Below are 72089 nucleotides of genomic sequence, written 5' to 3'. Positions count from 1 at the left end.
CTAGTTACTATGCATATGGGAGAGTTGTGTGAAATGATATATGGAATTAGTGCAAAATGTTGTTTCTCTGAAACATTTGTGGTGGTACTGGACTATGTTATTTCACAAAAGCTTTCCTTTTCTGTGATAAATATTCTAGCTAATGTCCTGGAAAAGTCGATAATAAGATTACAAAACAAAGCCATATTTCCTGAATGAGAATCCCACTGGATAATGTGTCTGAAAATGCCGAAGAGCATTGACTACATTTTGGGCACTAGTACTTCAAATAAACAAAACGGTTGATAAAGTGAGGTATGATATACATAAACCTCTATATGATACGCACATCATAAACAAAGATGTTGTTAATTTGTTTAAATCTCTGAATAGATGTAACCGCAAGCACTTCAAAATATCCATTATCCAGACATGTATAGCTCTTATTTTGGACATGAAATTTACATTTCTACATAAGGATTGTACTAAATCTTCGTTGGCATGTTTATTTCTTCAAGAAAGTTTGGAAACCTTGGGGAATGTTTATATTCTATAGTTATCAAGGAAAAGTTGTACTCGTTACTAAGCAACTTTAAACAATTAAGTGGGGTTCAATGGCGTTGTGACTAGTGATGAGCGAATCTGTCCTATTTCACTTTGAAATACAATTTGCAAAACTGCTAAAAAATACGAGCACAATTTCACTCCAAATGCATTAAAGTAAAAAAAATTGCTAATTGTGACCACAAAATTCATACAAAGACAAAAAACAATCTTAACTCATACATTATCAAAATGTTAAATACACTAACACATTTCGTACATTACCAAAAAGGCCCTCCCCTTTCATAGCTTAATGCACAAAATGTCTAAGGGGTTATTTCCTAAACTCCGAATGCAAAAATCACGAAAAATTCATGATTTTTTTTTATAAAACCTGATTTTTAAAAAAATCACACTTTTTTGAAATTTATTAAACCCCAAGTATGGAAAAGTCTGAATCTGAAAATCCGGCATCTCAAACCTGTCGAGGTTGCATATAAGTCAATGGGAGAAGTCCCAATGATTTTTTGATGTGCGCTGGGTTTTGGGCAATACCCCGGGTGAAAATTACGAAAAATCTTGAAAATTGGATGAAAACATCAGAAAAATTGGCAAAAACAAGATTTGTAATAATAAGTAAGCATAAAAATCCGATCGGATTTTATCGGAGTTTGTAGAAGAAAATATTGAGATAAATTCAGACCTTGATAAATAACCCCCTAACATACATTAATTAAGCATTTACATATTAGAATCCAGCAGTAGATATTTTGATTTCTGTTTAAAGCTTTATTTGATATTTCCTTTCCCTCACAAACGAAAAACATAAAGAGAATCATTAAGGAACACACCATGAAGTAAAATCAATATTTTTATAAATACAATGCATAATATGTGTGTTGATTAAAATATTGAGTACACTTCAGGGTGTATTCCTCTGTTTTTATTCTTTAATTTAGTTTTATTTGTGTTTAGGTTATGATGTATTACTGTTAATTAAATTTCTCTATATAATGTATTCTAAACTAGATTTTTGACATGTTTTTGTAATTTATATTTATTTTGTGTAAACAATGTTTACTTTGTCTAGAATAAGTGATTATATTGTATCATTTAAACTTAAGGCAGAGTGGTGGCCTCTATAAGAGTTGGTTGTTGCTTAAAGGACCAATCATGAAATACTGGGGTTCATTATTAACACTGGGCAATTTTGCTTCTGAACAGTAACTCATGGCAATCGATCAAATGTTTATTTTCTTTGTTCTACCAGCAGCTGGCTGAAAAAAGTTAACCACTGATTTGTTGCTATGGGTTACTATGCTGAGGCAAATTAGACTAGTTTTAATAGAAGACTCCCACAGTGGAAATATAGTATCTTTTTAAATTTAAAGTTTTTATCTATTCGTTCAGCGTCAAAATTATATATATTTTGGTGTTATTGGTCCTAGTTTAGGATTAGGATTACCTTTGAATTTCCAAGGTCATTAATTTATTTACATAACAAAAAAAGAAACCTATAAAACAATCTCCAGAGTAACATAAAAGTTGAGTGTAAAGTTTGCTACAGCACTAACCAACTACAGCAACCAATCAGCAGGTAGTATTTACATGAAAAAGTGTTGAAAATCAAAATCCAATGCTTAAATAATTTAAACAGGGTTTATATATCTGTATCAGTTACTGGCAAGTATAGCAAAATGGACCAAACATTCAGGGGGTAATTTACTAAACTTAGAATGCAACAATTCCGAAGAATTTGTGATTTTTTTTATATGAAATCAGACTTTTAAAAAATCACAAATTTTTTGGAATGTATTAAACCCAGAGGATGAAAGTCAGAATCAGAAAATCCGTTATCTCATACCTGTTGAGGTAGCATATAAGTCAATGGGAGAAGTCCCAATGACTACGACTTCGACTTCGAACTAAAAATCGTACTGTCTCTTTAAAAAAAACTTCGACCCCCTAGTTCGCCACCTAAAACCTAACAAAGTCAATGTTAGCCTATGGGGAAGGTCCCCATAGGCTTTGCTATCTTTTTTTGGTCGAAGAAAAATCGTTTGATCAATGGATTCAAATCCTTCGAATCGAACAAATTGCGGTAAATCCTTTGACTTCGATATTCGTAGTCGAAGGATTTAACGTCGACAGTCGAATATGAAGGGTTAATTAACCATCGATATTCGACCATAAGTAAATTTGCCCCTATATATCATTGTAATATTTAATATCAATTTAATAGGGGACGCAAAATATTTGTGTTAATATTTTCTTCTAGAAAATATTAACAGCATTTCAATGTTTTTTCTGGATTATATGCAGGTTATTAGGCCATAAAGAATATTGCCTTATTCTACATCAATACATCACTCATTATGACCTCTTATGCCATATACGTGTCCTCTAGACTTCATGCAGATTTGTATGTACCAGAAGTTAAAAAATAAATGCATTCACAGCTCACAATGTAAGCAAAATTGATGAGCCAGTGACATAGTTGCCTTCCACTCCTTCATGTGATATACAAGACATTTGTAAAATTGCTCTGATGTCTCAGAAGGGTAAAAAACAATATTGATTGAAGAACCTGTCATGTAAATTCTCAGTGTGTGTACATTGCTTGCTGCTCTTCCATTCAGACTTATCTATCACTACTGACGCTTGCTACTCATGAGGTGAATACTGAAAGAACTTTTCCAAAGCATTTGAAAGACAAACAGTGGTTCTCTGCATAGCAGCCACATCACTCAAAGACCTGTAATCGGTACTAACCAGGCAGTGAATTTATAGACTGCTTTTATGTATGAGTTTGTCACTTGTAGAACCTTTTGTATCAAGAAAGATTCAGAACTGTCATTATCAGATTGATTTCAAGAATCCCAGTAGAAATAACTTGACTTAGCCTTGTCTCATGAGACATTGACACTTTTTAAAATGTAAAATGTAGTAGCCTTTTACTGAATATATGCAGAAAAAAATATCTTGTAGTAGTCAAGAAATATTTGAATATTTATATAATAATTTATATAAGAAAGTTGCTAGTTTATACAAACAATGGGATATACCATACTGTATACTTTATAACCAATTTATTAATTCCTATACTGCTTTTATTAAACTTTTCCCGGTCTGGCTTTTTGTTGGCAAAAAATACAGTTTTCTGGGATCTATTATGCAACAAATATGCGATAATCCAGCTAAAACCTGTCCAAATCATGTATAAGTCAATGGCAGATGTCCCTTTTACAACTGGAAGCTCTTTCTTTGATGCATTGTTTTAGAGTTTTTCAGGTGTTTTTGAAGCTGTTTTTTATGTGACTAATACAAAAAAAAGTCGTAGTTGTGTGATAAGTCGTAAAGTCTTTTTTTTCTTGGCTTTTCCCACTGGTGCTTTTTCAGTTCAGATCTTTTAATACATTTCATGACAATCGTGGTTTTAGAGAAAGTGAGTTTAGTTGTGGTTTCAGAAACCTCTGAAACCACTCTCAGCCTCTTACACTTCTATGATCTAGAGAGATCATATTAATAGATATTGCATTTCGATTTTTAACATTTTTTAATTATTAAATATATTATATAACTTATTTTAGAAAATATATGTATAGGACTTTGTATTCAGAATGAATGGGATATGGGTTTTTCAAGATAAGGGATCTTTCTGTAATTTGTATCACTATACCTGTGCCATTGTGATTGGATTAGTGGAAGAGTTTATATGTCGAGAACTTCCCACACCAGTCAGTTGAACTGAAGAAGCTGCTCGGATGAGTAGTGAAACCTCTTCAATGATTACTCAGCAAGTCCAGTTGTTTTAGATTTACCTATATTAGATATACCATGACCTGGATAAATGAAAATCTTTATAGTCATACCTGTGTTATATTTCTATAAAATTGTTTGTACAATAGATGAAAATAAAAAAAAGTGATATTTGTATTAAATTTACAGGTGCTTATTTACTAACATCAGTTCTAAACTGCAAGCAAGTTACCAGTATTAACCAATAAGCAATTAACTTGCTTAACCAAAACTAAGAAAATAAAAACAAACTGGTTGCTATTGATTTTGTGTTTGTGTTCATGAACTATAGTCAAATAAAAGTGTTCTTACAAATGATCAATGCTGAAAAATGTGAATATTTCAGACAGAATATATTGTATTAATTTTCTAATTAAAGGGGTAGTTCAACCAAATATTAACCTTTAATATTGTACAGACATTAGCATTCACTGATAACTTGTAACTTTTTAAAAAGGCTTTTTCTCCAAATCAATGACAAAGTTGTGTATTGATACCTTCTAACCTTTCAGCACAACATGATTAATTAGTCTGCAAATAAAAGTAAAAATGTTAAATGTGAATTGTTGAATTGTTGTATTAAAAATGTGCAGTGAAAATGTCACGCAACACTTGCATGACTTCTGATAAGACTGTACAAGTTGTAATATCTAAAATAATATACACTATGTACTAAAAATGTAATAATGGAATTATGTATGTATATATATATATATATATATATATATCTATATATATATATATATATATATCTATATATATATATATATATATCTATATATATATATATATATATATATATATATATATATATATATATATATATATATATATATATATATATATATATATATATATATATATATATATATATATATATATATATATATATATATAAAACAAAAAGGGTTGGTGCAGTCAGAATACCTAATTGAAGCCCTGGTGCAGGAACAGGGTCATGCATATAAATAAACAAAAAGGAGTCCGCACTCAAAGGTCTTGTGAAGAAAAAAAGGTAAGTTTAATCAACGTTTCGGCTCGTAAACGTGAGCCGTCTGTCACCACATAGAGTTCCAGTTCAGCAACGGGTGAAGGCCGGCCCCTTACAGGGCTCGGAACATGGCAAGTACGACCTAGAGTAATGCAACATACTGTTATAGTTATTGCACGATCTGCTCCAATATTTTTATGCGCATACTTATAAGTCCTTTCAGAGCGAAGCCCAGTTATGCCCTGCTAAATCAGCAAGACACGTAATAGCACTAACCCTAACGGAGTAAGCCAATCATGGCTCTAGTAGTGTGTATTAGCGATGAGCGTCACTGAGTGATGTAAAGCTTTCCCTGTTGCTGAGCAACAGGAGGGCCGTGCACTTGACGTTTCTGCTTACTCTTGGCGATCCCGTGCTATAGGATCCGGGATTCGTTGTGCGCTGTGTCTTTTGCTAACCAAGTTTGGTAAACCGCGTAGGCAAGCGGCAAATTGAGCAGTATGACCTGCTCTGGGCTCTGTTAGGTTATGATGGATTTACATACGAGCGGATACCTTGTTATCAATTTCGTGAGACTTAGTGTACGGAAAGCAAAGTGTTGCGGCGTTACCCCAACTAGGTCGGCTTGCTTACATGTGTTTTCTCCGTACCTGACATTGGAGGCGATAATGAAATACCCGTCACCAGCTGTAGGTTCTCTATGTTGGTGGCATCTTAAGAGGTAAGATTCCGGATCTTAGGACAACATCGATCGGATCGCCTCTATTTTATTTTTATTATTATATCACTTAATCACGCCACAAAACTGTTTTCCCCTTCTAGGGGGTATTACACCATTATTTTGTCTTAATATATTGACAATACCACTAAAGTGTACTCAGTACTTTTCCACTAATGATGTCACTTAAGTATACACGCCCAGCACCAGCGTCATGCTTAGCTTTGGCGCTTCTTTGGTTAATTGGTTTGTGTATTTATAGTTGTATGTGTGTTTGGCTTCCACTTCCTGAAGACGGCTCACGTTTACGAGCCGAAACGTTGATTAAACTTACCTTTTTTTCTTCACAAGACCTTTGAGTGCGGACTCCTTTTTGTTTATATATATATATATATATATATATATATATATATATATATATATATATATATATATATATATATATATATATATATATATTTATATATTTATACATACAGATATATATACACTGTATATATATATATATATATATATATATATATATTTATTTATTTATTTATTTATTTATTTTTTTTTTGTCTTGCTGAAATGGATTACAACAGTCAAGACAGTCAACTGTAGAGGGTTATTTATCAAACTCTGAGTACAAAAATCACTAAACATGTGGAATTTAATTTATTATACCTCAAGGCTGAAAAAAGTCTGAATCCAAATGTCCACCATCTCCAAGCTGTCGGGGTCCTGTAGAAGTCATTGGTAAAGGTCCCATTTCAATAGCATGGTCTTTTGGATTTTTTGGATTTTTTGCCCAAACCGATAGCAAGCTTTTTCTATGATAAATAAGGTCCAATTCGGAGTTGGTTGGACTTTTTTAATAGAAATAATGAGATAAAATTGATAAATAACCCCCTAGATGTACTTCTGGATATTTAGAAGGTTAAATGGTACAAAGACTTCACACTGGGGTAGAAGGAGGGTGACAGAATCTCTGAACAAACTCCTCCACCTTCTGTTGCAGCTATAAATCTGACTGTTGTAATATGCGTTCCCACTATACAAGTAAGAAATATCAGGAGCATGAACGCCTTCATATACTTTAAAAAAAACTGTAAGTTCTGTTGGACAGGGACTTTATGCCATCTGTTTAATTGCTAGTACTTATTTATTCTCGCTGTTTATTTTTGTTAATTCCACCCCTGTTTGTGCTTACATTTTGTAAAATACTATGTATAATTATGGTGTTATATAAATTGCACTTAAAAGCACTCTATTGCATATAAGATTTATTACATGTATTACTTGGGCTTGTATATTCTACAAATGGGCCATTTTCCCTTTAAGAACAAAAGCAACAAGCAATTATAGAGTTTCTCTGGGGATAGTATAGTTCTGATGCTAACAGTGCCAGCATAATTAAGAAAAGATTTATGAAGAAGAGAGAAAAATGTTTCATACTTAAGAACCTTAATTATTTCTTGGAACGTATTGGGAACACAAATGGCTGTGTACATACTGTATCTTTGTTAACCTAAACCTATAAATAAATAAACCTCTGGATAATATTTATAAGCTTATATGTTATTATTGGCAAATACACCTAAGATACCTAAGCAAATGCAAATGTTTTACCTTCATGCATTTTTGTAAACTTTTTTTTTTTTTTTTGCTAAATTACCCCTGGAATAAGAAATGGCATTGTTGAATAGTAATACCAAATCCTGGCACAAAAACTCTTCTTTACTCTTCTTTTCTTAACAAAAATGGTATTTCAAAAGTGATATTTAGATAACTTTAAAATGTTACAGATGGTACCCTCATAAGACACTGATTAGTCACTGTTGTCTAGTTCTAGGTAGTGATGGGCGAATTTATTCGCCAGGCGCGAATTCGCGGCGAATTTGCGCGATTTGCCGCCAGCGAATAAATTTGCGAAACTCCCGCGAAAATTCGCGGAAAAAATTCGCCGGCGTCAAAATTTTTTTTCGAAAAACGGGCGCCGGCGTCAAAAACGGGCGCCGGCGTCGGAAAAAATGGGCGCTGGCGTCAAAAACGGGCGCCGGCGTCAAAAACGAGACGCCGGCGCCGTTTCGTGAATTTTTCGCCGTTTTGCGAATTTCGCGCGAAATTCGCGAATTTTTCGGCGAAGCGAAACGGCGCAAATTCGCCCATCACTAGTTCTAGGGCTACAACCTTGTTTTTGTTATCTGCTGTGTGTGTAATATTTATAGACTAAGGAGAATTCACATCACTACAGCATGAATACTAATGTTCTAATTGACTCAGACTGTCAAGAAATAAATCATTCTGTGTCTGACAATGGACTGTTGAGGTTAACAAAAAAAGATTATTGTGTCAGTTCTCTTTGGCAGAATGCCACAAAGGGCATTATGTGTCAAACAAATAACAATCATTTTTTCAGTGTGCCTTGGTCAAATTTGATTGAAAGGATAGGCTCTTACCAAGTTTCTATATATTTAGTGAATCTTTTGAAATACACCATTAACTGACAAGCTTGGAAATATTAAGTTGTCCTAACAGGACATCATGCTAAGTCAATTACTTTAATGCAGACTAAATGAAACCTATTTCACTTTAAAAAGAAAGATATAGAACAAGAATAGTAACTAAGTGGCTCTCAAGTTATTAAAGAATAATGTTCCCAACACTCTGCAGCAGGATCTTCTTGGGGAGTGTGTTTGGTGGGGGTCAATTGAAACAAACAGAAACTGATACCATATTGAATCTATATCTCTAATGATGGGTGAATTTATTCGCCAGGCGCGAATTCTAGGTGAAACAACGGATGCCAGTGTCAAAAACGGACGCCGGCGTCAAAAAAAAGAGACGCTGGTGCCGTTTCGCGATTTTGTAGTCATTTCACAAATTTTTCAGTGAAACGGCGCAAATTCACCCATCACTACATATCTCTTGTGCGAAACAAACTTGCAATTGTATAGGCTACTTATAATCTTGTTGTAACATGCATGCAGTAAGAACCCTGGACATTTGTAAGGCTTTGTTAAACTATTGTATCTGAGGATAAGGATAGTGCCATGACTACACAGAACAACTTAGATACCCTACCCCAGTAACATTCACCCCATTTATCAGGTTAAATGTTAATAGTTTTGTTACAATAATTGCCTTCCCTCTTGACAGTGTCTTGAATCATCCACCAGTCATAGACATTATAATGAAATGTTGAGTCCGATGTTACTATGGGGGTTATTTATCAATGGTTTTATTGTTTTTCCAGAGATTCACAATTATTTTGCACTAAAAATCATCAATGTGAATAATGGTTTCATAAACACAATAAACACAATTTCAATTAAGTGAAATTAACATGAAAAACTTAAATGTAATCCTTTGGCATCTAAAAGCTTGTGAGGTCATGTAGAAACCAATGGGTGCTGTCTTGAAACTAAACTAAACTTGTAAATTAAATAACAATACAAAAATTCAAGGTATTCAAGTTTTTTTCCACAATTTTATTTATTTGAGGTTTTATATTTAGTTTTTTTTAATTAATACCGTTACATTTGTTTGTTTTTTTTAAATCTCTAAAATTACACAAATACAAATTTTGATAAATCAAATACAAAAAAACTTCCCAGTATTTTCTTCAACCCTGAATATTTTGAAATTATTAAAGACAGAAAAATCACCAGAAAAAAACTTACCAAGGAAAAGCTGTCAAGTTTGTATAGAAGTCAATGGATTTGCAAAGATTTTCAGCCTCAAAGTGGACCTGTCATCCAGACACAAAAATCTGTATAATAAAAGTCCTTTTCAAACTAAACATGAAATCCAATTTCTATTTTTTATTAAAGCATTCATAGCTGTTGTAAGCTCATTTAAAAATCTCAGCTGTCAATCAAATATTGTCTGCCCCTCGTCTATGCCAGTGGCATAGAGGCGGGGCAGACAATTACTTTCACTTTCCATTCAGCACTTCCTAGATGTCACTGCTCTCCCCACATTCCCCCATTCTCTTTACCATTTAATTGTGTAACCAGGGCATCGGGATGGACATCGGGTCCCCTATTCTGGTGCACAAACAAGATTCTGAGATGATACAAGGCTTGTCTTAATAACAGTGTCCACAAAATGGCTGCTGCCTGCTTGCTATAATTTTGAAATCCCAGACTGAAGGAAGCAAGATTCAAATAATTTATATAGTGTAATTAAAGTTCATTTTGCTTGACTAATGTGATAAAATAGGATTTTGAATAATTTATTTTGGGTGACGGGTCCCCTTTAATGAAAATAAATGGAATAATGTCATTCCCACTGGCATGTGATTTTTTCCCCCACAAAAAATGCGCACTGGAATATTCTGTTTTTATTTTTTTCTTAAATAAAATAAGCTAGCATTCCTAAATTGCACTCCATGCATGTACTTACAGTAAGGTTAATAGTCTGTTGCATGGGTGCAAGGCAGGTGTTAAGTACTAGATTAGTGATGAGTACATTTTTTGCCAGGCATGGATTCATAGTGGAATACCGCATTTCATCAATCATCATCTGCAAACTTTTTTTTACAAAACTGTGGCCTCACCTAGGCTAAAATGTCAATGGGACAAAAAAGTCACCCTAAGAAAAAGCATGGAAAAAAATTGCTTTTTTTTTTTTGGGAAAAAAATTGCTTTTTTTTTTTTGGGAAAAAAATTGCTGAGACAAAAAAAAGATTAATTGCAGCCCACCCCACAATTCATAAAGAACGGTATACAGAGAAAAGTGTGGGTCTTCTTAGGTTAAAACCTGCTTATCTGTATACAGTTCCTGGACAAGGTGACATGGACTACACAGAATGAAATGTGGATAGTGGATGCTATGACATTCAAAAATATCAAGTTGGAAAAAAGCTGGGCCCAAGGTTAGATTAAGGGACAGATTTATCAAGGGTTGAATTTCGAAGTGCAAAAAACTTCGAAATTCGACCATCAAATAGGCTAGTCCAGCATTCAATGTCTAATTCAAAAGACTTTTCAGATCGTACGATCGTACTACGATCGTACTTCGAATCAAATTCGACTTCGATTCGAACGATTTAATCATACAATTGTACGATTTCACTTTGACTTCTAAAAACTTAGCCAATATGTTCTAAGAGGTCCCCACAGGCTAACATAGCAATTTGGCAGGTTTAAGGTGGTGAAGTGTCAAAGTTATTTAAAGAGACAGTACTTCGATTATCGAATGGTCGAATAGTTGAAGCATTTTCACTTCGAATCATCATCATCATTTATTTATATAGCGCTGTCAAGATACTCAGTGCTTTATCGAAGTCAAATTCGAATTTTGCCTGTTCGATGGTCGAAGTACCCAAAAATTACTTCGAAATTCGACGTTTATATAGGTGTCAAGATATGCAGTGCTTTATCGAAGTCAAATTCGAATTTTGCCTATTCGATGGTCGAAGTACCCAAAAATTACTTAGAAATTCGACGTTTTTCAATTCGAATATTCACTTCGAATTCACTTCGACCCTTAGTAAATGTGCCCCTAAAAGTAAGTAATTATTGAAATGTTTGCTAGCAGTAGTCTGATACTTTAGTACATACACAACATTGCTCTTGTTGCCATTTGTAATACAACCCTAGTTTAAAGTACAACTGAAGGATTGGATTCCCATAATTGACATTATTTTATTAGTATCATTTAGTACATTTTATTTGATCATGCCTGCTAAGCTTTAATTATGGCAGCGACTCGACAAGTTGTTAAATATAATTTTATGGAAGCAGTATACAGGAGATGACAAAGTGAGAGTCATATTTCATATTATACCTACAATTCTCCATTTGCTAATCATCACAGAAGGAGTAAACCAAATTTATTTTAAATAACCTTACATGTTCTCACAAGTACAAGAAGCTGAATATTTGGGAAAGTTGAAATTCGGATTCAAGGACATTTACTATCACAAATGCCCAAAGGACTTTCTCTTTCTGGTCCCACGTGTTAGAAATACACTTCGTATTCCACCTATTTAGTTACTGGGAATATTCTGTTTATTTGGAACAGTTGTGCTGTCACTGATCCTGTCACTGCTTTAAAAGCTTTAAAAGGGCACATTGTCCTTTTCTTTAAGCTTTATGTAGTCCCTGTGCATTTCACTTCTAAATTTCACCGTCTAAACACCGTCCAAACAAAAATGAAAATGAGAATAAAGTGTCAGGAGTGAATAATATTGTCAACAATTTCCTTTGCAGTCTTATGATATGTATATATCTATTTGTATATATACACAAACATTCTGCACACATTCACAGCAGGGATGCAGAGAGGGTTCACTATATAAAGAGCCTATAAAATGTATTCTCTCCCTTGGAAGTACACAATCAGTAGGGATGTAGCGAACCGCCGATAATGTGTTCGCGAACACCGGCAAAAAATGCGAACAGTTCGCGAACAGTTCGCGAACTTCGAACATCCGAAAATCGTTCGATTCGAACGATCGAAGGATTTTAATCGTTCGATCGAACGATTTTCGTTCGAATCACACGAAAATCGTTCGATTTTAGCGACCGAATGGTCGAACGATTTTGACGCGAACGCCTATTGGCGAACGTCGCGCGACGTTCGCGAACTTGAGGCGGACGCGAACAGCCGATGTTCGCGCGAACAAGTTCGCCGCAGAACAGTCCGCGACATCCCTAACAATCAGTATGGAATAGATATATCTATATCTGTTATATCTGCACATCACCACATTGCATTTTTTTTCTATCCCCCTTTGCAAAACTTCTCAAGTTTATCAGTCTGCATGGGATTTGTGAGGTAACAGCCTCTGTTTCTCTATTGGATTGAGATCTAGACAAAGACAATCCATTGGTAAATTTAAACCATTTTTGTGTTGTTTTGGCTTTATGCTTGGTATTATTGTCTTTTCTTCTCCCAAGGTTCCCTACTCAGGATTTCACTGTATTTTGCTTTGTTTGTAATACCATCTGCCTTCACAAGCCTTCCAAAGCCTACTACAGAGAAGGATCCCCACAGCGTGATGCTGTGGGAATAGTGTGTTTATGAAGAGTTCTAAACATGACTTTTAGCCATATGGCTTAAAAGCTAAATTTGGTCTCATCAGACCACAGAACCTTCTTCACTGGTTTCTCTCTCACATACCCTCTGGCAAACCGTAGGCAAGGTGTGATGTGTGTTTTAGCTAATAGAGGCTTTTTTTGGCATTTCCCCTAAAGCTGCAACTGGTGAAACACATGGTCAACAGTTGCATGCATAATCTCTCCAATCTCATCAATTGAGGTTTATAACTCCTTTAGAGTTGTCATAGATCTTTTGGTGGCCTCTCTAGATTGTCTCCTTATTTTAGTAACTCACTTTTAGTTGATGGCCTGCTGTTGGCAGATTTATTGCTATTCCGTGTTCTGTCAGTATTATTTTGTCTTCAATGTATAGGTTGTGCCATTATACTGACATGAACTTTGAATTTGGACCTTCTAGATGTGTGTTTATGCCTTATTTACATGAACCCACCTGACTACATAAAGGTGATCTCTATTAACTAGTTTGGTGGATTTGGAAAATTATTGACTGCACCAGTGAGGATTTAGGTGTATCATATAAAAAAGGTGTATATGTATGCAATCAGCAATTTTGGCTTTTTCTCTTGCCATTAATTACTGTACTGTATTACTGTTCAGAGATATCGGTTGTCAGTTTGACATGATAGTCTACACATGCCTATACAATATATCAATATATAAAAGACATTCAGATATTTTGTGCAAATAGCTATTAGAAAACTCACTCCCCATTAGATCACATTGCTCTATGAAAGAGTTTGAGTATACAATCAGGGAATCATTATCTATTTTTTTCCTACACAAACTCTCTCTCTCTCTCTCTCTCTCTCTCTCTCTCTCTCTCTCTCTCTCTCTCTCTCTCTCTCTCTTGTATATATATATATATATATATATATATATATATATATATATATATATATATATATATATATATATATATATATATATAGTTATGTGAAAAAATCATTAATTGATATGCAAGGATTGACACTCATTCTGTATTTTGGTTTTATATGGCAAATATATGCAGAAATATCCTCTTATCTCAGTATGTCTTCAGTTACAACTTCTAAAGCAGCCTCAAGAACAATAGTTTTCAAGTGTCGTTGCACAGAAACCACAAGATAATGAGAAATTCGTTGTCACACTAACTAGTAACAAGGCAGAATAATGATGGTTCCATCTGTAGCTGCTCACATTTTTTCTTCTCTCCATTGACCATGAAGATATGAAAAGTGTATGCTCTGTTTTATTAGCAGGAGCATGACAGGCATCATATCAATGCTTATTGCACCAAAATGTCTGTGCTGTTTTGCTAGCCTTTTCACATTATATTAATTCTAACAGATCTGAGTGTGTAAAGACTTTTACCTTCTTTTTCTAATGCTTTAAAAATGTTTTTTTATCAATGACAAATATTTTTTATTTTAAAACAAGATTTTTTTAAAGCAATAGTGAATCTAAATGTAATTAGCTACAGCTGGCCAAATCATGACTGGTTCTCCCAATTTATATAAGCAATAAATTAACTTTTTCATTACAAAAAATGCTTATTGAGAGTTTTTGTTTTGAGGGTGGAAAAGAAGATCTGATTATCAATAACACCGTTTGTGAAGCGAATAATGGAAATAAGCATCAACAAAAAAATTTTAGTTTTTCAGATGCAAGGCACAGTATCCAATAAACTTTAACAGACACATTTTTAAAGCATTGTAATCTGACCCATTTCGCTTCACCAAAAAACGGTAAAAAATTCACCAAAATGCATTGAATTTGTTGCGCAACAATTTTTTCACCAATTGGAGTCTATTGGCATAATTTGTGCAGCGAAACTGAGTGAAATATTTTGTGCATGACTACATGTAATACATAATTGCAGAAAGCCCTGAATACTCATACTCTTACACTGGTGGGAGGAGAGGGAGGGGAGGGGTCGTGTAACCATACCACCAGGCTATGACATTTCCTTACCTCCCTACTGTACTGTACATACTATATACTAACTCTTATATATGTTTATTTTTTAAATAGTTGGTTTATATCCATCTGTTCCGTTCTTTGGGAACATGTACATAGGCTTTGCTTCCAAAAATGTTAATGTGTTTCAGGTCTGGTTTCTTCCCATTCCATAGTTCATATGGAGTTTTCTCTGTTGCTTTGCCGGGTAAATGGTTTTTGAAGATTGCACTTGTACACAGCAGTTGCATTTGTAAATGAGCCCTTACTTGACTTCTAGTGACCGTCACTTCATTTTAGAAAAAAAACACCTTTTTAAATAAAAAAATTGAGTAGATAAGAAGTTGCCATATAAAGCTCATTCATCTCCAAAATGACTTCAGATATATTTATGTGTTAATGCAAGGTATACATCATCCTTTAAAATACACAATCCAGTAAATTATTTACAAAAGTGTGATCACTAAGCATAAATAGTATGATGAAGCACCATTAAAGAGAAATAGTTTACAGATTATTCTTGGTTTTTGTGTATTATAATAAGAATTTTCTTTTTGAAACAAAACCATTCTTCTATTGAATACCACTCCCAAAGCTGCCTTTAACTGTGGTAGCAATTACCAAATTTATGTAAGTAGTAAATTACAGTATAAATTATGGCACTAAAAGCTTCATGAACTGAGTTTAAGTTTTAGAATTGCCTGCTGCTCTCAATTTAAAAAATTAAATTCTCAAATTCACAATTGAATATAAATTATAACAGATAATTTTAACTGGATTTGTCAAATTGTGGCACCATGACCAGCAAGACCAGTATATGACAACCTTGATTCATGACCACTGATGGATACTTTACTCTTGAGGTCCTTAAAGGGATACTGTCATGGGAAAACATGTTTTTTTTCAAAACGCATCAGTAAATAGTGCTACTCCAGCAGACTTTTGCACTGAAATCCAATTCTCAAAAGAGCAAACAGATTTTTTTTATATTCAATTTGGAAATCTGACATGGGGCTAGACATATTGTCAGTTTCCCAGCTGCCCCAGTCATGTGACTTGTGCCTTCACTTTAGGATGGAACTACTTTCTGGCAGGCTGTTATTTCTCCTACTTAAAGGAGAAGGAAAGCTACAGAGGCATTTTATTGCCAATAGATTAGCTGCAATAGTGCAAGCTAGAATGCTATATTTATTCTGTAGAATGTTTTACCATACCTGAGTAAAAAGCTCTAGAAACTCTCTGTTTGTTTAGGATAGGAGCTGCAGTATTAACATGGTGTGACATCACTTCCTGCCTGAGTCTCTCCCTGCTCTGGGCTCATTACAGTAGAGAAGGGAGGGGGGTGGGGAAGAGGAGCAAATTGAGCATGCTCTTGCCCAGGGCAATGAGGTTTAAGCTGAAGGCAGGAAGTCTGATACAGAAGCCCATGTGTACACAATAGAAGGAAAGAAATGCAGTGTTTCTTTTGACAGGGGACTCAGAGCAGCACTACTTTGGGGGTTTACTGGTATATTTAGATGGACCTTTCTGATAAGACTAACTTAGTTTTAACCTTTCCTTCTCCTTTAATGTAACTGAATCAGTCTCAGTGGGACTTGTCTTTTACTATTGAGTTTTGTTTTTAGATCTACCAGGGAGCTGTTATCTTGTGTGAGGGAGCTGCTATTTTGTTACCTTCCCATTGTTATTTTGTTAGGCTGCTGGGGGGGTGATATCACTCCAACTTGCAGTACAGCAGTAAAGAGTGACTAATGTTTTTTAGAATGGGGTAAGTCACATGAATGGGGGCAGCTAGGAAACTGACAATATGTCTAGTCCCATGTCAGATTTCAAAATTGAATATAAAAAAATCAGTTTGATCATTTGAAAAATGGATTTCAGTGCAGAATTTTTCAGCACCATTAACTGATGCGTTTTGAAAAAAAAAACATTTTTTCCATGACAGTATCCCTTTAAACTAAAACGTCTAACCTTACCCATGTCCTGTAGGATAGGGAGGGAATATAATGGGTGGGATATAAATACCGACACATTCAAAAAAAGGTAAAACATTACCATTTAACAGGGCATCACTATTAGTTGAGTTTAAAAATAGGTGAGAGTTACAAAGCAGAGGTACTGATCAGAGTATTTTGCTGTCTAATTTAATTTATTGCATACTTTTGCTCACATCAGTTTTATAGAGTTTTTTTAATATATTGTAACAAGCATAAACAATACATTTTTAAGTTACATGTATATATAATAATGGTCTAACAGTAGTAATATGGAGTCACAGGTATGGTTAGGGTAATTTTCTTTTAATTGTATGATCCTTTAGCTGGTATTTTATTCAAAGCAAAACAGAAAAGAAAAGCTTTGAGCTTCAAGGTATGTACAGCCACCAACATATTGGGTATTGGTATTACAGGTATGGGACCTTTTATCCAGAATGCTTGGAACCTGGGGCTTTCCAGATATGGATCTTTCCATACAGTAATTTGGATCTTCATACGTTCAGTCTACTAGAAAATCATGCAAACATTAAATAGACCCAATAGGTTGGTTTTTGCTTCCAATAAGAATTAATTATATCTTAGTTGGGGTCAAGTACAAGCTACTGTTTTATTATTATAGAGAAACAGGAAATCATTTTTAAAAATTTGGATTATTTGGATAAAATAGAGTCTATGGGAGACAACCATTCTGTAACGGGATAACGGGTTTCCAGATAACGAATCCCATACTTGTACCATTAATTAAAATAAAAGCAATTTAAATACCACAGAACCTCAGAATACCACAGAACTTTTTATAGGGTTTATAGTGGACCCTTTATGCGTATTTCTATAATTTACATTAAATTGTCTGCATTTGTGAATAAAGTTATGCTTCACTGCTCTTCCAGATGACTTGAATGACAGGTCTGATAATTTGAATTTTATTTAAAAACACAATTTCCTTGTGCTATAAGGGAATAGGAGGTGCACAGAACAGAACATGTAACATAATGTTTGACTTATTCAATATCAGATTATACTTTATATAGTATATCGCATTTAATTAAATGAAGATGTAGGGGGTTATTTACTAATAAATAATAAGAAAAGTTTTTTTCCCTTTTTTCGAGATTTATCGTGTTTTTGACCCACACCTAATATTTTAGTTTTTTTCCACATAAATATTGAGTTTTTCCACAGTTTCCCAAAAAGTTTGTTTTTCTGGGATTTACTCTGAAAAATTCACATTTTCTGGAAAACAATTGCAATTTATTATGTTTTAGTCATATTTAAAAAGAAAAATAACACCAAGTTTGAACTTCAGTGTTCCATTGAGGCCTTTGGAGGGCTTCAACTCTAATTTTTCTAGGTCAACCTTTAAAACCACAAAAATTTTGAATATTCATATTATTAGCCTCTCCTTTTTACACACATTGACCAGGGGAAGTTCTAGTAATAATTGTAGCCCCACAATTTCAAGGGGAAGTAATGGCAATATTTGACCCCTCCTGCACAATTTAAGGGGAAGTGATGCCAATGGTAGATACCCCCACACAATTTAAAGGGGAAGTGATGGCAATGTTTGACCCCTGTATTTAAAGGGGAACTGATGTCAATATTTGCCCCTCCCCTATTTATATAAAGTTACTCTTAATAGAAGTGCCCAGCATGTGTCAAATTATGCCCAGCATGTGTTCTCTACAATCAATGGCCATCTTTTACCAATATATTTTACGCCTTCTTGCCTTTAACACAGAATTTCATTGAAAATATTGATTGTCTTAACCCAATACAAAGAAAAAAAACATTTTCAAATATAACAAATATTTTAATAATAATCAAACAATACTAAACATCCACCAAGATGTATTGATGACAAAGGTAGAATATTTTCATACAAAATGTTGACATTTTCATAAAAAATAGAAAAAGTTATCCTAGGACTAGGCCACATCATAAACCCTGTCTGAGCATTCTTTACATCCTTTAACAGTCCACCTTCACTGCTAAAGGGCAATGCTTTTAAAAGGGTTACTTGGTTTCTGCCAAGCACCCATTTCATGAGCAGGAACTGGCACTGGGGATGATTCAGGAAAACAAAAAATCTCTATTTAGCTTAATTCAAGAGTATGATTGGCATTTTAATTCATCTATCCAATAACATGCAAATGAGTCTTTCTTTTAAAACCACTGTGCTAAAACAGAGAAGGCTCCAGATAACTGTGATGTGGCTTAATGATGTGTACGAAGATATTTCCCCACATGCACTGCAATAAATACTTCTTTGCATTGTGACTGCTTCACATCTGTGCCCGGCAATACATTACAGGTGTAGGGTATTATGATAACACTATTCATACAGCGTGTCTAATTAACGCCTCAACTGTGGTTTGAGAGCTACAAATTAATAGGATATGATACACAGCAGGTGCTGCTTATTTGTTTTGTTTTACTCTATTTATACATCTGCAGTGAATAATGCAAAAACGATGTTAAAACATAAGATGACATTTGTGCAGATTATGTGTTGTAACAAGTTTCTTTTTTATTTAATGCAGCAGCGAATAAGTAATGGACCATTTCTGTCAAAGAATGTTGCAGTATAGAATTAGTCTTAGACAGCAGGGGCACAGGTAATATAGAGAGAGTACTGGGTGTAGAAAACATCCACTAAATATATTAATCTGTGTGAACTCTAATTTCATTTCAAGTACATTTCACTTCAAGTACATTCAATTACAGGGTCTTAAGAGGTTTGAGCAATTGGTTATAGCAACCATGTGTGAGTTCCTGACCCCACTTGTGGTTTCTGTAATCGATTACTTCTGCTTGCTGCAACCAGATTTTAAAAGGAAGAAGAAAAAAAAAATTCCCCACGAGCAGGGTTTTGAAAAAGATTAAAGAAGTTTTAGCTTGAGTGATAGTAAATGTACCTTAAGGCTCTGGAGTCAAAGTGTTTTGTTATCCTTTTAAGGACAATCCATAGCCCCTGGCTCTATTTGGATATAAAGTAATATTTATATGCAAATACCTCTTTATTTGATGAACTGTGAAGTGTTTATATGTAGTTAAATGAATGTAAGCTGCCATTACTATTTATGAAATGCTGTTTTAACGATCATGCATAATAATTTATTGTTTTTTAGCTCTTAATTAGACCTCTGACCAGTTCTTGCTCTGACTATTCCCATTGACTTCTATTGGATTTTTACCAGTTTTTACTTACCAAGCTTTTTAGGTGAACCTTTCCAGTCTTTTTTGTGGTTTCAGAAAATAAGTCTAAATATTTTTGCGTCTGCATTTTTTCCTAAATTGTGGAAAAACCCCAAAGTGTCAACTTTGTATAGTTTTAATATTCAAATATCCCATTCCTAATGCTACAGTTAACTACTTATTTTAAGGAGAACTTGCACATAAAGTCACAGCCTGTAATAACTAAGCCATTATCTTTGATTCGACTGTGCCCCCTAGCTCTGTGTCTTCTGTGCATGCCCACCCAACTCCTCCCACCAATCTTGCTGATATATATGTAAATGTGCCACATACAATATATGTGCATGGGCTGCCCAGAGAAGGAATAACTACCGTCAATTAAAATATAATGCAAAGATTTTATTATTGTTGTTATTATTATTTATTTGAATTGTTTTGTTTATCTTCCATTCTTTTGTAGGGAATTTGCCTAATGTGTTTCCCCCTTCAGTCAATGTCTAATATGTATATGATTGATTCAACAGAAGTGGAATATTCCATAAGGTTCATGGCTTATATGACATATAAGCCATGAACCTTATGGAATATTCCACTTGTGTTGAATCAATCATATACATATTAGACATTGACTGAAGGTGAATGAAGCCCTTCTAAACTTGTTTGTGTGACAGTTCAAATTAATACTGCAGTTTCTCATATGGTAATAAGATCTTTTCTGCAACACACACATATATTTATATATCCATCATGCTTTCTTTCTACATATGTGTGCATTGCAGCATGAAGAACATTACACTTTTATTTAATGGTATACCCAACATTTCATGTTGTCACTACAATTCTTGTATTCACATTTTCTACCTCCTTGGATTCAAATTATGAATATATTCTACTTGTCTAACTTGTCATTGACATCTAACCCTTGTAACATCTCTAGAATATGATGGGTTCTCTATATTCATTTCTAATCTGCCCATCCACACTGGCTTACATTTTCTAGTATTCTAGTATCATTTTTAAGCATTCATTAGAGATTTCTGCCTTGATAAAAAATCATTGCTGTGTCTCCATGGAAGCAGATGTAAAGTCATGGGAAATCCAGTTGGTAAGAAGGAAATAATGTAGCTATAAATAAGGATTAAAACATAGCTGGCAAATAACAATCTTAAGTAGATTGACTATAATAATGTTTTAAAGTATAATATTAACAAATAAAAGATTTGTATATGACTGTATGAATTTTGTTGTCACAGCCTCATGCAATCTACCCACAAACATTTAACCCTCTCATTACAAGTGAGTCTTGTCATTATTGTATCGTCTTTCACAGAGGTTTAAGAGTTAACTGAATTTCAGCATTTGGGAGGCTCAGTGATACCAAAGTAATTGAAAGGGGTTTGAGATACTGTACATTTACATATGTTTGTACTTTCACCCGGTAGTTATAGAAATATTTGCCTCAGAAGCTCACATATAGTTTATAGAAGCCAGCTATATTTCCAGATCCTTTAGGGCTCACTTTGCATTACAAACAACAGATAAGCTTCTCCATAAACAGCACTTTTAGTAGTTAACTGCTGATATGCAGAGGTCAGTGACATTTCTGATTTTCTAGACACCTGCGGAATAAAAATCTTTTTAATAGAAAAGACAGTTGGTTCCAGTTAAACGTTCTATCTGCTGCTTTAAATGTTTGTAAAATCTATCGAATATATTGTTCCTCTAATATTGAATTGTGACTTTAATATTAAACCCCACCACTATACCCAAGGCTAATTTTTCTTAGAATGAGGCAACACTACCTTCTGTATTGGCTATGTAACAGTAACGCAACTAGAGGGGGGGTAGCCCTGGCGCGGGACGTGCAGTCGGGCCCCCCGCCCCCTCCGCACCCTCCGCATGCCTGGAACTCCATAGAAGACAGTGGTGCGTGAGCTGCCAGGGGGCCCTGAGGGGGTGCGGGCCCTGGTCCAATCACACCCCCTGCTCCCCCGGTAGATTCCGCTACTGCTATGTAAAAGCGTTAAAGATTGTGGAAATAACTAGGCTCCAGAAACTGCGCTGCAAGGTTTAATCACACGACATGTTTCGAGCTGTTTTGCTATTTTCAAGTGTTAACAGGTGCACATTTTACAAATTACTTAAATCCATATAACTCCACCCACCTCTGATGTGATGGGTTAATTCTAATTAGAAAAATAGGTGGGGAGAAAAGTGAGTGAAAAAATGAAGCTGCTGCCTAATAGTTTGAATTAGAATAGAAATATTATTCTCTACAAAAAAAAAAATTGAAGCCTTGAAATGGTAAGAACTAGAGGGCAGTTTCTAGAGGGCAGGTATGAATTTAAATTTTTATTCTATATAACATTGTATACTACATGTTTGATTGTTTTGAATCTACAGCCAATTGTTTTCTTTTGTAGGCTTACAGCAATACAAGGGGGCAAGTGTATTTATGGACTTATTTGTGGACTTTAATATGAAAAAATACACAATATATACACTATGGACACTTGTACAATGCATTGTTTTTTACTAATCATGATACAGGAAAGTGAGGTCAGGCAAATAATCCACATTAGCTTGCCATTGTAGTGACCCCTCTCCCCCTATTTTTCTAATTAGAAGTAACCTAGAAGTAACCTATAACATTAGAGGTAGGTGAAGTTATATGGATTTAAGTATTTTGTAAAATGTGTACCTGTTAACACTTGAAAAAGAGCCAAACAGTTCAAAACATGTCATGTGATTAAACCTTGCAGCATAGTTTCTGTGGTTTCTGGAGCCTGGTTATTTCCACAATCTTTACCTCTTTTACATTGGCATGAGCTTCACTAGGACAGAAGCAAGTGGTACAGGCATCAGGGTTGTGCAACTGGTACAATCTTTCCTTTTGGCTTCTGTATTGGCTGTAATGATAGTCAGTCATTTTCATAAATTAAACATCAAGTTGTAAAGAGTCCACACACAATATAACCAACCACACTGTATGTTATCCCTTCAAGGTTTTCTTTTGCATACAGTGCTTTCAGCAGTGCCCTGATACCCCAATAAATATCTGAAAACAATAGAAGACCTACTATAGTTGTGAAAACAGTTCAGTGATATTAACTTTCTTTATCAAAGTCTTAGTTTAATGTGAAAGATTAATTAATTATAATTACCATCAAATCAAAATCCATCTTTTATTTTAAATAACGGACTGGTTTTGCCTATTTTGGATATCATTAATCACTCATAATGCTTTCTATACTGCTTTATACTTTACCTTTCTGTATCACTTACCAACACACTTACCATCACTCAGTTTACTTCATTATCCTCCTAATTTTTTAAAATCAAAGTTCAAACAGATCCCCACCACTACAAACTATTTCCTCACTCATAAATCCTCCACTTCATGCTTCTCAGCTTCTCTTGTCATGTCCCCTCACAGCTTACTTCCTTGCTCGATGCCCCCTTTTTGTGCATACAATACGCAATTGCTCTTGCCCACACATTTGGGGGCTGATTTACTAACATTTGAATTTCTATTTTTTCCATGAATCTCTAAAAATTTGTGGTTTTCCTATATTTGTAGTTTTCCTATATTTGAGATTAAAGGTTGAATTAATTTGACTAAACTCGATTAGAGTTTGTCAGAATGTCAGGAAGGCTACTAACATGTCCAAATTGGTCCCTGGACCTCTCCCGTTGACTTACACATGAACTCGGCAGGTTTTAGGTGGCGAATAGTCAAATTTGAGTTCTTAAAGGGCCAGAGTATGATTAATCTCGAAATTCAAATTCTATTTAAAACTCCATTCACGTTTGGATAATTCACAATTTGAGTTTGAGAGTTTTGAGTATAAAAAATTTTTTTTTTTTTTTTAATAAAATCAGGCTTTTAAAAATTCACGAATTGTTTGGAATTTATTAAACCCCGAGGCTGGAAAACTCCCAATGATTTTATTAATTTGTACTGGGTCTCGTGCCAAACCCCTAAGTTTTCGGAGGTTTCAGGCAAAAATCTGAGGTTTCAGGTAAAAACTCTGAAATAATCGTGAAAATCTGAGTATTTACCTTACCGCAAAGCAAATTTTCAGGAAAATGTAATAATAAATAAGCATTAAAAACCTGAGAGGCTTAGATCGGAGTTTGTAGCAGCCAATATTGAGATAATTTCGGACCTTGATAAACAACCCCCTAAGTGTTAAAAACACAAAAACGTCTAATACAAAAATTCTCATGTAAAAGTTGTCAAATTCCTTTAGAAGTCAGTTGGAACTGAGCTGATCTTATTGGTGAGTTTAGTTATTGTTCCAAAAACCTCTAAAATGAGAAATTTGATAAATAAGCCTTCACTAGTATTGTTTGCTGTATGCACGTATCAAGTATTCATGAAGTAGTGCAGCAGAGCTGAAGGGCTCCATATTCCACATCTTTTTCAGTTTTCTTCAGAAAAGGCCACTGACACTAAGCTATTTGATGCATGCGCAGTTGGAGCCAGTCTGGAATTTGTCCTAATTGTGCATGCACCAGAATGCTCAGTAAATTGCAGAAGGGAAGGAAGAGGATCTTAGGGAAACTGAAGATGAGGAAAATGGTGCCCTTGAGCTCCGCTGCACTACTCTTCATGGATAGTGAGATTGACATTCACAAACACTTTTTGCAGTAATGGACTATGTGGGAAAGAAGGAGAGGGATGCGGGTAGTAGATGGGGCTTATCTTGTTGAATTAGCATCAGTACTGTATCTCATATAAGTTATATTAGTGGATCTGTATTCCATGACTTAATTTTGGTAAATTCACAAATTTAATAATATAATGTTCCCAGAATGTCACATTTTGCTGTTACCCCCAGCACTATACAAAGAGCTGTCATAAAAGACAATCCCTGAATGAGTACAATACCCATTTTAGAGCACAGTTATTTTAAATATAATAATATTGTATAGTCTTATTTTTCCTTATTAAACTATCTACTTGAATAAGAAGTAAGAATGAGAAAGTTTAGATTCAATAAAGTCCAAAAGATTCCAAGCAAATGGTTGTGGTGGGGGGACAGAATAGACTGTTGGTCAAGTAGTGCTAATCTGATGTAAATGAGCCCTTCTCCAAATAAGTTCATTGTATTTTGAGTGGAGAATGTTTTGTCAGCTTTTTCTGCAGATAAGTTGGTAATTGAATTGTATTATAGAATTCGGACGCAGCTTATACAGTCAGAAAAAAATTTAATACATTTTAATGGCAAGTTAAAAAAATCGAACAGAAGCTGGCTTTAGAAAAATATTGTTAAACATTGAAACATACCAGACAGGGAAAGCATTGTTTTACTTTTCGAGGAACGTTAATAAATGTAATCAATATACCCCAAATGATCAAAATAGCTGCTTTGTGTGCCAAATAACTATTGATATTTCTAGTGACTCCTTATTGTGGAGTAATTTCAGAGACCTGCTGAAATGCAAGGTCAGCCACTGATTATTGATCAGTTACAGCGGTTGAATAAAAGAAAAACACTTATTACAACAAAACCAGCAACTGGTTGCTTAGCTCCGAGACTGAAGTTGTGTATTCCATTAAACTCAGACATAAAGGCAGCAGGCAGTTTTGTCACTCATTAAATGGGATAAAGCTGTTTTCTGTGGTATAATTATGATTTTGCACATTGCTAATACAATAGAGATAGTGAAGGTAGTCCTGGGGAGCTCAGATCTGCAATAATAAAGCAATCATTTTTCTTAAGATAAAAATGTAATACTGTGAGTAATAAAAGACTTACACCATTCCCTATAAAGAAATTGGTGAACACTGCATAAACATAAAAGTGTAGATGTTAATGGAAAATAAAATCATGGGGCATTAGCACAATCCGGCAAACATTCGATATGATAATGTTTAGAGACCGAAGATGTGCCAAGGTCAATAACAGTCTCTTTAGGAGCCAAAATCCATAGTGGGACACTCGCTAAGATTCGTAGTTGCGCCAGTCGTAACTTCGCCGCACTTCGCCGCACTTCGCCAAGCGTAGTTTTGCCAGCGCTTCGCTATTCACTAAAATCCGAAGTTGCGCTCAGGGGTAGCGTAAGGTTGTGAAGTTGCTCTAGCGTTGATTCGCTATGCGAAGCAAAGTTACGCTAGCGATGGTTAATTTGCATATGGCGCCAAATTCAAATTTCAATGGAGGAATATGTAGCAGCACTACAAATGCCTGGGAAACCTTCAAAACATCAAATACATTTTTTATTTTGCCCTACACATGTGCCCACTGTATTCAAAAAAATTTTTCGATCTTTTTCAGCCTATCACCCATGATATAGAAAAAACGCCAGCGTTTTTTGGGACTCAGAAATTTTTTTAACTTTTTTTGAAGAAATCCCTATCTACTCTATTGCGCTTCGCCTGGTCTGAGGTGGCGAAGGAAGTCTAGCGTAAAAGGTAGCGTTCAGAACAATGCGTGCGTAGTTACGTCCGTTGAGCAAATTCGCCAGGCATAAGGGTGCGAAGTTACACTAGCGAAGTTATTCCAGCGTCCGTTAGTGAATTTGCAAAGTAACGAAAATGGCCAATGCTAGCGAATTGACGCTAGCGTTAGGCGCTTCGGCGCATAGTGAGTTTGCCCCATAGTGTCTGCCTGCACCCTGGCCAAGGTAATGTGTTCAAGTGCAGGTACTACAAGCAGAAGCAGCAGAGGAGAGGATTCACAACTGCTTTTCTCCGCTGGCTGTGGTCCCCTAAGTATGGTGCTGGCCTAACACCCAAATAACAGATTCTATTCCAAACAAGAAAGCTATGAAACCATTGCAAAAAATTTTACCACTGTTTTTGTGCATTGAGGGGAAGTATTGCTTGTAAATGTTTGCATAGAGTTATTCCCTTAACTGGGGTGATTCGTTATGAAACCTGTGACCCTATTACACCCCTAACCTCACCCTTAGGACTCCATTTTCTACCCCCAGCCAAATTCTCTGGACTAGTGATGGGCGAAATTCGGAAAACGGCGCCGGCATCTCGTTTTTGATGCCGGGGTCAATTTTTTTCGACGCTGGCGAATTTTCACCAGCAAATTTTGCTGCCATTTTGCAAATTTATTCGCCGGCAGCGAATCACGCTAATTTGCCACAAATTCGTGGCTGGAGAATAAATTCACCCATCACTACTTTGGACTGGAAAAGTATCCAAAACCTGGGGAAAGTTAAACTTTAACGTGTAAAATCTGTTATCTGGAATGCTTGGAACCTGAGTTTTCTGCATAAGAGGGCTCATTTATTTAGATTTCCATATGCAAAAATTACTTGCATGGGCTTGTATGTGTCCCTCTGTATTTGCTCTTTTGTTCAATATAGCAGTTACACCTACTTTGCTGCAACAAGTTGACATACCTGTACAGTGTTGTACAATGTGAATTTCTTTATCTGTCACAGCCACTACTAAAATGCACTTAACAAAGGCAAACAAGGTACTTATTTATAATGTAATTGATTTTCTGCTGCTACAAAGAGAGTGCCTTGAGTAAGTGAGTGGGAAGAGGTGAAGTGATCTGTTGTGTGTTTGTTAATAATCATTTTAGGAAGGTTTCTATTGTTGCATAAATTGAAAGAGCAGTTTTGCAACACAGTGTATCAATGTTATCTTTTTTTTTTCTAAAATGTGCCACATTTGTTATTCCAAGTGAATATATGGAGTATGTATGTGGCAAAAGTTCTGACTTATCAGCACAGGGATGATGACATGAATGGTGTGAAAAGTGGGGGAATACACTTGTAAACTCATGGGAAGTTACAGGCTTACCCCCTCTTTCTTTTTGGCTTGGTATGGCTTTACTTTGAGCTCCACGGCCATTCTTTGGGATGAGGCAGTGCAGCAGCAATGGGGTTAACAGGTAACTAGAATTGGTGGAAAGTCCCTTAAAGGGGGTATAAAAGGAGAGCCAAGTAAGTTACCTGCCTCTTTTATCTTCAGAGTCAGCTCCTGTGAGTCTCCACCCTCCGTCCTTCTTAGATACATTTTTATTATACAGGTATGGGACCAACAGTATTATCAAGAATGCTCGGGACCTGGGGTTTTTCCTGATAACAGATCTTTCGGTAATTTGGATCTTCATACCTAAAGTCTACTAGGTATTTCCAATGAGGAATAATTATATCTCAGTTTGGATCAAGTACAAGGTACTGTTTTATCATTACAGAGAAAATTAAATCATTTTACAAATTTGGATTATTTGAATAAAATGGAGTCTATGGGAGACAGTCTTCCCATAATTCAGAGCTTTCTGGATAACAGATCCCATACCTGTAATTATATTTTATATAGCATATTTAAAAAAAAATTGTCACAACTTGTAGAGTGAATAAGGTGTAGACAGAGTGTAAATAATTTTGTTAAAACCCTGGCTGTTGTGTGGAAGGGGATTAAGCAAGGGTTAATGTCATGGCAAGTGAAATGGGTAATATAAGACATTCCAATGACTTAAACAAGTTCTAGTGGTATAATCCATATTCTATAAACACAAATTCACACAAAAACAGCCTCTTGGAGATGCACCAAGTTTCTTTACATGACTAGACTATCTATTTTGCAAATATTCTTTTCTCACTACTGCAAAAATTAAACTTAACAGGTCTAATTTAGGAACCCAAGTGAAAGCGCAAAGTTCTAAAATGGATGCAAATCTCAGGGCACATTGCTGCTATTTATTATAGGGATACTGTCCTGGGAAAACATGCTTTTTTAAAAAACACATCAGTTAATAGTACTGCTCCAGTAGAATTCTGCACTGAAATCCATTTTTCAAAAGAGCGAACAGATTCTTTCAAATTCAATTTTGAAATCTGACATGGGGCTAGAAATTTTGTCAATTTCCCAGCTGCCCCAAGTCATGTGACTTGTGCTCTGATAAACTTCAGTTACTCTTTACTGCTGTACTGCAAGTTGGAGTGATATCACCTTAACAAAAGAATAATGGGAAGGTAACCAGATAGCAGCTCCTTAACACAAGATAACAGCTGCCTGGTAGAGAACAACACTCAATAGTAAAATTCAAGTCCCACTGAGACTGAATCAGTTACATTAAGTAGGAGAGATAACAGCTTGCCAGAAAGTAGTTCCATCCTAAACTGCAGGCACAAGTCACATGACTAGGGGCAGCTGGGAAACTGGCAATATGCCTAGCCCCATGTCAGATTTCAAAATTGAATATAAAAAAATATGTTTGCTCTTTTGAAAATTGGATTTCAGTAATACTATTAACTGATGCATTTTGAAAAAAAACATGTTTTTCCATGACAGTATCCCTTTAAGGTGCCTGAGTCCATAAATACTATGCAGCAAGCACCGGTGCATACTCTCAGCACCCTGCTCTGATGAATTACCCTTAAATGCATGTACAGTATTGATTCAAGTGAACCATGAAATTTCAATTATCCTGGACCTGACAGTAATTTCAGTGTTCTTTAAGGGGGTTGTGTCAATAGTCACAAATTGCTCTGAGTCAATTGGATGCTAGTGCCAATATTAAAAGATAAGGAAACTGTCTAAATGCATATTTTTCCACAACATAGACCTCTCATGCATCTTCATGAACATTATGGGGGTTATTTATTAACGTGCAATTTGTTTGCGTCTTCTGTTTTGAAGCCGAAAACCCAAAAAGGTTTTGGTAAAAAAGACACATTTTTTTCACTATGCTCCAAGTAAGAATCCGAAAATACTCCATCTAAAACCTGCCAAATTTATGTAAAAGTCAATGGCAGATTTCCTCTTAACCATTTGAAGATGTTTTATCCCTTACGTAATATTCCGAGTTTTTGTGGTTTGACGTTGGTTTTTCCATAAAAACGCAAATTTTTCTTGTTTTTTGGCCATCAAACACGAAAAATTCAGGTTTTTCCACGTGACAATCCAAAAAAGTTTTTTTTTTCTGATCTGATTTTTTTTATAAATAACCCCCCCCTTCTTCCAGAAACCTTTTTTTTCTTCAGTTGAACTAGTAATTTACAGTTTCAGTGCATTACCTGGGATGCGGCTGCCATTTTCAAACTGGCAACATCACTTTTCCTTCCAGCTATGCACTGTGCTCTGTATATGTGCCCTACTGCCTCCCCCTGATGCCATTATATGTCATTATGCCCTGTGCTTTGCAAAAGTATAAAAATGGAGGTGTCCAAGCTCCAAGCCAGAAAATGTTTGAAATGAGAGAGACATCCTATAAGAAAATAACCCTTTGAGATGCAGTTGTTGCTATACTTTTAGAGATAAATAAACACATGCACACCCAAATGCTTACTCAAAATGTATGTTTGATTTACTGCATGGTAGCAGCAACTTAGCATTACAGTACTATGGGATTCTAGGAAAAAACACCTCATTGTTGGTAAAAAAAAAATGCAATTTGCACAAATTGCCAACATTAGCACAATAAATATTTCATAACTCTCGTAGGCATTTATATAGATAGTTTTGGTTCTGTTATAATATGTGTAACACTATTTTGGGCTTTTAAAGACCAAAGGGGCTAATGAGCAGATATTTACAGTAGAGCAAGGGTTACACTTGACTAAAACACAAAGCAGGGCCTTCGCTAGGTGGAAGATAAGAAGGAAGAGTGTAGTTGAACTACAATCTATCAGAGGCTACTGTGTAAAGTAAGGACATTAGGGGGTTCTTGCAGCAAACAAACAGAGAACTTTTATGGTCCAATACAATAGGTCCACAGGGTTATACCAAACAATTCCAAGAGGCAAGTTATTATAGATGGTACAGATTCCAGGACAGATAGGCAGAGGCAGTAAGATGTGACACCTTGGGGATTTAATTAGGGTAGTTGAAGATACATCTCAAGGATGGAATACCCAGGCATGGACCGGATCCCATACAGTGGAATAATCAAGGAGAATAAATCTAAAGCCCGATTCCCATATGTCGGACGCACGACCCATTGCCTAAAAGAAAGGATAAGGGAGCACATAAGGGCAATTGAAAAGAAGGATGAGGGGTCCCCGGTAGACAGACATTTCTCCCTATGTTCCCGTAGAGGTACCCAAGACCTGATTGTGAAGGTTATAGAACAGGTGAGGACGTCTTTCAGAGGCGGTGACCAAATACGCTCCATAAATTTAAGCAGGAAGGGGTGGGACCCTTACTATCAGAGGGGGGTCAGCCGGTTGATGAAAACAAAATAAAAGCGCAGATTCTGAACTCATATTTTTCATCTGTCTACACAAATGAGGAACCAGTAAGTGAAGGTTTCCTTCTTAACAGTCCCAATTCTAGTAATACAACTAAAGATGCATGGTTCACACATGAAGAAATTCAAAAGAGACTAGAACATTTTAAGATTAACAAAGGTCCAGGGCCAGATGGTATTCATCCAAGGGTAATTAGCGAGCTTAGCTCTGTGATTGCCAAACCTCTTTGCTTAATTTTTCAGGATTCATTGAGATCTGGCATGGTGCAGAGAGACTGGCGAATTGCTAATGTGGTGCCTCTATTCAAAAAAGGATCCCGTTCTCAGTCTCAAAACTATAGGCCAGTTAGTCCGACGTCAGTGGAAGGAAAGCTTTTCGAAGGGTTAATAAAGGATAAGATACTGGACTTCATAGCAAATCATAATACTATGAGTTTGTGCCAGCATGGTTTTATGCGTAATAGATCTTGCCAGACTAACTTAATTTCTTTTTATGAGAATGTAAGTAGAGACCTTGATTCTGGGATGGCAGTGGATGTGATTTACTTAGACTTTGCTAAAGCATTTGATACAGTGCCACACAAAAGGTTACTGGTTAAATTGAGGAATGTTGGCCTGGAACATAGTATTTGTACCTGGATAGAGAACTGGCTAAAAGATAGACTACAAAGAGTGGTGGTAAATGGAACATTTTCTAATTGGACCAGTGTTGTTAGTGGAGTACCGCAGGGCTCTGTACTAGGTCCCATGCTTTTCAATTTGTTTATTAATGACCTGGAGGTGGGCATTGAAAGTACTGTTTCTATTTTTGCAGATGATACTAAATTGTGCAGAACTATAGGTTCCATGCAGGATGCTGCCACTTTGCAGAGTGATTTGTCTAAACTGGAAAACTGGGCAGCAAACTGGAAAATAAGGTTCAATGTTGATAAATGCAAGGTTATGCACTTTGGCAAAAATAATATAAATGCAAGTTATACACTAAATGGCAGTGTGTTGGGAGTTTCCTTAAATGAGAAGGATCTAGGGGTCTTTGTAGATAACACGTTGTCTAATTCTGGGCAGTGTCATTCTGTGGCTACTAAAGCAAATAAAGTTCTGTCTTGCATAAAAAAGGGCATTAACTCAAGGGATGAAAACATAATTATGCCTCTTTATAGGTCCCTGGTAAGGCCTCATCTGGAGTATGCAGTGTAGTTTTGGACTCCAGTCCTTAATAGGGATATAAATGAGCTGGAGAGAGTGCAGAGACGTGCAACTAAATTGGTTAGAGGGACGGAAGACTTCAATTATGAGGGTAGACTGTCAAGGTTGGGGTTGTTTCCTCTGGAAAAAAGGCGCTTGTGAGGGGACATGATTACACTTTACAAGTACATTAGAGGACATTATAGACAAATAGCAGGGGACCTTTTTACCCATAAAGTGGATCACCGTACCAGAGGCCACCCCTTTAGACTAGAAGAAAAGAACTTTCATTTGAAGCAACGTAGGGGGTTCTTCACAGTCAGGACAGTGAGGTTGGGAATGCACTGCCGGGTGATGTTGTGATGGCTGATTCAGTTAATGCCTTTAAGAATGGCTTGGATGATTTTTTGGACAGACATACTATCAAAGGCTATTGTGATACTAAGCTCTATAGTTAGTATAGGTATGGGTATATAGAATTTAATTAAAAGTAGAGAGGGGTCTGTGTATGGATGCTGGGTTTTCATTTGGAGGGGTTGAACTTGATGGTCTTTTTTCAACTCAATTTAACTAACTATGTAACTATGAGAATACCCAAGGGTTTAAACATGAGTGTCACGTTCGGCACCCTATATCCAGAACCCAAGCTAAGCTCCTTGGTCTCGGCTCTCACTTCTGCCTATAACCGCCGCCTTTCACCTCGGGAGGAGCCCTCAACTAATTGGATGCGGTCGGATAGGTCTTATTTGAGAGAGGAGCAAAGCTAACGGTTCTGGACGAGCAAAGGGGCACGATCGTCTCACCAGTATACTGGAATGAAGAACACCACCAGGAACAGGCAGGCTGGGCCAGCACAAGCAGATTAGAATAGACACACAGGCTGGTATCAGGATTAGAGACCGTGGAAGAGTCAGTGGACAGGCAAATGGTAAGGATTGGAGAGTTTGGAGAGTTTGGAGTTAACAGTGCAGGCAAGGATCAGGAATGGAGAATGGAGGCAGGCAAATGTCAATACACAGTAGATCAATCTGGATTCAAATAATAAAGCACCCAGGAACAAGGCAAATTGAACCTAACAACCGACAATATTATCAAACCAGACTTCCCCTTATATACCTTTGAATTTGGCGACATTGCGCGCTGACGTCACACGTTAGCATCACTTCACCTTTAAGAAATGGAAGTGCGTGCTGCACGCACCTTAGGGGAAGCCAGCACTGGAGCAAAGAGACACATGCGGCGGGCGTCCCCGCCGGAGACATGACGGAGGACCCCGCTGTCCACTAGACCACCATGGTAGGGTTTTCTTACGAGACATGATATCACATATTTATATTGACCTATACTAAGTAGTTCCTAGGCTAACCCATTTAATTTGAGACCGGAATATATTCACATTTTGAAAAATCCATTCCTCCACCATGTATGGGTCCATCTATACTTATTTATATCTTAAGGTATGGGTATAACTGTACTCCATTTAAATCTATTCATATTTGTGTATGTTTACTGACATACACATATTTATAGATAACGATATACAGTATGGGAATTTGTGGTTCTCCATTTATGTACATCGATATACACAGAATGTATTCACCTTATAAATAACTTTTAGGCGAATGATAAGCTAGAAAGAGCATTAGTAATTAATTGAGGCTAAAAGACAGCTAAAGCAGCTGTATAGTGAAAACTGAGAAGAAAGGAGAGTAAGTACTAAAACAATACGGTACAAGAAATAAACATCAAAATAATAAGACACAAGGTTCCACAGAGCTATAATTGATTTTACTGAGTTTTATTGTATTTTATACAGAACACAAAATGTTTTTATAGAATAAATAAATGGTGTCTTAACTGTTAAGTGAAATGGGGCCCAGTACGGGTCGCCACATCCTCTCTGTATATAACACACATGCACTTCTGATTATTTTAGCCTATGATTAAGGGATCTGTTCCCGAAACGCATAAGGCGATTGTTATCCACAGGACCCTGCAAAAAACCTGCCTCTTTCCTGGAGTGCCGTCCTTTATTTTGGACTTTGTGTGGACAGTGGGGACGCTGTGGACAGAGTACCCATTCTTTGGTGGAGGAGCAGCTATGGGATTTAGAGCGGTGCCCTTTGTTTTCTTTATACATTATAAAGCTGTCTTTTTACACTATATTGGGCTCAACAAACGACATCGGGTTCAACAGTAGAACAGTTCTTTATTTTATAGTTTTATATAGTTCAGTAGCAAAGTATTGCAATGAGCTATTGGGTTTAATTAGAGTATTAACATGAGCCATTATTGAAAAAACTCCTATTAATACACCTATCAAACTGTGGTCCCTAGAAGCAGATTGAAAACCTAGGGGAGAGCCACTCCCTACTACAATCCTTGTAGGAGCACAGAACTGCTCATGCTATTTAACCTTCCTTTCTCACTCTCTATACTATCTCACTCTCTGTACTATTAAGGATCTGACCTGTCACTGGCTGGCTTCATTCATGGGTTCTCTGCTCCCCAACTTGTAACTAGAGGAACAGGTCCTTTAGGGCAGAATGGCTTACTGGACCTTAGTGTACCCATACTCCCTGGAACAGATCCATCTGGGTCAGCAACCATTAGCCAAAAGCAAATAAGTAGATACATGAGCATCTGCCCAGCAACTAGGTAGATAAGGAATTACAGGGACTTAAAACCATAAGGACATTAGTAAACCTATGGTCCGTACACATGCATAAAGGGAGATAGTGGCAAAAATGTGACATACTTACATATCCCCCCATGTATAATAAAAGACACTAAGTTTGCCCAGGTTCAGTAAAACATAGCAACCGATAATATGTTTGATTTTTGAATAGGTGACCAGATAATTCTTCCTTTTGATTGGTTGCTATGGGTTACTGCTTTTGGGCAAACTTAGTGCTTTTATTGCATACCCCTTAAATCTTTTTTATAAAATGGTTAGTGATAGTTTGCTAAATCTGCCAAATCCTATTATTTCTTGAATGGTTAATAACACAAAGAAGAAAGTGTTTGTAAATTATCGGCTATATGATGATTGATTTCTTAATTAAAATGCAAGCCCATCAATAGGCACCAGGGCTCGAAACGTACATAAATTAAAGTCACTTAATGAAAAGTGTCCCATTTCATTTCACATGTAATAGCAGCATGAGCAATTAATTTATATTGTAGCCTATCATAAAAGTGATTTAAAATTAAGTTTTCAGGTTGAAGCCTAACATTAGTACTTCAATGAACTGCAGTGCGAGATAATGCCACAACATTATTAAAGTTATCAACTAACCAAAAATAGAACTGAGGTCTATTCATTTCTAAATCATTACAAAGCATACCCCTTGTCTCAAAATGCATAATTAACAATGTATGAAAATGTATAAAGAAATAATCCAGTGGTCTGAAACAAATAGTGCTATGTGCCATTAACTGTCTTGTCACTTTCTTTTAAGAATGAATAATGTATTTTGTTTATGCAAATTATAAGGCAAAATATAAAATATAACCTCTTCCTGTAAGTGAAATAAAAATGTAATTCAAATCAATGGAGGTAATCCATTCATCTTATTTTTAGTTTGCTACATTCAGTAATAATCCCTCCCCACCCCCAAAAACATTCCAGTTCCTTTAATATTCAATATAATGCATGCTAAAATGTACGTACAGAAAGGCAAAACTAGGAATAGAAAATTGTTGTTCGTTTTCTGCTGGTGGACAAGCAGGACATGATAATTAAGTGTGCATTTAAAGGGAAACTATACCCCCACCCTGAACAATGTAGGGCTTTATAAAAAATATATTGCATACAACACCTCATATGTAAAACACTGCTTCATGTAAATAAACCATTTTCATAATTATATACTTTTTTAGTGTGATGGGCCATCGGGTATTCCTAAATAGAAAAGTGCCATTTTAAAAATTAAGTGCTGCCCCCTGGGATCCTAGGATTTATTAAAATATTGAGGGAAACAGGCCTGGATTTGTGGAAAGGCCATCTAGGCCCAGGCCTAGGGCGGCAGGATTTTATGGGGGCGGCATGCTGCCCAAACACACCCACATTGGTTCAAAAACACTGGGGATGCGCTGGAGATACAATAATTTTTTTAAATTTCCCATGCGCCAATCCCCATTGCTCCGGTCCAGATGATGAAAATTTGCACAAGTAAAGGGGAGGGGACAGGGGCGACGAACGGCAGTAGGCCGAGGGGCACCCACTATGTAAATCCAGCCCTGGAGGGAAATACAGAGTAAGAATACAGGTAAAATTTATAAATGTAATACATATATCAATTGTTGTACACTAAACATAATATATTTAGCCACCTGCCGGTGCGGCAAACAGTATTTGGGGAAAACTGGAACACGTAGCATGTATAAACAGAGAGGCTACATCCTCAGCTATTGCAGCACATGTAATCAGTGAACATAATGCTAATGAATACTTTGTTTCATTCCAGGCAATTAAGAATGTCAAGTTGTGAAAAAGGAAAGGAGATATTGATAGAGTGTTATCCAAAAAAGAGAGTAAATGGAGACTTTTGCTGGAAACAGTTACACCACAAGGGCTTAATAAAGAATGTAATGTGAAGTCATGTATAGATTAACAGACATGGAAGGACAGATACTTATGTATACATACAGTAAAATTAATATTATTATATTTATTATTTCATAAGTCTATTTATAGGTTAGGATCTGCTGTGAGAAAATATATGTAAAAATAAGTGGAAGACATAGAGAAATAAAGAAAAGGAAAAAGTGAATAATATATGATAATAAGTATGCCACTTAATAGTTATTGATTCCCCTCACAAAGCAATATGAATTAAATTATATATTAATTTTTATATCTAAATGTGTACACACTATACACGTTTTCTATATATTGATTGATTGATTTAATTTGTGGTATTTTATTGTATTTCACCATGCCCAATGTGGCCTTGATGCAAATTTGCACGTAAACAGATTATTGCACATATGTTTGAATAAACACGCATCAGGGAGCCTATTTAAATAGCATAACACGTGATTCACATTCAACTCTTATGAAGTGCCGACGTTGAAGGCACAAAACATGTTAGTTTTGACCACTTACCCACTGCCTGTAATCACTTAGGGGCCAAAGAGGCCTGTCATAGGGGAACAGATTAGCAAACTTGCTGCATTAAAAAAGTTGTATCACTTGGAGGAAAGTATTTTTACATGAAGATGTTTTACCATACTGTACATATCCAAATTACGTTAAACCTGGAACATGTATCATCCTTTAACATGTATCATCCTTTAACATGTATCATCCTTTAAAAACATCATTTTGCTGGATGCAGAACTCCTTATACAAGACTAAGAATTGGGAATAACCCTAACCAAAATATTTAAGAGGCAGCATGAGGAATGATTACTTTATGTAACCCCAAGCTGTTACATAAGGAAAAATATACCAAATTTTTGACATGAGCTCAGTCAGTTGTTTTTTTATAAATACATACAATATAAATGTATTTCTTTTTAAATGACTGATTTTACAGACAGAAAGAAACCATGATAGTCCCTTAGGCTCAAAGTATAATGCATCTCCCCCTCACTTTATTTCATTGTAATATGATGGATACTGAGAAGTGGATTTTTTCGAATGTGACACCCATGAACTCTGATTTTTTTCTGATTATCGTCTGAAAACCACAAATGCTTCAGATTATTGTTCGAAACCCAGTTCAGATCATAAACAGGACATCTACCATTGACTTCTCCATGACCTCAGCAGGTCTGAGATGGAGTACTTTTTTATTTGGACTTTTAACAGCATCTGCGATTAATGAATCATGAAAAATTCTAATTTTTTTTCCTATAAAAAATTGTTTTTCACCTTTAAAACTCTGACCAGAAAAAAATCGTAATTTAGTAACTATTCCCCTAAATGTCATGAAAGTTGCAGAATAGTTGTAAAAACAGTAACTCTATTAGCAACACAACATTTCCAATATATTTGCAAACAGCAATAAGGCCATCTGACCATCTGGAATAATTTTTCTGGGCTGAGTTAGCTGCAAATTAATGTATTGGTATTTGCCATGGAAACATTACAATTTGGGTCTGCTTAGATGTGTAAAATATCCCTAGTGATGCATTATAGATAGTGATAGGTGAATCTGTCCCATTTCGCGAATTTACTGCAAAATTTGCGAAACGCAGAAAAATTTGTGAAAGGCATTGAAGTCAATGGCAGTCAACATACTTTTGACACACATAAATTTTGACGCCCGCGACAATTTTTATATACGTCCCTCTTTTGTCCAAATGCATTAAAGTCAATGGGCATCTGAATAATTTGACCCACAACAATTTTTATGTGCGCGCCTATCCTGCCACACTGCAACATTTTTTTGATGTGGCGGATTTGTTGCCAGCGAATTTTCAAGGCAGTTTTGTGAATTTATTTGCTGGCAGTGAAACATGGAAATTTGTTGGGAATTCGCACCTGGCAAATTTATTCACCATCACTAATTATAGACATATGACTAAATGGACATATGAATTCAAAGCAATATTATAAAAAAAAATGCAGTGCTTATTGACATGTTAGATTTACAGTACATGATTAAGTGGGTTCTGGGTTACAATGCCTGAGGCAAACATTGTTAGCAATAACATAGCATCTATTTTTATACACAGACTGTTATTATAGACATGGTTTGTGCTTGTAAGTCATCATAACATTTCTACAATTAACCAAGAAATTAAAAGTATTATCTGCTGTTTTACAATAGTTACATCAAAGGTAATTACAGGAGTTACCCCAAATATTGATTTTATTTAATCCTCATCCTTTTTTGCAGGGTTGAGGGAGTTACCATTTTTTATGTAATAAATACAGGGAGGAAAGATGATCACAAAATATATTGAATGGTTTCAGTTTTCACTAGCATTTTTATTTGTACTAGCTTGTATTTATACAAGAAAATAACCCAGTCTCAAAAATGTTATACCTCCCTTGCTGTGCACCAAACCCTTATCTCCAACAAAGATATAAAAGCAAAATGTATATCTGATAATAAAATCCCACCAGCTGCAAACAGCAAATTTTCTTGTTTCCCACAGGAAAAAAAAAGGTTTCATATATCAGAATTATATCATCCCAGTCTATTTTAAATTGCAGTTTATAGTGTTTAGAAGAAGACAGAATATGATGTTGGATTCCTCTCTCAGGTCATTTATTTGATAAAAAGAGAGTGACAGATCTTGTTCAAAGGAGATTGTAAATACTCTCTGTATAAGTCTGTTACAATACCCCATAGAATTGGTTCAATGAAGATGGATTGGATCAGAGAAGGCCAAATTGAAATTTGATTGTAAATACTGAGGAGGTGAAAGAATTTGCAGAAAATATGTACCTTGCTTGAGCTATTTACTTTAAGGTTACAGGTTGTCTCGAGGATTAATGTTGGCTTTACTTTAAAGTGGAAATATCTGATCATTCATACCATCACAAAGGTGGTATATAAAATATATGTCAACAGAATGTATAAAATATGAGTTCTACTCTTGATATCTGTATTCATCCATACCTACATATTTTGTATTCATCTATTTAGCTATCATCTATTCATACATGTGTAAAAAAAATGTGTATTGAGCGATTCTTAAAATATCCTTATAAACAGTGCTCAGTGATGTAATTTCAGTCCCATAACTAACTGAAACATTTTCTCTTCACCAAATATTTGTAAAACAGCGGAAAAAATTTGAGAAATGCATTCTCTTTAGGCTTCTTTGGGCGCCTTTTTTTGCGGTGAAACCTGACAAAAAGTGTTGCTTATCACTACTTGTGCATTATAATGAATAATGTACCCCTGTTGTAATATATGAGAATATTAGAAGTCACTTTGGAGTCCATAACCTGCATAAAAGTCCCCTGCCTGTAGCCTCATGCATTTAGTATATAGTCATGGAACTCCTCCTGTCTTATAATATCCTTCTAAGCTACTGTTTGGACATTTTCCTATGGTCCAAATTATAAATGATATAATTTGAAATGATGCACTCTACATCAAAAATGTGCAGCTTATAATGCAGAGACACTTCCTGCTACCCTTCCTTCCTTTGCTTCATTTTGCTTCTTCCTGGCACAGTAGCCCTTGAGGAATGTGGCAATGATTGCAGGGACAGCAAATGAGAAAGAGACAGCAGACAGATGGTGTCTCTTTGATATTAATCTTTGCGTCTCGCTCAGCATCCACTGCCTCCCACTTGCTGCCTCGTACTCATCTCCTGCTGCCAAAAAAACACCTCCAGATTTTTATGCTCCCAAACTGCCAGACAGGACACAAGTGTGTTGCCTCCTGTCCAGTTCTCTGCATGGCAGCTGCATCACAAGCTTGGTGTTAGAAATAAGCAAAAGTATGTGAAGGAAGGGCGATGAGGAAAATTAGGCAGAGAATGCACTGTGGGAAAATGAAGGCAGGAGGAGGGTGAGAAGGAACGTGGGTGGGGAGGAAGTGTGGGAGAGTGTTGTGACAGTGTAGACAAACAAAATGGATGAAGGGGCATAACTACACATTCCATAACTGTGAAGACCCCAAGCCACCCACATCTGTGGCCCCACAATGATGGTGATTAAAATGGCCATTAAAACCACTTACAATGTCACCCCTCCTTCATTCATACCCAAAGGTTCACTCTGGGAGGAGGTGAGGACAGACATGGGAATAACTATTACCATCCCCACCATCCACAGGAAGGGGACCAAAATGGAGATTGGGGCTACTGGAGAAATGACAATTATTTAGTCCCTCCATAAAAAAAAATCTCAGACATCTACATTACCACTTGTCACCCCTCTTCATGCTCTATCTAGTTTTCTTGATGTGGACCTGTGGTCAGCCATACAACTGACCTCATGACCATTTTGGCCCCTACAACCAAACACTAGTGAGGTCTTCTGCATGGGCCCCCTCCTGCAACTCACATTTGTGAGGCCCTCCAAGACCCCCCCATGCAAGGCCAATGGGGCCTTGCACCTGTAACGCTAATCTGGGCTATCCAGCTAGTGAGCAGAGCATGGTTACATTTGGACTCACACTTCAGGATCAGGGCCTTCACTAAGTGGAAGCATTCCCTCTAAGGTGTAGTGCAATGTTCTTATGATGCAAACAAAGAAACTGTTTATTAGTCTGAATAACAATATCCCCTGGTTTACTCACATACACAGATGAGGTATTAGCACATGACACAAAGTCACATCAGTTAATAGGCAATTGCAGTATTCAGTACGCCATTCCCATACAGTGCAATGTTCAGAAAACTGACAGCTAACCTAACACCCTCTTCACTGAGGTCCCTGCACTGGAGGCATTCACACAGAGCCTCTGGGAAGCTACTCCCTGCTGCAAATCCTTGTTAGAGCATCAACTGCTCTTTCTCTTTACCTTATATACCTTTCTCTCCTAGAGAGATTATTACAAGTCTGCCCTACTATAGCTAAACCTCATTCACAGGGTTTCCTGGTCCCCAACTCAGGCACATGGCTTCTCTGGGCCTTGCTGTACCCAGGCTCCCCTGGGCACACCCAGCAGGATCAGCATCCAGCAGCCAAAGAGGAAGAGGCCACTCCTTACGCCCACTATAGTGCAGTGTGGCAGGAAGTTGTCATTACACCTCTTGGCCAATAAAACTGAGCTACACAGGATTTTGCCTGGTTAATGAGAAAAGGGTAGTGCCTTAAAGCCATAAGGGCAGATTAACCCCTATGGGCCCCTACACGCCAAAACAGAGATTCACAGATTTGTTTGCCTGTTGATTTTGCAAATTGCATGAATTCTGCAGGTTTTACATTGTTTATTTTTTCGGATTTGGACTAGGAACAGCTTCAAGGCATAATAAGTCACAAAATATAGAAAACTGTTTAAATGTTTTGCTTCAAAATGGATGCCAAGAAAAAAATAGTTTATTAATAAATAACCCCCTTGTATCTAGTCTAGATAAATCTTCCTCTACTGTATATTGTCTATGTCATATGATTCAATTGCCTTACCAATCTGACTTGTAGGACCCTGTTAACTTATTGGTGAAACCTCCATACTTTTTCAGTTTTTTTTTTAAAATGTGGATATTATAAAATGTTGTGTCATGCTGTGCTTTTGAATGTGTGATATTAAAATGCTGCAAACTTAGAGGCACATTTATCAAAGATCAAATTTCGAATTTATGTGCAATTTGTTAAACTCCTTAAATTCGAATATCAAAAAATCGACTGGGGGTTATTTAAGAACTAAATAGAATATCTAAAACTCGAATTTTACCAACCCGAAAACTCGAATTCGAAGGCTACAAACATCTCAAGAAGGCTACAAACATCTCCAAATTGGCCATTGGACCTCTACCATTGACTTATACATGAATTCGGCAGTTTTTAGGTGGCGAATAGTCAGATTTGAATTCTCAAATGGCCATAGTATGATAAATCTCGAAAATCAAATTCAAATTTTTTTTAAAAACTCAAATCGAGTTTGGATAGTTCTGCCCTTAATTTAGAAATCAATGGGAGTTCTCCTAGGCAAAATTTAACCTTTTTTTAAATTTGAGAGACTCTCAAATTTGGTAAGTTTATTCAAATTTTAAAAAATACTCAACTGCACAAATTCAAATTTTAACTAGGACTCTAAAAGAACTTAAGTCTACTTGGTTTGTGTAAAAATAAATAATTGGCCTGGTGGCCTTCTTTGTCATCACATTCCGTGCCCCTTAAATGAATTCGTAGCTGTGGGTATTGATAATGCCACATAAAGTGCATTTTGGTTGTCATCAAGTTCATCTTTTGTGTAACAGTTAGTTTAACTTTACCATAATGCAGAGGCTATGGAGCTTAGAGTGTTCACCTTCAAGTCCATGCCAATTTGATAAAGCGATGTGAAAATCTTTACAAATGTAGATAAATAAACCTAACACAGTATTTGCTATGAGATGGAAATAAATACAACAACAAAACTGTAAATGCTAAAGATGTTGTAAAAGTGATTATCTTTTCAGGGAGGGCAAGATCTTTTGTCACAGCATCAAGAAAGCTCTCCTGCAAAAGCTTTGATTCCCTGGACACTATCAGAAAATACATAATGCAAGTTATTTTGAGGGTTCACCTTGCTTGTGCTCTCTGGAGCTGGATTTCCTAGAGATATGCTTTGTATTAAGATAAAAGCAGCATCTCATAAAAACATTGGTAAATCCTGAAATATATCCATGGATTTTAGTTATAAATGTCTGTTGCTTAGATACCCAAAGCTTTATCAAGCAGACTGCAATGTGCTTTCATCAATAAATATATTTATATGAATATGTTCACACTTTTACTTTCCTCTAAGTGGAAAAAAGGAAATAGTTGAAGTAATAAACATATTTTTTATAATTATAATTTTCCCGGCATCTCTATAAATCTCCATATATGCAGTACAGGTATGGGATCTGTTATTCAGAATGCTCGGGACCTGGGGATAACAGATCTTTACGTAATTTGGATCTTCATACCTTAAAGGTGGCCATACACGGGTTGATAAAAGCTGCCGACAGACCGAGTCGGCAGCTTATTGGCCCGTGTATGGGGCCCCCGACGGGCTTCCCCGATCGAGATCTGGCCGACTTTCGATCGGATGGGACTAAAAATCCTGTTGGATCGCGGCCGCATCTGATGCGGCCCCGTGATCCGACTGCCCGTTCCCATTCGTTAGGATCCAAACGTTGGGCCCTAGGGCCCACGATCAGATCAGCCCGATATTGCCCACCTCAAGGTGGGCATATTGGAGAGAGATCTGCTCATTTGGCGACATCGCCAAACAAGCGGATCTCTCCGTGTATGGCCACCATAAGTCTACTAGAAAATCATTTGAACATTAATTAAAACCAATAGTTTGGTTTTACTTCCAATAAGGACTAATTATATCTTAGTTTAGATCAAATACAAGCTACTATTTTATTACTACAGAGAAAAGGGAATTTTAAAAAATTTGGATTATTTGAATAAAATGGAGTCTATGGGAGACAGCCATTCCGTAATTCTGAGCTTTCTGGATAACAGATCCCATACCTGTACATATAGTTATATTACTCACACTTGATATATCCAAAACATTTGGGGTTGCCATGTTGCACTCAGCACAGTACTTACCCATGCAGTGTCGGACTGGCCCACCAGGATAGCAGGAAAACTCCCAGTGGGCCCAGGTATCAGTGGGTCCTCATGCTGCTAAACATTTGGCCTATTTCATGGCCATTCTCTATTTCATTGAGAACAAAGAGACTAAATAGATGGAATAATAGATTATAGTATGTAAAGAAAAGAGACTATAGAGTTTGAGTGAGGAGAGGAAAAATAATACTACTGAGAGTGGGCCCCTTCTATGCAAAAATAAAATATCTTTCCGGTTTAGTCTTATTGTGCACAAATAAAACAAAATAATGGTTTGGGACCTGTTATCCATAATGCCTGGAATCTGTGGTTTTCCATATAAAGGGTCTTTCTTCAATTTTGTTTGCCAAACTTTATGAGGGTTATTTATCAAAATCCGAAATGTTCTCACTATTTTCTGAAAACCACTCAGAATCCGCATTGACTTTCCCCCTATTTATCTCATTACATTTTCACAAACATTTCTTGTGCGAGAAAAGACGATAAAATTGTGAAAAAATCTAAATTGTAGGATTTTTTCTGATTTGTCGACCGAAATCACAAAATCTTTGGATTATTAAACAAAAACCAGTGCAGAACAGGATATCTTCAAAATGTCAACAGGACATCTGCCATTAACTTCTACATGAACTTGGCAGGTCTGAGTTTAAGTACTTTTTTATTTGGACTTTTATTATTATTGGGGTTCATTAAAACGTGAAAAACTCAAGGGTTTTTTCTTCAAATAAAAGAAAATATGTTTTAATATTTATAATATATAAAATATATAAAATATAATATATAAAATATATTGATTAAAATGTAGGCTATGGGAAATTACTTTCCTGTTAATCTGAGCTTTCTGGGTTTCCAGATAATGAATCCTATACCTGTAACTGATTTTGAATGAACCACATAAGACAGTGAGTCCAGGTGCACATCTCAGACTTTTAGCTGGAGTGATGGAGATTCCCGGAAAAATATAGACTGGCACAAACTGGACCTCAGTTGAAAAATGCTGCTTGAAAATATTTGTTTTATAAGTTTCTACATCTTTTAAAAAGTGCAAAAACAAAGGCCTCACCCATTTTGAGTTATATAAGGCACTTAATTATAGGCTAATGAGGACAATTATGACACTTAGCTAGTGATGGGTGAATTTATTCGCCAGGTGCGAATTCCCTGTTTCGCTGCTGGCAAATAAATTCGCAAATTTTCACCAGGGACAATTCCGTCAACAGCGACAATTTCGATGCCGGCGACAATTAAACAAAAGCCCATTGATTAATTTGTGTCAAATTGTCACCAGCATCGCAATTTTCGATGCCGCCGATTTCGATGCCCGATTCGATACTCGTTTACAGGGACAAATTCGTCTATCACTACACTTAGGGGTTATTTATAAAAATCAAAATCTGAAAAGTTCTCACTTTTCTGAAAACTATTCTGACCAAATCTGAATGGACTTTCTTTCTGCACTGACTTTCTTTTTTTTTTTGCAGAAAAAGTTGTGATAAAATTGTAAAAACCTACTATTTTTCAGATTTTTAGCTCGAAAAAGATTTTTACGTAAAATCACACGACAGCTACGATTTTTTTAGAAACCTAGCACAACTCAGAAAATCTTTCAATTGTTAATGGGACATCTGCCATTGACTTTTACATGTTCTCAGCAGGTCTAAATTGAAGTACTTTTTTCATCAGGCTTTTGACACCATCAGACTGTAATAAATCCCGAAAAAAACACAGAAAAACTCACTCACTTTCTATTCATTCCTATGGGATTTTTAAAAGCATATTTATCAAATGGTGAACTCCACATTTTGATAAATCTGCCCCTTTAAGAGCTTAATAAATAACCCCATAGTATTTAAAATATATTTTTTTTAATTCTAAACTTCTAAAATAAATATTTTACACAGCATTTTTTCAACCGAGATCCAATTTGTGCCAACTTATTTTTTTCCCAGAACAGTTTTATTATTTGCTAATGAATGAACAGTTACCACTTTAGCTGAGTTATACAGTGCTACAATGATTGGTGATGTCAAGGTGTTAAGAGAAATGAACAACTCAAGTTTGGTCTGTATATAATATGCCACCAAATCCATTTGCCTTACTGCTTGCCATCTAGATGGGTACATTCCAAGTATTTTGCTTTCATAATGAACTTCCCATGATAAGTTGATGTCCTTTCAGAAAACTTGCTAGTGGCAAATTGTCATATCAGAGTTTTTCATGCTCTTTTGGTCCGCTTAGCACAGAAACATGTTACAATAATTTATGTACACCCAGCCAGCTTACCACTTGCTGCTATTGTTTCTAGTCTATTCACTTCTACAATCCTTTCATCTATGCTTTGATCTTAACCATCAGTCATGATCTTTTGTTACCCTTCTTGGCTATGTCCTTAACTTTTCTTCCAACACATGGTGGTTTACTGAGATTTTTGGCTATAATTTTACAGTACGTTACAAAGTAAAAAATGTGTGTCTGTTACTTTTCAAATGAGCCTTGATCTAAAGGTCTTTATTCCATTTGGTTTGTTCCTTTTTGGGGGATATTTTCAGTTATGTTTATACTGGTAGCCTAGGTTACACAGGTTGGTTTTGGGGACTATTACAAAAAATATTGGAGGGGTATCTACATGCTTGAACAAATTTCATCTAGTTGTTGATCCATAAGGAAGAGTCTTTGAAAGGTTGGATATTTTTCAATAAATATATTTCTTACACAAGTTCCCAATTGAGTGCAGTGCAATCCATAAAGCCAATGAGCAAATGTACCAGTATACCACCCTCTCCCTTCATCCTTTGTTGTGACATGAGTCCATTGAGGTGCAGATCTATTTTATTTATTAAAGGTTGAATTGAAAATCCAAACTCGATGTGAATTTTAATTCAAATTTGAATCTTGAGATTTATAAAACCGTGCCCCTTTAAAAATTAGAATTTGACTAGTCGCCACCTACAACCTTTAAAAACATGTTTGTGCTCAATATTGTATCGTCATCTATAATTTAAAGAACACATTTCTTCAGAAAAATGTTCCTATAGGAAGCCCCTGCTTAGCTATTCATCCAGTATGCACAGAATAGTATCTGATGGATACTACGAGGGAGTGAACTTTTTCAGCATGAAGAAAAAATAAAATAATATAATCTGCCAGGAACCAGCTGCATGAATAATGTAGTTAACACTTTTATAAACAGAGTTTTGCAATTTCTGAACTATAAATATTAACAATTTAAAATGACCAGTTTTAATTGAAGAAGTTATTAGGATGTTACCCTAAGGAGTAAGCTCTGCATCTGCAAGTTAATTATAAAATGCATGCAATGTTACGTACTTATTAACGTTAAAAGAAGCTTACTAGAAATAAGCAGATCCGCGATAGTCTGATTTATATCTACAGTATTTTGTGGGGAAATGCTCTTAAGGTAGTAGCTGCAGCAGCTCCTTTCACACAGATAAGAGACAGTACAGGAGATCTTTTACTGATAAATCCCTTAAGTACTGCACTGACAGTAAGGCCCATACTGTCAATGCAGGACTTTTTGGGTTAATGTTCTCCAATCTGGAAGCAGGACGAACTGTGTCTTGAGAAGTAGCTCCCCCTCTTCCCTGTCTCCACTTCCTTCCCTCAGTTAAGTTTCAACGCCTGCGAGTGGAGACACCTTACTAACCTCACTAACTATGACCCAACAGCTTGCGGCATGCTCAAAAAGGGTGGGATGCTCCACAGGCCGGCCCTACCTGTCAGTGCAGGACATCTGGGGAAGTCCCAAGGCCGTCCAAATCAAGGGTGGGAACTGAAAACTATGTACATTTTTCTTGTGGAGTGTGCTTTAGGTTGTGCTGGAGGGCATTTTCCTGACCTAGTGTAAGCCATATGAATTGTGACCACAATAGGATGAAGAGAGATTCCAATTTCCTGACGGTATTTGCCTTGTTCACGCATTTTCTTAGTGATCTGACCGGGCCTAGAGTTGTGATGTCCCCGCGTTCACAGGCAGTATTGATTCCCGATGGAATGTCAGTATGACAATCTCTTGGTTGATGTTGAATGGGGACACAACCTTCGACAGGAAGGGGAGTACCATCCTGAGTAGTGAAGGGCAAATTTTGCGAAACCGATGCGAAAATTCGCCAGCGTAAAAAAAAATGGACGCTGGTGTCCATTTTTTGGGATTTCAAAATTTCGCCAAAAACTGACACCGGCGTCTAACAAAATGGACACCGGCGTCAAAAATAGACGCCGGTGTCAAAAACGAGACGTCGGCACCGTTTCATTAATTTTTTGGTGAAGCGAAACGCAACAAATTCTCCCATCACTAATTCTGAGTACTGCCAGGATGGAACACTTGCCAAGGGGATATGCACGATAGCGCTGCTATGTCTGAAACTCGCTTGGCTGAGACAATGGGCAAAAAAAAAATGTCTTCATTGTAAGCAGTTTTAGATCCATTGTGTCTATGGGTTTAAATGGTTGGTGTTGAAGGCAGTTGAATACCAAATTAAGATCCTAGGGGGGTGTGGGGTCTTTAGTGGAGGAAGGAGCCTCGCCATTGCTTGGAAGTAGGTATGCACCGAATCCACTGAGATTCGGCCGAATCTCCAAATCCTTGGTGAAAGATTCGGCCAAATGCCGAACCGAATCTGAATCCTAATTTGCATATGCAAATTAGGATCAGGAAAGGAAAATGTGGAAAAAATCTTTTTTTGTGACGAAAAGTCTGTGATTTCCCTACACACCCCTAATTTACATATGCAAATTAGGATTTGGATTCGGTTTGGCCTGCCAGAAGGATTTGGCCTAATCCTGCTAAAAAAAAGCCGAATCCCGAATCGAATCCTGGATTTGGTGCATGCCTACTTGGAAGTATAGCCAAATTGCCAGAAGACTTGCCCATTGTTCATGGAAGAGGGTGCTAATGGTCGATAGATGTACCTTGAGTGAGGAAACACTGAGCTGTTTGTCTGCTCTATACTGTAGGAATTGAAGGATATGTGGCATTGAACAATTTCTCCACTTTAGATTCTGCTAGCTGTACCACTGAAAAATATCATGTAGGTCTTGTTATAGATTCTGATGGTGTTCGGTCTGTGGGCTGCTAGAAGTGTGTTTATGACCGATTGTGAGAACCCTTTAAGGTGCTAGGTGCCAGGGAAACGGGTCCTTGTTTTAGGAGGTCTGTTTGAAGCGGCTGAGTGATTGGACCATCTGCTGCCATGGTTACAATGTTCGCAAACCATGCCTGGGCCAAGCAGGTGCCACTAGCATACTGGGGACCTGTTCGCTGCAGATCTTCTTGAGTATTTTGTGTAACGTGGGAATAGGTGGGAAGGTGTAAGCCAGACTGCATGCCCAGGGTGTAGTAAAGGCGTCTACAGCCTCCGCTACGGGACCCTGGAGAAAAATTGTGTATTGATTCTGAAAGCCATCAATGCAGGGTTGGCCCCATCTGTTGGCCAGCATCTGGAAAACTGATGTGTTGATCCTCCACTCTTTGGGATCCAGCGTATTCCAAATGAGGTAGTCCACCTGATGGTTCTGGATTCCTGAAATGTACACTGCTGAGAGGTGTACTCGATTGGACTCTGCCCAGGAGAGGATTTTATAGATCTCTCCCATGGACCTCTTGCTCTTTGTCCCACTCTGCCTGTTGATATAGGCTACTGTCGTTCCATTGTCTGCCTGTATCTGCACATGGGAGTTTGCTAGAAGGTGCTGCAATTTTTTTAGTGCAATGAACATTGCCCAAATCTCTAGAATGTTGATGTAAAGTCTTTGTTTGGATGCTGACCATATCCCCTGGAATGCCTGTACAGGAATTTCGAGCTGGGTAAGGCGAGTTTGGAAAATTTTGAGGTAAGGATACTCTCTGGGATCTTGAGTTTAGTTCCATACCCAGGAATGTAAGTTCCTGTGTGAGTTAAATAATACACTTGTTGTAATTGATCATCCAGCCATGGGTAAACAGAGTGTGTATGCAGTCCTGCAATCTCTTTAGGGCTAGTTGTTCTGATGTAGCGTTAATGAGAATGTCGTTGAGGTATAGAAATATGTGGCAGCCTGTTGTTCTGATTGTGGCTCAGATACTTTTGGTGCTCTACATGGATGAGTACTGTATGTGCAGGTACATACTTGTTGAGTGGGTGCAGGTTGAGGACTGGGCAGAACCCTTCATCTTTTTTTGATACTAAACAGGGATTGGAGTAGTAACTGCGAAATTGTTGGAACTGGTACAATTACCTGTTTCTGGAGTAGCTTGCAGATCATTTTTCATTCTAGTGCTGCATTTTTTAAAAGGCTGTTCCGATATGGAGAGGGCTGAAGCTTGCAAAAGGGTATTTTGTAACCTAACCTGATTATGCGGAGGACCCATTTGTCATTCGTAGATTGTTCCTACCTTTCTTGAAAGATTAGTAGGCGGTCTCTGGCGGGAATGTTTTTGGGACAAAGTAATTCTGAGTCAGGAATCCTGCGACTTCACAGGGCCTGCTCGTTTGGTGGTTTTTGATTGTGATTGCCATGCTGTGAATCTTCTGTTGGAGAACTGGGAAGTCGATGGTCGATTTCTGTATGACGATCTCTGAGACGAGTTTCAGGATCTATGGTGATAGTTCCGCTTGTGGAATTCTCTTTTGGATCTGCATCCTTGAGGGAGGAAAGCTCCTTTCCCTTCAGTGATGTCTGATATCTTTTTGAGTTCACAGCTGAAAAGGTAGAAGTGAGAGAAGTGAGTTTGTTTGGAAGCTGCATCACCTGCCCATTGTCTGAGCCAGAGCACCCATCTTGCAGTGACTGCTGCAAAGGATGCTTTTGCTACTAACTTCCATTTCCATAGATGCTGGCTGAGCTTGTTCAACTCGTGTGCTTGGGGATATTTCTTCTTAATGTTTTGGCACCAAAGTCTGGCTGCTTTTGCCACTGACAGTGCCACTGAAGCTGGTCTGAAAATGGCCGCTGTGTTTTTGAAAACCTCTTTTAAGGGTTGACTCAATCTTTTTTTCCATGGGATCTCTGAAGACCCCAGCATCTTCTGTTAAAGTTGTATTCTTTGAAAGTCAAACTATTGCAGTGTCCACTTTTGACGACCTGTCCAAGGAATTTTTTAAATTTTCAGTAGTGATGGGCAAATTTATTCGCCAGGCACGAATTTGCGGCTAATTCCCACAATTCGCCGTCAGCGAATAAATTTGCAAAACTGCAGCAAAAATTCACTGGCGTAAAAAAAAAAGCAAAACGCCCCAAATTCGCCCATCACTAATCTTCAGCTACTGGGAATTTGTTAAAAAAATGTTGTGAAAGTGAAAAACGCCTGTCCAGTTCTGTCCATTATAGTGCTATTGCATCAGTGATGTATTTATTGGTAAGGAAATATCTGATCTTTTTAGATTTGTTGCCCAGTACTCTGTCTGCTTTAGAGATTGGTTCCTGAGTTTCCTTAATTTCTAATGTCTCACATATTTGCATGAGGAGCATCTTTATGTCTTTTTGGCTGTTTGGAAGAGGAGGCTGAGTCTGATTGAGAGGAATCTGAAGTGGGTGATTCTGATTCTGAACTATGAGTCTCCCAATCATATTTTGTGCCATAGTGTGAGTTGCAATCTGTGGAAGGATCTTTTGACTTAGTTATGAAGTTTTGCTTCATATGAGATTTGATAGCCTTAGAGACTGATGATTTTATTTGCAACTGAAGCCACTATAAAAAGGTGGAACTGCTTCTGATTCTGATCAGCATTGCCCTGGAGCAGTGTATCAGTGGGTGAAGGATATGCTATAACCTGTGGAGACTTGGCAGTTAATGGTTCAGGGTGAATGAGAGCTGTGGTAGTGAGTACAGTAGGATTAGTGATGATATTGTTATCAGAAGGCTGGTAGTCTGATTCAGAGTAGTGATGGGCGAATTTATTCGGCAGGCAGGGATTCATGGCAAAATTTGATGCAACAAAAAAAAAATTTGCCATGCATGAGAATTGTTACGTGCGTAAAAATTATTCGGATGCCCATTGACTTTAATGCATTTGGACAAAAGAGTGGCTCAAAAATTGAAGCTCATGTCAAAATTGTCATGCGTCAAAATTATTTTGACTCCCATTGACTTCAATTTGTTTCGCAAATTCTTCACCATTTCGCTTTATTAATTTTTCTGCAAAGCAAAACGAGACAGATTCGCCTATCACTAATTTAGAGTTTATGGCATGGAGCTTGGAAATAGTGTCTGGAGATGGAGACCTAGACCGCTTCTTTTCTTTACCTCTTTGTGTGCATGCTTTGCATGCTGGTTTCTTTGACTATGATGCTGGCTCAGCTGACATTTCCTGAATGAGGTCCTTCAGGTTTTCAGAAGCTGCCATAGCTGTGCTTACTGATTTGAAGTGGTAACTGCCACTATAGGCCGATGTGCTCTGTTTAGAGCTGCACGACCGCTGAAACAGAAGTGCAGATATGACGTCACGGTTAGTTCACACCCTGCGATTGAATGCTGGGACTTGAAGTTGTACTTGTAAGCACTGCTACGCTGAAGAAGATATACAACTGTTTATTTTACATCTTGTTTTTAACAGTTTCACACATTGGACCTTACCGCGTAACTTCACTTTGACTAAAGAATTGTGTATTAGGGGAGTCCTATGTTTTATTTTGGGGTATGAAACTGAGGGTATTTTGGTGAATTTGTAAAAAAAAATAGTAAGTCACAATGCAAAGACAGAACAAATAAATACATAAAAAATGAATGACCTTTTCCATGCGTCCAAGTGTGTTTCTTACAGATTAAAAATATTAAAATAGCTTTCTACACAAATGTAAGAAACATAAAATGAGCACTAAAAGCAATACCAATATATTGTAGTAAGCAGGTCTTCAGTCATTATCCAATGGTACTTACAGTATTGCTGTGTACTAAAATGCAAGTCTTTCTTCTAAAAAGCATATTATACTTTTCCTCTAGGAATATATTTACAGTTTATTCCAGTGTCCTCATCACTAATACATATTCATTATATTATGTTCAGCTTCCTCTATTGATTAAACTTGGACTATCTATTATTATCAATTTTGAATCTACATTATCAAATGTTCTAAAGTAAATTTTCTAAAATTGTATAGCTTAATTTGTGTTTTAGTATTTGGAGAAGATTTGGCATCACCAGCACTTAGTATAAAGGAGCACACCGCATGCTAGGGGATGATTTAAGAATGCTCAAACCACAACAACATTTTGTAGGGAGATTTTTTTTCCATAACAGCAGGGCTTTTCTTTTAGAAAAATCTGCTGGGCAACTATTTAGTGATCTCCCCTAAATCTACTCAAGACTTTTTAATTACTAGATTATTTCCTTGAATAAAATTATTTGTTATGTTTCAGGACACTGTGATTTGTCTTCCCTTTTTACATGTTGTACATACAGTATACACTAATACTAAATCATTTATATTTTTTGGACATAAACTACAAATCCCCTATGGGGGAATGTAATAAAAATCACAAAAAACAAAACAATTTGCACAAATAAAAATAAAATTTAGCTTTTCACAATGTAATATGTTTCCAGTTATTGCACTACAAATTTTAATTGTGTATTGCCCACTTTTAAGAAGTGTTTGAAGGAGTCATAATCTTTTGGAGCAAACAAAACCTCTTTTTCTGTAAGAAGTTTTATTACATTCACTGTGGACTGGCACAAACTATAAAATTTGCAAAGTTTCTTCCACTTTTGGAAGAGGAAAAGTCATACCTTTATGCATTGCGAATAATTTTTCCATAACCAAATTTTATTACATTCCTCCACAAATGCTTTATAATTCATAGAGAAAATGCAATTTAATATATTTCCTTTTGCATTTTTAAGTTAGGTCTACAGAATTTATGCCAAATTTTGAATTATTACAGTGTATATTCATAGACCAGTTGACTTGAATGGGTGCATCACTGTACCTAGTACAAAAAATAGAGAAGTCAATCATTCCTTTATATTGTTTCTCCTCCAACATTTATATTCTTATATTCTCTAGATTATGCTCAGTATTAAATTACACAAAATTGATTTATGATCACAACCTGCTCAAATTTAACTTTCAACTAGCTCCCTCTACATCCACTATCCACACGTGCACCTACAGTAACATGCAACATTTACATATATCACATTTGTGTTCCATTGTGTCTGCTTCCATTTACTGTAACACACTTACCCCTGCCCTTAATGAGTTTACTCTAGCCAACTCAAGACACAGAAGAACAAAATGGTTAATTTCTTGGCATACATTTCAAACCAAAGCTTTCCAAAAGTGGTCAAGTAGGGTTGTTGGTCCAATTTCCAGTGAAAATTCTAATTTCTGCAGCTACAAATCTGCAATAGTGTTCTATAATACCAGTTTCTGCACACCTACTTAATTTACTCTCTAAGAAACCTGAACTACCTTTTGTACTTTAAAATAGTGCTAACTATTCAAAACTGACACTAAAATAATTTGTATTGCCCAAAATCATCCTACTATCCACCACATTTTGTGTTCCTTCTCCACTGTTACTGAATATAAAGACCAACCCATTTGTTTTCCCATTTACTACCTGCTCTCTTGTTTCTGTTCCTTCCAAACCTCTGTGCAATCCTACTCCTTGTTTAATCAAAGCCCCAATCAATTTATTTAATCTTTCACCTGGAATCTTCTTCACAGAATGTGCCATGCCACTCCTCCTGTCCATATACCGGCTTCCTCTAGTGTTCTTGATAAAATTTAAACTACTTAAACCTGATGTTCAATGCAATGTATAACTCTTCCCCACCATCCAGTATATGTCTGAACATATTAACTAGTACTTCCCAAACTGCATTTTAGGCTATTCTAACAATCCTCTCCCGAACACCTCACTCATTACCTCTTCACATAAAAGCAATTACGACTTCATTACAGCTGCACTACTTCTCTGGAATTTCCTTTCATGTTCTATCAGATGTTCTTCTCATCTCTATTTCTTTATAGAAACTTACCTTTATCTATCCTAGCATTCCATACCAATTTGCCACCTGCCACAACTGCAATATTCAGTACTCACTCTGCTGAACTGTCCCATGATACACATATATTTTATTATTTTTGTGATCTTATAATGATAGAGTTGGAAACCAATATATTGTATCTATTGCTTCTGTAGATATACTGTATGGTTAAAATAAGATACCATTTTCTTGTAGCATAAAAAAGTGAAAAAAAATAATTTCTGAACCACAATACTTGCTTTTTATGCTTTCTAGTCCTAATGAATCAAATGAATTGCTGTATCGCATAGATTATTATCATCAGTTTAATATATTTTCTGTAATAACGCAAACTGTTTATCACCTACAAAACCTATATTATGCATTTTCAATAGGCTTTTTGTTTCACCTTACATACCCAATGTCTATGATATGTCCCTATCTTGGTTATATTTTATCTACGAGAAATATTTTGTTAAAAGATTGCTACATTTTTAATAGTGATTCAAAATGTTTAAATAACAGCTTTCACTGAAAGTTATTAGGATTTATTATAGCACCTTTCTTATGCATTAAGTATTGATTGTAACAAAAGCTTTTTGCTGAGATTTAATTAGTAAGAGACATACACCTCAGACCTAGCTGTCATGCAATTAACCCAGTCACTTATATAGTAATTAAAGGGCAATTAAATTCTTATTGAGGCATTAAAATTGTACAAAATGTTTTTCTGATGAAATTGGTCCCAAGCAAAATTGTTACACCAAGTTGATTACTTATTAATTAACAAGGTAATTAAAAAGTGCCTTTAATAAGCAAAATGTAAGAAAGTCCTTAAAGTTGCTAAAGCCTATAATTCATGCCAAGGTGTAGAAACATAATCATCTTTTATTTAATTTATGACTGATTACTAATCATGAATGCAAATCATATACTGTGGAAATCAAATTATTGTGTTAAAACAAATTAATTTCTAAAATGGCATTGTAAGCTCTATGGGAAAGGAACACTTGCTCATGTCTCCCCCAACATGTGGCGCTTAATGTAACTGTATATATTGATATTTTACAGTGTTGTTAATTGTTCCATTGATATATTGTACAGTGTTCATATCTGTGAAAAAAACTAGCTGGATGTAAATGTATGAGGGTAAAGGTTTTGCTAGTTTCCTAATTAGATATGGTCTATATTAGAGTTGAGTTGGGAGGGGGAGCAGAGTCCTTGGTCATTCAGTACTTGGGGTGTCATGAACCCTACTTAATAAAAAGGGGAACCAACATCTGCTTTCTAGAGGAAGCATTTGCTAGGAGCCTGGGGTGAAGGTTGGTCCTAGTAGAAGTAGTAATTGCTAGGATATATTTGTAATAGCTCACTCTGGGAGTAAGAGACAGGATCAGGGCAGTTAGCCAAGCAGCCAGAGGCTCCAACTAGGAGACTAGCAAGAGTTGGAACCCTGAAGTGATAAGGTTGCCAATATAGGAACTCAAGTGGTTAGGCTAGCGATATCCTATGGGACCAACGTGAGCTTCGCTTAGAACTGGAGATTACTTCATCAAGGCAGCAGGTACTACTTCAACACAACAGCTGGGACTGTGTGAGTAACAACTGACTTGATAAGTACTTGAAGCATTTGCTGATTTATTATCTTGTAGCATCTAAGTCAGCACTAGCAAAGTAATTGTTAAGATATTACATTAATAAAGAGTTGAATCTGTTTTTAAAAGAACTAATGGTGCCCAAGGTATTTGTGAGATCAAGTTCTGTGTGTGAAATCAGAAGCCTTCCTCCAACAGTTAGCAAGGGCCCATCTGAAAGTAAAGAGTCCATATAATGCTTGCCTGCCGGGAGTTGCTGCTGCCCAAACCTAGCCTCGTTAAGATCTAAAACCTATTACATAAATAATACAGTCATCAACATCTTCCTTAACTTCAGTCCATTTCTGTACATCTGTTTTTTCCATTCCTCCCACCCACACCTCTAGATTCTGCTCTATGGCCATTGGCAGAACACTCAAAAATAGAAACAAAGGCATACTCCATTCAATGCTTATGGAAAAATGCCAAGATTTTTCTTTAATTTAAGGTGAGATCCCAGCAAACGTTTCGGGGCCAAGCCCCTTCATCAAGTGCTTCTTATAAAGTGTGTGCAGGGAAATATTTCAAGGGAAAATTAACAACCAACTCCACCCCCTGTGATTAAGTGATGACATCATAACAATGAATGACATTTGCATTGAAATATATATATATACACTGTTGAATGTTCTCATCCCACGCCCTTGTGGTAAAACCTACATTGGCAAAACAAAAAGACAGGTGGAAATACATATTGGGAACACAAGAGGTCAATTGACAATTGTGATTTGGAAAGAATGAAACATGTTACTCCAAAAAGTAGACATTTTAAAACCTATGGGCACAATAGCAAACAATTGAGGTGGCTACTGCTACAAGTTGTAAAATTCCCCAGACAGGGTGGTGATAGAGACAGATTATTGTTGCAACAGGAAGTCCAATGGATTGAAAAATTAAATAGGCTAGTACCAATGGGATTGAATGAAGAATTAAGTCATTCCTGTTTTTATTGATTAATCAATATGTGTTAAGCCTTACCTTGTAAACATGGGATTGTAATTATTATTGACTGTATAAATGCTAATATTTTCACAGTAACTTCCTCTGGCATACACCGACACTAACTGTTCAGTCAGTGTGCACTTGATCCTTAGCATGCTAGCAAGCTAGATTCAAAAGCAAACAGTTATGACCCATGTGCCCCCCTCAAGCCACTAATTGGTTACTGCCTGGTAACCAATCAGTGAAAACCAAGAGAGCTGCAAGGCAGGGAGTATTGTTCTGGCTATTATGTTATGTAAAATCCAGAGATGTAAAATCAGAGATTTACTGCAGAAATATTTGGTATCCAAAATTTTTAATTGGTATTTACCTATCCTATGTGTATCTGTAATGCTTAGAGATACTGTAAAACCAACAGAAACCAAGCCAATAGTGATGAGCAAATGAAGTGTTGTTTGATTTTATGTACATCAAATTTTTACTCACACATAAATTATTTCTAACCTCAAATGCAAAGTCAAGGGCTTTTTTCTTGTGGCAACTTTTTTGTCTCAGCGACTTTTTCACTTGGGGACTTTTTTATTTCAGTGACTTTTTTGCCCAAGAGCATTAAAGTCAAGAGGCGTTTTTTCTTATGGCGTCTTTTTTGTCTTGACAACTTTTTTGTCGCAGTCGCAATTTTGTCTTGGCAGATGTTTCACAAAAAAAATAGCAGCGAATCCATGCCTGGCGAAAAATATTTGCTACATATATTAATATTTCACTACAATCCAACACTTTGGAGGTTATTTACTAAAATCCTAATTTTTCTCATTATTTTATTAAAACATCTTCAACCAAACTCCCACCCACAATTTTACCTTATTTATCAATAAATAAAGAATCTTAAAAAAAATCTGGATGATACTATTTTTTTTTGGATTTGATGCCCGAAAACTACAAATAATGCAGATTATTGTGCAAAACCCAGCTCAGATAATGATATCTTCCAGTTGTAAAAGGGACATCTGCTATTGACTTCTTTATAACTTTGGCAGGTTTGAGATGGAGTATTTTTGTTCCGACTTTTAGCAGCTTTGGGGTTTAATAAATCTCATAAAATTATGATTCATTTGATTAATATGGAGTCTATGTGAAATTACTGTGCCATCATTTGGAACTCTCTGTATAATGGATTTCTGGATAATACATCCCATACTTGTGTTAATAATTATTGATATATTCCACAATCAAAGTACTTTTAGGGGCCCATTTACTTAGCTCGAGTGAAGAATAAAAGAAAAAAAACGCTGAATTTCGAATGATTTTTTTGGCTACTTCGACCATCGAATTGGCTACTTCGACCTTCAAATACGACTTTGAATCAAACGATTCAAACTAAAAATCATTCGAATATCCGACCATTCGATAATCGAAGTACTGTTTTTGTAAAAAAAACTTCGACCCCCTACTTCGCCACCTAAAACCTACCAAGGTGCAATGTTAGCCTATGGGGAAGGTCCGCATAGGCTTCCTAGCAATTTTCTGATCGTTGAAAAATCGTTTGATCGATGGATTAAAATCCTTTGAATTGTTCAATTGAACTAATTGCGGTAAATCCTTTACTGTTAGAGCCTACAGTGACTCACAGTTTTAAATGTTCTTGGCTTAATGAGTTTGTATTTTGAGACTAAAAATGCTCCATCATATACAAATGTCATTGCTTTTGGGGTAGATTTGTATCCTGAAATTACTAATATATCTGTTTCAAATCAGAACTAAATGAAATTCTAGGCAATACAGGTAATCACGTTGAGTCTTGTCAAGATATTGTGATCCTCATATTATTACTTTTTTAGCCATCTAAAGAATAATTCTATAAGAAATAGCATGGCATGACATTTGCAGAAATGGAGATTCTATGTAATGGAAATATAAGTGAACACCAAAGATTCATAACAGTAGAAGGTCAATAGAACAATTGGATAAGCCCAATTTGGCCCACCACTTTTCAGTTAAAATAATTTTCCTGTGGTGTTTTGATCAGTGTACAATGAGGGGTGAACCATTTTTTCTGGGCAAGCAATTCAAGATCATGGAAATTTCCTGCAATTATGATAAGTGCAAATAAGTGGCTTTCTCAGCTCCAGCATGATAATATGGGAGCTGTAAGTCATAAAGTGGTTGTGAGCCTTTGTTTTCAAGGGCATTAAATTAAGACTGTGAAGGTTAAATGTGAAGTGGCATTGCATCAATTGCATAAAGAAGCATCCCTATTTGTACACTGGATTTGTATGAAGCATTCGGTATGAATCACCTTCTAGTATTTTGCATTTCTAGCATCTGATCTCTGCACCTAGAAAAGGTTAATGCAGCATTATTGATTCCAAGCAGCAAATTTAAGTTTGGCACAGGCTAAATGTCTTAGCTTGTATATTTGTGATGAATGCATTTTAAATATGTCTTTAAAAGCTTATGTTTCAGAAAAATATGTCACAAATGTAGTTGAAGTACTCAGCTCTATTGCAGCACGAATATGGCCTGAATTTCATTATCTGCATACTTGAAAGTAACAATCCTTCTTGTATTTAGAAACATAAGACAAGTTGATAGTGTTTGAAATCCCCAGAAACACGGCACAGTTAATAAAACACCAGTTCGAAGACTTGTATAAAATATGACACAGAGTCATATCATTTTGGAAAATTTACTGATTTAGAAATGAGCTCTTAAACAGTGTTATATTTTATAAAATGTCTGAGTGTCCCATAATGTTTCTGCAGGGAAATATTACTATATTTTAGATCTGATTCCTGTGCACTAGAGGAAGAAGGAATTGAAGAATTACACCGTGATCATCCCACAGGAGCTGTAAATTAGATCATCATGTAACATCAATTTGTGCAAAGACATGAGCTATAGTTTTTATATAGTGCATCTACGAATTTTAATTTAGTGGGGAAGCTAAAGGTGCCAGTCCATCATCATGTTACTGATCATGTATGTCAATGAAATAAAATTCAAAGTGGAGAAGACTCACATCAATATCTCTTCGTACTGTGATACTGCTGTGATGTCAGATGTTTCATACAACATAGCTTGTTTCAGGCTGCTATATGTAAAATGGAAGACTTTAGGTGGCGTGGAGGTTTGCAGAAAATAAAGCTATAATAGTTGCTGATAAGTCACTTTTATAAGCAGAAAAAAGAGAGTAGATTTTATTTAAAATGAAAAAAAATCTGGAGTTCATGAGAAGGCAATATTACATTGTAGTTACGGTGTTTTTTGTAGAATGGTGTGGCAGGTTTAGCATTGATGTCTTGCTCCATTTAAAACTTGGCAGATGCCAATGAAATACTTATGTTGGATGGGCAGATATTGACACAGGCATGGCAGGCAAGTTAATCTTGAAGCAGGGATGTAGCAGGCAAGTATGTCTTGATGCCAGTCACTTCTTTATTGGCTGCAAAGCAGCCTATATGACACAATTGAAGCATGGTTTTTCCAGGGAAAAAAATTACAGCTGTAAAAACAGCTGATTTTGCTGCAATGTAACAGGTGAAAAAGTTATTACAAAAAGAAAATTAAATATACCATGCATGTAGAAAGCATTGTACAGGTGTACAAACCCAGTCTACCTATGAAAATTTCTCTGACCTTCCAGTTTCATAAGGTGTACACAAGTGTTGGTCAAATTTGGCTCAATAGGTTTGTGTGCTAAGATATTTATGCATAGAATATAGGACAGGCATAGCATATACTGTAGGAAATAATGCCCAACATACTAAAAGAGCACAAAAATTGTGAATTGCGATAAAATATCTGTGAGCATCAGAGACCACAAATAGTTTGATGGAATATTCATGGGACCTTTATGCTGTTTTTAATGTATTAAATGTACACAGAGAAAAGGTTCAAATGTATACAATGTTATAGGCTGAATTATCATATTAAGTTGGTGAGGGTAATGGGTTACAACTAGTGATGGGCGAATTTGCGCCGTTTCGCTTTGCCGAAAAATTTGCGAAATTCGCGAAACGGCGAAAAATTCGCGAAACGGCGCCGGCGTCTCGTTTTTTGACGCCGGCGCCCGTTTTTTCGACGCATTTGGGGGATTAATAATTTAGCGGTGTTTAACAGATGTGGGAGGGGAGAGTTATTGAATGGAAGCTTATCTTCTGTGGGCATATGAAATAGCAGGGTGTATGCAGGGTCATTTAGATTTCTCTCTCTAGCAATATGTTGATGACATAAGCAGAGTAGTGAATCCATATCGGTGACTTCTTCTTCTGTAAGAGACATGTTCAGATCTTTAGTCCATGCTTTGATGAATGGCAGTTCTAATATTTTGTGGGGGCCTGCTAAAGCCTTATATATTGAAGAGAGGGTATGCCTGTTGTGTTGTGCTGTTGCATAGTTGTTCGAATTTTGTCAATATTCGGCCAAAGGCATGGTCTCCTCCTTGTGTAATGTAGAAATGTTTAAGTTGACTATATTGGAGATGCATAAGTGGGGTAAAGGTACATTTTTGCTCCAATTTCTCTCTGGTGACCATGGTGCCTTTATCCATGAGATGAATTATTTGTAGTTGCTTATCGATGGGCCATATTTTGTATTCTTCTCTGTTTAAAGCTGGTGGAAAATCTATTTCGATCCATATTTTGTTGTCGAGGTAATGTGACCAATCTATTATCCTATTCAGTATGGCTGCTTTATGATATTGGCGAATGTCTGGTAGTGATGTGCCGCCTAAAGTCTTGGGTCTGTATCAAAACCAAAAGATTATTTCCACAGTTTATTATAACTTTCAATTAGTTGATCAGATTTGTGCAGAGGTATATTTACTAAATGAAAATTAATAAAGAACAGACAGTAGTAACCCCACACTATCAGATTATTTTATTCTAACATTGATTTAAAATTGTACAGTACCCTTAAGGTGCATCAATCATGGAAAAGTGCTTAGTGTAATCGATTCAATACTAGCTTTTTAGTATTGAATCGATTACACTAAGCACAAAGCACTTTTCACTGATTGATGCACCTTAAGGGTACTGTACAATTTTAAATAAATTTTAGAATGAAAGAATCTGATTGTGTGGGGTTGCTACTGTCTGCTCTTTGTTAAAAGTCTTTGGTCTGGTCAATATTCATTTGCGTAGTCTAGGCTGTTTGTCTAGCCAGATGAATCTGGTGATTGCTGCCTGAAATTTGTTCAGTCAACTGTTCGGGTATTTAACCGGGAGAGCCTGGAATAGATATAACAATCTAGGAAGTATGTTAATCTTCACTACATTCATGCGTCCGACCAGGAGAGTGTGGTAGATCTCCATCTTCTCAGGTCCGCCTCAGTTTTTTTTATATAAACTTGCACAATTCACTTCACTCCAAGTGTTATAGTCTTTTGACATGATGAGGCCTAGATATGTGATATTGTTTAAAGCCCATTTATATGGGAACTTTTGAGACATCCCTTGGATCGTCTGCCTTGGTATTGAAATGTTGAGAGCATGTGATTTCTTTTGGTTGGGCTTCGATAGTATGTTGTTGATTTTCACTTTGGCGGTGGGGTTATGGTACAGCGCTTGTATTCAATTTAGCAGTCTGGGGCCAAAGCCATACGTCTTTAGGCATTCAAACATGAATTTCCAATTCACCCTATCGAAGGCTTTTTCAGCATCCGTTGACAGAAGAAACATTTGTTGAGACCTGTTTTGTGTATATTGTAATATATCCTATTCGTATTGTCTCTTGCTTCTCTGTTGGGTACAAAGCCGACCTATTCCGGGTCAATTAAATGTTCAAGGATCTGTTGGATTCTTTTCATAATAATTTTGGCTAGTAGTTTTGCGTCATTGTTAATTAGAGAGATTGACCGGTAGCTGCTAGGGTCCATTGGATCTTTGTTGGGTTTTAGCAAGAGAGTTATCTGTGCTTCCAGTGATTGGGGTGAGGACTTACCTTCTGATTGTATAGCATTGAAGGCCTTACATAGTTGAGGAGAAAGTAAATGCTGAAATTCTTTATAATATGACATAGGGAACCCATCTGGGCCTGGGCTTTTACCAGATGGTGTGGAGGAGATGGCTCCCAGTATTTCTTCCAATGTGATATCTGCTTCCAGCTACATCTTCGCCCTTTGTGGGATTTTGGGCATATTGTTTTGGTCTAAAAATTGGGTAGCTGTAGCATAGAAAGAATTATCGTTGTTGGAGGGCCCGGGTCAATCTGGTACACCTTTGTGAAGTATTTTACAAATTCCTCAGCTATTTTTTCATTGGTGAACTCAAGGTTGCTTGTGGTAGTTTTAATTTTGGGGATGTAGGCTTTCGCTAATTTTTGTTTAAGCGCACTTGCCAGTAGCTTGCCACATTTGTTCCCATGTTCATAGTAACTACGCTTAATCAGTGTTTGTATTCTGTTAGTGTACACTTTTAGCTTTTCCTGAAGTTCTCTTCTTGCTTCCGATAGTTCCTGTGTAGTGATGGGCATATTTATTCGCCAGGAGCGAATTTGCGGCGAATTTGCGCGATTCGCAGCCAGCGAATAAATTCGTGAAATGCCCGCGAAAATTTGCCGCAAAAATTCGTCGGCGTCAAAAAATGGTTTTTTTTTTTAAAAAAAAACGGACGCCGGCGTCAAAAACAGGCGCTGGCGTCAAAAATGGGTGCTGGCGTCATAAAAACGGGCACCGGCGTCAAAAACGGGCGCCGGCGTTAAAAACGAGACGCCGGCGCCGTTTCGTGAATTTTTCGCCGTTTTGCGCGAAATTCGCGAATTTTTCGGCAAAGCGAAACGGCACAAATTCGCCCATCACTATTCCTGTGCCGTTTATTGGGCTAATGATTGTTTATGCTGTGTGTATACACAGGTGTGTATACAATTACCTACAGAGTACCACGAATAACCTAGTGCATAGACATATGATATTGTAAAGTAATTTTTGATGACTAATAGTAGACACATATAGTGATATAAAACTTTAAGCCATAGTATATGCATGATAGAGTAACATAACTTTGTTTCAACTACTAGCCTATGAAGGAGGTACACGATATATAGATAGGTATGCCTCTTCTGTAGGCCGAATTCCAAACTGTAGTGATGGAAAGTCCAGTTTCCGTATAAAAGTTAGTATATAGATGGGGGGAAAAAGGGGGGGGAAGGGGAGTGTAGCTGAGCTCAATGGTTTTGAATAACCATTTGTTAATGCTGATTGTAGTTATATCATAATATGCTGATAGTAGCAGCCATTTTTACATTTATTATAGGAAAACCTAACTGTTGTTCAACAGCTAACCAATAGGTAGAATACTGAGGAGATGTGCTTTCTAGGATTCAATTCCATACCTGTAGTCCACAGTATCTCAGCTGCGTATGTTAATGGAGGAGAAAGAAAAAGGAAAAGAAAAAAAAAATTGCCTTGTGTGACTCTTATCCAGCTAGACATAGATGTGTGCTGTTAAATAGACATTCTTACATAGGTTTTAGTTATATAAAGGATATGCATAATACATTATACTCTGATATATTTATATATTAATGAGAAACATAACTGAAGAGCTATAGGTGGTCTCTCACCTCCTGTCGCGTGTCTACTCACGTCTGGGTTCCTCACCGACTGCAGTTTGTGCAGGCTGGAGTTGTGTGCCGTATACGTATCTTGGCCATTCTGTAAGGTCTATTGGAGGTATACCTGTGCTACTGAAGAATGCTTCTCCCTCATCCAGTTCTCTCAGACTATGATTTTTCCCATTGTGTCGAGCTATAAGGGAAAATGGGAATCCCCACTTGTATGGGATATTGCGTTCCTGTAGCCTGCTGGTTACTTCATGCAGGTGGCGTCTTTGGGCAAGTTTGGGTTAAGTCCTAAAATAGTTTTATGTTGTCTTCTCCCAGCTTCAAATCTTGGGGCTCCCTTGCTTTGGATAGGATTTGTTCCTTTATTGTAAAGCTGTGGAGGCAATACAGAATATCTTTAGGTTTGTCCGTTCTCCCACCATATACTCTGTGGAATTGGTCAATAACTATGTCTTGGCCTGGGTCTTGGCCTGAGAGGCCGTTGAAAAGTTTTATGAGCCTCTGTTTGGCTTCTGTTACTTGCAATTCCTCTGGGACCCCTCAGATGCAAATGTTCTGGCGTCTACTTCTGTTCTCCGCATCCTCTAGGCCCCTTTATAGGAGAAATAATTGCCTTGCATGCAGGTTAATAGCTGAGTCATGTCGGGCCTGTTTCATCTCGATCCCCGTTTGGCGCATCTCAATGTTAAAGAGTCACGTGGAGATGGCGGAGAGCTCCGTTTTAATGATAGCTGTTTCACTTCGCTGGGAATCTTTGATGTCTGTCAGCAATTGGATAAGGTTGTCTTTGGTAGGTAATGTTGCCATTAAGTCCGAGAGCTTGTTAGTCTCCGTGGTCTGGTTGGTGATGCAGTGCAGGAAGAGGCCTCACTATAATCTGCCATATTGGGCTCTTGGATAGTTGTGTCTCCTTGTTTCTCGAAGAAATCAGCGATTTCTTTTGCTTTTTTTTGTGTCAGTGCTTGCCACCTTCGATGTTCTGCCCATTTTCACCTGCTTTACGTTTAGTAAGCTGATTTACCGAGTCCCAGTGCAGAGAGCTTAGGTTTATGCATCTGCTTTCTCTGCCATCCAGCGACGCCCCTGAACATTGTGAATTTGAGATGCTAGAGTTTATTTTTTTTTTGAATATAAGTTTATTTTCTAATCAAGGTTTTTTTTATTCATATTTGCAACTTTGTAAATTGGCCTCCCCAGTATCATGTAGGTAACAAGAATGAGGTAACTGCACTGTACCTGACCTTGCATTCTACGGAGGTTATACTGTATATCAATAATAAAGTTTGCTTCTTTTCTCAATTTAAGGGAAAACAATTTCAAAAAAATGTAGAAATATTTTCAAATAGTGTCAATTTATTAAAGGAAAAAAGGGAAACCTAGACAGAAAATACTTGGCAAGTAAATCTACAAGGTTCTATAGAAGCCAGTAGTAATTGTCTCATGCAGTTTTCCCAGTTCATTAAAACATTCAAGATTTTCAACCTCATAGAAAATTAATGAACAATCTTACTCTTGCTGGTGGGTGGTTTTTGTTATGGTGATTTTTTGTGCAAAAGCATTAAAGTCAATAGGCATTTTTTTCTTATGGACATTTCTTTCTCTGCAAATTTTTGGGCTGCAATATTTGCCGCAGTTTCACAAAAAAATTCACACATGGCAAATGCAGAATTTTGCCTCGATTCTATGGTTGGAAAATAAATTTGTTCATCACTAGTTCAAGGTCACTTTCCTTTTTATTCCCCCCCCCAACCTTGTAAATATGCCTCCCAGTGATAACATGATTATATTAGTAATCACAGAGAGGAAGTTTAAAAAACCTACATTTTCTTAAATGTATGCTTAAATTAAAATTCTAATCTTACTGCAAAATCTTTGACCATTTCATGGCAGAATAACTAAAACCACTAATTCCTGAGATTTTTCTGTTGATTTACAGTTTTATTAATGAATAAAATAGACAGGAGTCTAAGGGGGTTATTTACTAAACTAAAATGCAAAAGTCACAAAAAATGTGTTTTTTTTTAAAAAAATCACAAATTTTTCGGAATTTATTAAACCCAGAGGATGGAAAAGTCTGAATCTCAGGCCTGTTGAGGGTGCATATAATTCAAAGGGAGAAGTCCCAATGATTTTTTGATGTGTGTTGGGTTTTGTGCAATACCCAACGAGTTTTTGGGTGAAAATACTGAAATTTTTTTTAAAATCAGATAAAAAAATCCGAAAAAATAGTGAAAATCTGATTTTTTTTTCTTGCAAAGCAACTTATCAGGAACATGTGATAATAAATAAGTGTAAAAAACCCGAGCAGTATTGATCGGAGTTTGTGGCAGAAAATATTGAGATAAATTCGGACTTTGATGAAAAAAAACCCTAAATATTAAAAGAAGTAGAAATTTTGCAACAGTAATATGAAGGTTGATTATTGAACAGACTTGTAGCTCATACCATTGTTCAAGCATATATTCTGAAACCTACACTTTCAGAAGCTGACCAAAAACTGTGTTTTAAAGTCATTTAAATAGGAACTGCTTTGTTTGGTGAACGAATCGAAAGGGATTAACAGTAACACGCAATAATAATCTTTCTTGGATTAGCTATTTCACAGATGATGCAGATAAAACTATTTTCCAGATCACTGGTCTTTATGCTATTAGCATGTAATAAGTATAACTGTAATTATCTATGCCATGAGAATGTGTATAAAAGATGAAAATGCATAAGTTAGGAAAGTTGATTCCTTTATTTTCAAAATGCAGCCTTCTAACTGGATGAGAAACAAGCAGGGAGTTGGTGTAAAAATAAAATAAATGGTTGCTCTTCGGAATGTGCCACCTGTTTTTCATTAAGCAAACAAGTGAGGTAGCGCTGTCCAACAGCTGACAAGCACCCTTTACAATGAAACATATCTCATCCAATTTGAGAGTATAATGAGGAAACAATGTACCATAACCATACCATTCAGATTATTTAATGCTATACCCAGGAGTCCTAAATTCAGAAGCCTTTCAGTTGACTTTCTATTGAAAAATGATTTCCATTAGAACATGGTGTATATTTGAATTTCGCTGAGTTATACAGACCTCTAGTGATGGGCAAATTTCTCCCTTTTTGGTTCGCAGAAAAATTTGCGAATTTCCAGCAAAACGACAAAACAATTGCGAAAAAAAAGGGAAATCAAAAATTGACACCCGCATCCACTTTTGGACACGCGACCGAAAAGTCACTCGCGTCAATTTCAACACTGGCCTTAAAGTCAATGGGTGTCCGAATAATGTTAATGTGCTGTGATTTTGATGCAATACACTTTTCGGTCGCGTGTCTAAAATATATTGATGCCGACTAATTTTTGAGAGAGATTTGCAAATTTATTCGCCATCAGCAAAATGCAGAAATTCAGCGTGAATTTGTGACAGGTGAATTTATTCGCCCATCACTACAGACCTCCACATCCAAATACAATTCAAAAATCTAAAATAAAATAAAAGATTGGTATTAGATTCACTGACCCAAAGGGGATCTGTGTTTTAATGAAAACATTGGTATGAATTTATCAACAGAAATGTGTTTTTTAATGTTCATTTTCTGTATCTTGCTCACTGACAAATGCCCAAAACTATTTAATTCAAAGTTTGAGTGACAGTAGTCAAACAAAGTTTGACTATTGCACTTTCTGCAATAGTAGATGGCTGAACCCTATTTAATAAAACTTGGATGGAAAATTGGAATTTATTTTACATGACTTCCTATTACACTTCCATTAAATATGGAGCCAAAAAATTTGATAAAGAACAAAGAACATAATAAGTAGCGCTTTATGAGTTTCCTCATGCCATTAGGCAAGCATTTAAATACTTATATTTTACAATAGGGGTAACATCAGAGCTGGGCCACGCTGGGCAGGCGCCCTAGGCAAGTCAGCAAGTCACGGCTCCTACTTAGCGTGCGCATGCGCAAATCGGTGCTCGTGTGCGCATGCGCAAAATGGAGTTTGCACACATGGGCAGAAGCGGAAAAGATGCGCTAATAAGCAGAGAAGGGAACCAGACTTGGGGTAGGCGACAGAGGAGGTACGTGCCTGGCGCCCCCCACCCAGCTTTGCGCCCTATGCACGTGCCTACTCTGCCTACCCCTAGTTCCGGCCCTGGGTAACATTATTTCATAGAGATTACTAAACGTTTTCTTATTCTCTATAGTTAACATGTTTTTCATATGAAGTACAGTATGCACTTACATCATCTCAAAAATATTATTATTGCATGGGATTTCAGAGGGTTTATAATATGGCTTCTTCATATACAGTATCTACATAAAGTAATGATATGCCACAGTAATCAAAAAAATACACAAGAAAATGATGCACCTTCTCTGGCCCAATAAATTATCTGGGTAATATACACTGATTGATTTTATTTTTGTTATATGCTAGAGTTATCATCTAGCTCAGTAGCACTCACAGATTTGTTTATTAGTGTGGGTGTGTGTTGAAACTCCCTTTTAGTAAACATACTTTAACATTTTTACATGTTATTTTTGTTTTAAAAGTAATTTTACATGAAGGCAGGTACTTATGTAATTGAAGATTTAAGTTCCATATTGTTTTAAAACAGTGAATTATTATCTATTGTGGTATACCCTATGGCATTGATATCTGCTGTAGTCACCTGTCTCCATGCCTCTAGAGAAATAAATGACCATTTAATCATAGCTGCACAGGCCAGTGACCATGTCCTTGACCCATATAACTTTTTAAAGAAGGTCAGAAGTAAATGGATGACATGTTATTATTGTGAGTTACACTTTGAGTTCTTTAGAGCATGAAAAAAAGAGAATTGATGAACCTATGAGGCAATCTCAAAAGCACTTTTGTGACTTAAGGGTGAACTACTAACCATGCTGCTTTACTGAGACAAATGTGCATGTTTTAATGTAAAAAATATCAGACAATTGATGCCTTTATGTGTCAGAAATATGTTTATAATTACAGATGTAAAATTGGCAAATTTTAGAATACAAATATATATTTTATTTATTTTTTATTTATGTCAACGATTTTATAAAATCATTTTAACCTAATTAAATTGGGCTTTGGAAAGATCAAATTTGCTGAAGATATTTACAGTACTGTTTGTTACTTTTTTAAGAATATTTTATGACATTAAAATGTCTTACAGTAACTTTTTTATTTATCTAATTCTTTTGCAGGCTACACAGTTTATGATCCTAGGTTTGTGTATTTTGGTCTGTGGCAAGCAATTAGGTTGATTTCCCTGTGGTTGGATAACTCAGTGGAAGGGTTGGTTAGTGATGAGTCAAATCATCAGATGGTCATCAATCAACATTAATGTAATGGCACCACTCAGCAGGTCATTTTCTCTCTATACATGCAGGTTGTGGCTAGATAGATACAGTATTTACAAATAAAAATAAATTCCCCCAATAAATTGTAATTAAATTAATTTCACTACAAATAAATGCTGGATATGTAAGTCTTATATGGTAATGCTACCTCCCATCTTCTGGTGCTTGGGTCATTGACCTTAAGGAGCATCCATGATCTGCAAAGCAGACTAAAATTTCTGAGACTGGGATCAATAATGGGCACAAAAATGACTTGATAATCTCCTGATTTAATGAAGCCATGTACAGACAAAATGAACATACACAGAATTGGATCCACTGCACTCAACTGATTTCTATACCATGTCCATAGCTTGTGTGTCTGTGAATATACAGTAAGAAAGACTTTAAGAAGTAAAGGTTTTGGACAGGTATAAACTTGCAGAGTGTGTGCTACAAACTTTTTAACTCATGCAATTTACATTCTTGATAAAGAGACACTGCTTGAAGTTGTTCTACCTGTACGCCTTTCTTTACCTTGTTGTTCTACCTGTACACCTTTTCTTTAAAGATTTGAGGCACCCAGTTTAATGTAAAACAGCCCCAACATATCAGTAAAACTCTTCTAAATGTTGACATTTGGGATGATGTTCTTTCCTTTGAAGACTTTATTTTTCCTGTAAACAAAGAGATGTTGCACTTTACATTTTTACCCACTAGACATTTTCAGTAGTGATGGGTGAATTTCTTTCGTTTCGCTTTGCCGCAAAACAATGAAAAAATTCAGGAAATTTAGATGCCATCAATTTAGATGCCGAGTGAATGGGTGTCAGAGTAGTGTTGACGCGCAATGGTTTTAATGCAACTTTTCCAAAGTGCATCTGAATTTTTTTGA

This window comes from Xenopus laevis, chromosome 4S (assembly GCF_017654675.1).
Source record: "Xenopus laevis strain J_2021 chromosome 4S, Xenopus_laevis_v10.1, whole genome shotgun sequence".
NCBI lineage: Eukaryota > Metazoa > Chordata > Amphibia > Anura > Pipidae > Xenopus > Xenopus laevis.
The sequence above is the reverse complement of the archived record's forward strand: the minus strand, read 5'-3'. Positions refer to the sequence as shown.